The following is a 65,000-nucleotide window of genomic DNA, read 5'->3' as shown; positions in this document are numbered from 1 at the left end:
GAGGGGGGGTAAAGGCAGAGAAATAGTCAGTAATGAATGAGAGAATAGGGGGAGAAGAGTGAGTATGTGTGTGTGTGTGTGTGTGTGTGTGTGTGGCAGGGGGGCTGCTCTGAGAAGAGAGGGGAGATTTGGAACAGGCTTCAGCAGTGGCGAGCTGAGTGGTCAGCTCTCCCCACAGCTCCAGGCGTGGGAAAGGGGAACCCAGCGCTTAGTGAGAATCACAGGCAATTACTCTTCCCAACGGAAACAACCACTTGGCTTGTAAGCGTGTGTGTGTTTGTCTGCCTGTTTCTATATTCACAAGTACAAATGTATATGAGTGTATGCACGTGCAATGAGGTACTCACTCGTGTGAGTATCTCATCTACAAAATGCATATCGGAACGTCACATATTACCAACTGTCCCGTATTTCCAACCTCTTACGTGTATGTGTCACTTAATATTCATTTCTATACAAACCAAGACGGCGGATTCCTAAGGAAACAGGCACCCACACCATAAGTGTATCTAAATTAGCTATGTACCAAAAATTACATTTTACCGTAACTCGAAGAGCTGTAAACTGTGTTGTAAGGCTGCATGTACAAATCTGCTTGGAGCTCCAGTGGAATTTTGATTTGCGATGAGAATTCTCGGTCACTGTTGATGTGCCAAAGGTTGGGAATAGGCCCAGCACTGAACTCCGAGCATGGTAAACAAAATCGGATATTTCAGGCAGTAAAAGCTCCGGTAAGAACAAAACTAGATTTTGTTCAAATCTAGACACCTATGGCTACTGAAAAATGTAAGGTTCATTTATCAAATGTTATTCTGAAGTATTAAAAAACATTGTTGTTTTAGAATTTTTGAACTAAATGGTTGGTAATTAGCACGTTTACGATACATAAGTGTGTTTTTTTTTAATCATATACTTTATCTTACTGTGTGAGCATTTGTGTAGTGTGTAGTGTGTGTGTGTGTGTGTGTGTGTGTGTGTAGTACTACCTCTGACCCCTGGATGGTGACTCTTTGAAATCTGTGTGCCAGCCCAGAGCCTGTAGCTCTGAGGTGGTCTCTCTCTCTCACTCAGGCCCTGTGGTGCTGCCCTGTCTAGACAGGTGCTCTGTGGGGTTGGCTCAGGGGCCACACGGCATCTGCTACTGACAGGGAGACTCGCCAGAAATCCTCAACACCTGCACCCCCCCATACACAGGCACCACACACACACACACACACACACAAACACACACACACTCCCTCAGAAAGCACCGACTTTTACATTCCCTGGATGCCTTGTAGGTTCAGTTTAATAATAGACCAGGGAGCTCTCCGCTAACGTCTCCCCACTAGGGAGAAAACAGCTTACTCTGTGCTTGAACTGTGAACTTACATGTGTCCTCTCGCGTGGGTGATACGGACAAATGTGCGACCCCGAGGTGTCACCAGGGTGAAAGTGAGACGAGACCAAAGAGACTTTCCCATGGGAGAGCAGACGTGGAAGCCGCCATGCCTTTGAAGACCGCCCGCAGTATATATAACCTTGAAAGCCTTCATAAAAAAGCCCAACTACTTTCAATTCATTAAAGACTTCTTTAGGAAGGGTATAAATAACATGTCATGTATTAAATAGCCTGGGATGGACTTAATCAGGCAGCGCGTTGAAGTGACAGTAATGCACAGGGCTTATTAAAGAGAGATGAGGGTGTAACAAGCGTGCGCGACGCAGCCAGGCATTCGGCTGACGACGCAGAAGCCTGACGAGCGACGATGCCTTTCTCCTCGCTGTCAGCCGGAGAACAAACCGCACACCCTGGCTTCCTGGAGTCGTCCCAGAGGGACGCAATGAAGTGTCTGTGATGCTTTATTTGCATCATCATCCTCCTCTTCCTCCTCCCCAGCTGTAAGGAGGAAGGCGTCCATAATTAATTTGGGAGTTAATTAATTTGGGGGTTTCAGTGAACTGCAGGGTGGCAGGGATGGTTGGCAGGGATTTTGGGGCGGGGTGGGGAGGGGTGCGTGTGGTTCTGAGTGGCACTCTGGGGGTGGAGGAGTAGGTGGCACCGTGCCAGTGTGCCACGTGGAAGGCAGTGGGCACGAGGGGGATCTTAACGAGCGCTGACTGTCCCGGGGAGATAAGCCAGTTAGCGCGCCTTCCATTAGCTCTCAGAGAGACGGGCGATAGAGGGCCAGTCAAACACTGGCAGAGATGGCGGCATTGGCGGGGACAGGACCTGTCACAGGAAGTCAGTGAAGAATTTACAGTACAGGGTTCACCAGTGTGTACTCTCAGATGCACACACAGATAAACATAGAGATTTAAATCATAGAGACTTAATATCAGTGTACAGTGGCCTGCATCTAGTGAGGTACTCACTGGATGTCTATGAATACTAAACATTACTTCATAGTGTCATAGTCATACAGTATATTGTTATGGACATTTCCATTGCAGTCTCATATGGATACATTTACATGCAAGGGGAATAGACAGCTGCATCACTGCAGCCCACTTCAGGGCTTTACCTTGAGCAAGAAGAGAAACATAGATGGTACTTTTGGGCATGAGGTTACTGAAAGACATTAACAGTAATATGAACAAGTTACACTAAACAGTCAACACTAAATTGTATACTTTAATCAAATCTTCAAGCTCATTAATGTTTGGTCTGCTGTCTGAAGCTCCAGTTAGTTTCACAGCTCCTGTTTCTTATAGATATCTAACACCCCAGTGTTGCATGGCCAGTGACCTTACCGGGTCACTCTCTGGACCTCCTGTTTCCCACCTTTCACCAGGCTGTCTTGAGCAGGCTATCACATTGCCCTTCTCTCTCTCTCTCTCTCTCTCTCTCTCTCTCTCTCTCTCTCTCTCTCTCTCTCTCTCTCTCTCTCTCTCAGTCTGGGATTAACAAGTAATTATAGCGGCCAACAAAACGCCAGGCTCTGCTTTCTCCCCTCTAACACTAAAGCTCGCCATGCTCGTAGGGGCAACAGCTGCGGTGGCTCAGCAGACAAATAAAAAAAGACGCGACAGGCTCAGCTCTCTTTCTCTCGGCCGTCACATTAGCACTTGTGTGTGAAAACGATGCTGAAGCCCATGGCATGCCCACTTGCTATTCCACTGCCCCCCCCCTTCCACACACACACACACACACACACACACACACACACACACACACACACACACACACACACTCACTCACACAGCCCCCTCTCCTGTCCAGGCAGCATTTTACAGGCATCTGTGGGGGCAGGGGGAGTGGGGGTGTAACACAATGCCCCAGGAGCTTAGGCAGTGATATCATTCACCGAGCTCTGGACTGACAGCTCTCCATCCAGAGTCCACTCCACTCTGCTCAGCTAAGCACTAAAAGGAGGGGGAGGGTGGGGGTCTGATTCTGCTGCGTTTCACCAGAACACTGTAGGGGATGGGGTGTGTGTGTGCGTGTGTGTGTGTGTGTTTGTGTGTGTGCGTGTGTGTTGAAGGGGTGGAGGTGGGAGGGGGGCTTGCAGTGTGGTAATGCACAAGTCTGGAGTATTTATGACCCTTTTCCTATGCGCTTGACTGAGACATGTGGTGGAGTGCTTTAGCAAGGGGGGAGTGTTCATCGTGCAGCACAAGGGATCAACTTTGCCAAGGCAGCGGTGGGCAGATTTGCATAGAGGATGGAGGTGGTTTCAGAGATGCAATAGGAGTACTTGTTTCTAAGCACAGACGGCGTGACCATTAGCAGTGTTTATGATGGTGGCACTATTTATGACCGGCTCTTAGAGGGGGACGTGTGAAAAGTGCCTTTTTTACAAAAAAGTAATGGTGCGTCCATGAATAGCATATTGCGTCCGTTTCCCTCTATGTTTACCTCTGGGACTCCAGCATGGAAATGTTTATGCTCATATTCACATTAACATAACTCACTTAACACTTAACCATTCAGTTGTTGTCAGTTTTCCCAAAGCTGTAATACTCATAAACTGAAGCAATACAGTTATGCTTTTGGGCTGGCTTATTGGGTTGGGTTGTTGGGTTGGGCAGTTGGGTTATCACACTGTTGGGTTTTCACACTGTTGGGTTCTAGTGTTGGGTTTTCACACTGTTGGGTTCTAGTGTTGGGTTTTCACACTGTTTATTACACGGCTCTTCAGAGTGCTGCAGAAAGTTCCATTCACATGAATGGGCCTTCCCAACGTTCGGGCCTATGTTAAATCTACATAAATCACCGGCAAAGCATTTAATCACCGCTGTCAATGGCAATGGGTTTTGTGCTTCTGATTAATGTCTTTCAGATCACTACGCAAGGACTGGAACTTCATTCAAACGTGAAAGCAGACGGTTGATCAGCTGTGTTCTAAAGAATGTTTGATTCAAGTTCAGCAGCGTGTGTTGTTGCGAACTATTTGTTTCTCAGCAAATGCCACGATGAATGGTAACAAATAGGCTAGGTTATGTAGGCTAAAGTCATATTGTGGGGAGTTTATTATTTCGTTTTGGCAAGTAGCCGTATAATAAGCGGGATAATGTATAGAACGCCGGTCATTACTGTGAAAATAAGTCCCTTCAGGGCGGAACAAGACCCCTCCGCTGCGCGTCGGGGTCCGGTTCGCCCTGTCGGGACTTATTTTCCCAGTAATGACCGGCGTTCTATACATTATCCCTTACTTGCTGAACATACAGTTGGCCTCCACCAGCAACCATGTACTGTATTGTAGTCTGTGATTAGTTGACTTATATACAGTACTGCTCAAGTATTTTTTTTCATCTTACTGTGAAACAGCAGCCCCCAGCCAACCCAGCTGAACCCATGAGCACATAATAGCCACATGAGTACTCCACCACTACTACACAGGCAGTGCTAGCCATTGGCTGACATCCCAGTGAAGTGCTAAATGGAATAACAGTAACCAGTGCCCTCTCCATCGCTAGTCCCCAGCGGATTCAGCCTCCCACAGCCTCCTCTCTGTTTGGCCTGCTTCATCCAGGGGCCAGTGAGCGCATCTGCATTTGGCCTTAACCTCACCCCCCTCGTCACCCTGCCTGGCTGCCAGCGATAAGGCTCAGTGCCCACTATGGGGCAGGCATGAGGATGGGGCAGCCTGCCAGCTTTTCTCAGGCATCCCAAATATCCCACCACCCCCAACCCACCCTCCACCACCTTCGGTCTGACTCAACGCCCCCTCATTCAGTGGCTTTGATCACATTCAGCAATGACTGGGCTAACCTCGCTTAAACTCTGCTCAATGTTGACCCACAATCACCCCGAAAAGCTGAATAGACAGCCCCCCACACACAGACATATACATACACACACACATACAGACAGACACTCACACACATACAAAGAAATCTGTCATCAGCACCACTCAGCACATCCCTACTCAACATGTCACCCCCCCCCCCAAATTAAAGGTCATCACACACACACAAGTTGTAAAGGCCAGAGTGAATGCCGTCACTGGTGGATATATTCAGGCTAAACTCCTCACCCCAAGGGAAACACGGTCAGCTCTTCAAACCCCCAATCACTACAACCCTCTACTCACACAAACACACACTCACACTTTCAGACAAACACACCTTCTCAACACAATACACACATACCCCAGTGGCTCTCTCTCACTGCTTCTTTCTCTTTTAACCTCTCTTCCTCTCTGTTGTTCTGCCTGAACTTGAACCAGGGCTATCCAACAGCATGTATCCCCCCCCCCCCCAAATGGCGCGCGCGCACACACACACACACACACAGACAGACAGACTCATTATGATGCTATAGGGAACAGCCCTAAAGGACACAAGCAACAGCCAGAGCTCTCACTGATGAATATTGTTGATGATGTTTTCTGCAAGCAGAATGATGAATTACTGTCTGCAAAAATGCCATTGATATATCACTTTTACAATAAAGTACCTCGGGTCAGTGTTTTGCATTGCAGACCCACAATTACTGATAAGTGCAAAACAAACTTTGTAAGCCAACACTCCAAAACATCCACTTACACTGATATGCAATGTGTTGTTCCAGGTTTTTTTTTTCTTGATAAATGAATGGGGACAAGGTTTTCCCTCAGCGTGTGTTATTTTAAAACTGAACCATTCCCACAGTAGTGATTAATGCCTGCCACCCATACAATGAATGAGGTCATCTGTATTACTGTGACAGCAACTGAGTGGTTCTCTGTGTTTGTGGGGCCGCAGTCCAAACTCACTGCTGAGTTGGACACAGCTATGATGGTAAAAAGGAGAATCATAAATGATCAGACAAGTGCTCTCTTTGAGCAAGCACTTTCACTAAAGTCAAGTCAACTGTCAGACTCTGAAGACTTATTTGATCACTTTAATGCAAAAATTGCAAACATTATGGATGACATTGCTCCATTACAATTCAAGAAAGTTAAGGACAAACAGAAAGCACCATGGAGGCAAAATCCAGCAGTTAAACTTCTAAAAAGAGAGTGTAGGAAGACTGAAAGAAAATGGCGTAAATACAAACTTCAGATCTACTATGAAATCCATAAAGAGATGCTCCGCACATACTGTATAACTCTGAAATATGCAAAGCAAGACAGTCTTTCTTTTCTAACATTATCAACAGAAGTTCAAATAACACTCGTATTCTATTTTCAACTGTTGATAAGTTAACAAATCCCCCCTCAAAATTAGCGCCTGAACTTCTCTCAACTAATAAATGCAATGAGTTTTCATCTTTTTTTAAAGGTAAAATTGACAAAATCCGACTCAACATAACTGCTCAATTACAAATTCAACAACCTGAACTTCCAGCAACAAACAGAAGGAAACTAAACTTGATGTCTGAGTTCAGCTTGATAGACTACGAAACACTTGAAAAAACGGTACAGAATCTCAGCTCTTCCACATGTGTCTTAGACACTCTGCCTACCAATTTCTTCAAACTGTTTTTCACCTCATAGCGGCGGATGTCCTTCAAATTGTAAATGTACAGTATCACTGCTGTCTGGCACTTTTCCTAAGTCACTGAAAACAGCTGTTGTAAAGCCACTTCTCATGAAGAATAACCTGGATGCCTCCATGCTAAACAATTACAGGCCCATATCCAATCTACCTTTTATTGGCAAAATTATTAAAAAAGTAGTCTTTAATCAATTAACCATCTTCCGAACATCAAATAGGTATTTTGATTCATTTCAGTCTGGTTTTCGGGCAAATCATAGCACTGAGACAGCTCTCATTAAAGTTTCCAATGGCATACGCCTCAACACAGATTCAGGTAAAACATCAGTCCTAGTGCTACTGGACCTTAGTGCAGCATTTGACACTGTTGATCACAATATTTTACTACACAGACTAGAACACTGGGTTGGATTTACAGGCATAGTTATCAGCTGGCTAAAATCATATCTACAAGAAAGGAGCTTCTTTGTTGCCATCGGAAACTGTACCTCAACGCCAACGTCCTTGACCTGTGGTGTTCCCCAGGGGTCGATCTTGGGGCCACTATTATTCAACCTCTATATGCTCCCACTTGGACAAATCATTCAAAATAATTTGATTTCATATCATAGCTATGCAGATGACACACAAATTTACTTAGCTCTATCACCAAACGACTATGGTCCTCTTGAATCTATGTGTCAGTGTATAGAACAAATCAACACCTGGATGTCTCAAAATTTTCTTCAGCTGAACAAAGAAAAAACTGAAGTAATTATATTTGGTAAAAAGGAGGAAAGACTTAGGGTTGCCACTCTCCTTGACACAAAAGGGTTGAAGGCAAAGGATACTGTTAAAAATCTTGGTGTATTAATTGACAGTGATCTAAATTTCAACAGCCACATGAAAGTGATAACTAAATCAGCTTTTTACCACCTCAAAAATATTGCCAAACTCAGAGGGCTGATGTCAAAACATGACTTAGAAAAACTCATTCATGCATTTATCTCAAGCAGGGTTGATTACTGCAATGGACTGTTCACAGGCTTTCCCAAAAAGACTATTAAACAGCTTCAGGTGATACAAAATGCAGTAGCTAGGATTCTAACAACAACTAAAAGAACTGACCACATTACTCCAATTCTTAAGTCCTTGCACTGGCTTCCAGTAAGTCCCAGAATTGACTTTAAAGCACTATTGCTTGTTTATAAATCAGTAAATGGAGCAGGACCTAAATACTTGTCAGACATGCTTCAGCAGTACACACCTTTTCGTCCTCTCAGGTCCCAGGTGAAAAACCTGCTAGTAAAACCCACAGTTAGAACTAAACATGGTGAAGCAGCTTTTAGCTGCTATGCGGCTCAGCTGTGGAACCAACTTTCGGATGACATCAAAAAGGCCCCAACTGTAGCCAGTTTTAAATCTAGACTTAAGACCAAACTGTTCTCAGATGCTTTCTGCTAACTGTGCCGAGTTACAAATTCTGAATCTACCTTGATAATTATTCTACCTTGTCTTTTATTACTTTTTTTTACTACTTTTGCCTTTGTTTTTGCTTACTAATTATTCTTTATTTTTAAATGATTTTACCAGGAGCGTGCGGTCCATATGGGCAGGTGGGGCAGCGAACTACCTGAAGCATCCTCCACAAAAAATAGTTCCTCAGTAAATCATTGCTCCAAGTCTACTTTTAATAATGTGATTGTCACATTAATTATCTAGTTTAATCTGTCATGCAATGTTGGGGCAGGGCACCTCGACGATCGCATTCCTCAATAAATTATCGCATAACCCTGGCGGCTTCAATAAGGATTGCAATCCGCGCTAAAAGACGCCTGTATGGTCGTAAAGTAGTCTGCCCCATGGTCATATTCTAGAACTAGCCTACTCAAATTATTCTGCCAGTTATAAATTAGGCCTATCGTTTCATTTCAAGATGCAGAAATGGCGAGTAGTGTTGCACCTGTTAACCGTGTTGAGTTTCTGTTTAAAAAAAATATTTGAGAGGTTGAAATTAGAAGATACGTTAGCTAACCCTGGTGTCTTCCTTGGTTTAGTAGCTAGCTTCTAGTGGATTTAATAGCATCTTTTGACAGCGCAAAAACGAGAAGGCAACGGTGTTCAAAGGTATGGCATAGGCTGCTGCATTCAGAATGAGCTATCAATATAGCCTAGTTTCTACAGCGAGTGGTCAGACAATTATCCATAACACCCAACTGTCTTGAGTTGCAGTTATAAAACCCAACTACTTAAAAATATTAGATAGTAAGCAGGCCAGACAGAACACAAAAAAAAATAGTTTCGACATCATTCTTACGCACCAAAAAATAGTTCCCTTTTCAATAGACAGCGTCTTGGTTGCTAGGTAACCAACATTCCAGATCCCTCATTACGGGTCTTTGTGGTTTACGTGTCTTCTTGAAAGAAATGTTGAAAGTCGGGCTGAAATCACATTCATATCTAGGTTTGCTGCATGCCTGTTACAAGGATGGGCCATGTCATGTAAGGGACATGGTACTGCAAAAAAACGGAAACATAGTCTACATTGCAGAACCACTCAACTTTATTAATTTATGGTGAATAAATGTTAAACTACTGTGCACAGCCTGACGTGACGATGCTAGCAGGTTAGCAGCGGTTAGCTAACTATGCTAACGTTAGTTATCTACAAGTCTCCTCCAAGTGACAATCATATTATACACAATGCTGGCAATGCTGAGAACAATTAGCATACTCGTTTATCTTACTTACATTGAGTTGACTGTGTGGCTTAATCCACAGATCTGGTGAAGCACTGTTTCGTTATGGTTTGCTAAGGAGTAACCATAGACAGTAAAAGATAAGGACCCATTGTTTGAAATAGTGGAGAGCTGGGATGAGAACATTGTGTCAAATCTTCGCATTGTATCGCGGAGTGATTTATTATTAGCTGTGCAAAGTCTGAGTTGAAATGTCCAGGGATATTCCAACTCATGGAACGTCTCTCGGCCAATCAGAAACAAATAAATAGTTCCATAGAACCCAATTGTTGTATAATGATCTACAATTCTGACTGTGACATGATTTAAGCATACCGCAAAGTCCTGTAAAATATGTAATTTTAATGTAGCCCAAAATGATAGGCTATTAAAAAAAGTCAGACTTTCTGCCCTACCAAAATGTATGGTCACCGCACGCTACTGGATTTTACCTTGTGTTTTATGTTTTCTTTTTATTATGATCTTTACCTTTTAACTATTCTTTGACTATATTGCCCTTCTATGCTTTTATTTGTTATTATTGTTTGGTTTTGTTTATGTAAAGCACATTGAATGACCTCTGTGTATGAAATGCTCTATATAAATAAAGTTGACTTGACTTGGAGCCGTCCCATCACGGCTGATGAAGCCTACGTGTAGACAGGTTTGCATCAGCCAAGACGTGTGAGAAACACACACATACCGTATGTATAAGTAAGTGCAGACAGAAATAAGCTCACACGCTGTGTCATTCCCACACACACACACACACACAGTGTAGAAACCCAAGTACACCCACACACAAATATGGATACACATACACACATGCATGCACACACAGACTCTCTCTGGCCTACCGACTCACACACACAAACATTTATATTTCTTTCTCCTTTGCAGTTTCCAGTTTTTTGGGGAACAACATTTGTAACAGTTTCTTTTCCTTGTTCTCCCTCTCTCTCCATCCCTCCTTCATACACACACTCATTCGCAGTCACTCTTACACACACACTCACAATCTGTGTCTTACACACACACTCACAATCTGTGTCTTACACACAGAGACGTGAGTCTTTATGAGCGCCCTGACGTAGCCCAACTGGAACATGTGTTTTTCATCCACTCACGTGTGTGGCTCTAGCCCAGCTGACGCATGCACGCACACACACATACGTACGCACGCACACACAGGCACGTACACATTACAGTCTCCTCTGTGTCTAAAAAAAATGAGAACCACATGGACAACAGTTTCTCTCACACACAGAGAAACACCCACTAACCTACAAAGCATTCACACACACACAAATACACCCATCCTCTCTCTCTCTCACACACATACAGATAAAGATACGGAAACACTGCTTCCACCCATCTTTTTTATTAGTCAACTACAATAACAGTGAAAGTAAAACAAATGTCTGTTGGTGTTTTTTTAATTTCATTTACTTTTGCAGTGAATTTCATTGTGTGTGTGCTTTTGAATGCTGCTGTTTTTATGTGTGTATATGTGGGATATAATGTGAACTTGAGCTGTACTCCCCTCTACACAAGAAGAGTTATGTGTCTCTCCGTGTTTGCTTATCAATGTGTGTGTGTGTCCATGTCCAGTGCAGTGGAAGAGGCAGGGATGAGGAGAACTGGGAGCGACACAGTACCTCCACCAGGTTTCTGAGCTAATGGTGGCCACGCTCTTCTGCTGTCAGCTAAGATAACGTCACTGTTCGCCAACTCCACCAGGTCTCAGATGTCCCTCTCTCTCTGTGCGCAAGTACTCGTGACGGAGTGCTTATTTGTGTGCACTTGTGTGTTTGCACTTTGCAGGTCTCTTTCTGTGTGCATTATTGGTTGTGTTGTGTGTGTGTGTGTCTGTATGGATTTGTGTACGTGTCTATTTGTGTCTTATTTCCCACAACCCAATCTCCTTTCAGCAGATTACAAGAGGGGACATGTCATGAACAAATTAGTCCGTATTGTCCAGTGGTAGACACCCTACAGTGTTATGCCAGCGTGTCCAGAGGTCTCCAACAGGATGGGGGAGGGCTGGTGTCACTTGCTTTAAAGATGTGAAACCCTGAGGGGAATATCACCTCCATTATGGGGCAGACCGCAGACAAGCATCATAACATATATATACGAAAAGGTGCTGTTACAAATCTATGGCGCCACATTCCGAATCTCCTTCTGGATTATACATTAGACTTGAGTCTGCCTTGTCAAGATACAATTTTATTTATTTACTTTTCTTTAAAGCCCCAACCATAACCTAGTTTTCATGGTCACACAGGCACACACACATACATCTGCTCTAACTGCAGTGACACCCCCCATGCCTACTACCTAAATCTATCTTTAATTAACTCATCCATCTCTTCAATCCATCATCCTGACACTGACCACTTACTCGGTTTGGGCTGGATGGCTCTTCCAGATTCTTTATGTGTATTAGCAGAGGGAGGCTCTTGCTCTGACTGCCAAAATGCAGTTACGCTCCTGTAATTGAACACATTCTTCAAAACTTCTCGACTGGGAACAGTCCACTTACCAGACCTCTTACAAAAAACTTTATCAGTCTGCACATAATTGAAAAGTACACCAAGATATGAGTTGCATTTACCAACATAATTAAACCGTCATCTAGAATATTTCATGGAAAAGGTGATATACCAAGCACAAGCTTATGATGGAGAAAGACCAACCAGGAAGACTGTTCCTAGTGGTATTTTTCACAGTTACATTATGTCCTTGGCTGTTTTGTGCATTTATTTTAGCACCCTCCTCCTCCTGCATGTGCGGCTTCATGGGGCTGACTGTTGATTGGCTGAGTGAGCTCCCTGGAGCGAGAAGTGTCAGACGGTGGCGACAGGACGCCAGCCAGGCTGGGCAAGTTACGTGCCGTGCACACTCACCGTCATCAGGGCATCGATCCACGCTCCTGTGTTCCAGAGTGCTAATTCACTGACTGCTGACTGCACAGCTCTCGGTTTATAGAGACCGAGTCCATTCTGCCTTGATGCATCAGTCCGGGAAAGGACCTTTCCCCCACACTAACATGCACACACACTCATCGACAATGACAGAAGTGTGCACGCACACACACACTCTATCTGTCTTTGACACAATCACACGGTTTAACACACACCTTCTAACACACTCACACACACTCTCCTCTCTAAGCAGCTGTCTCATCAGTCTTATGAACTGCACTATCCCTTGGCACCAGTCACCCCCTTTTAGCGAGTGTCCGCTGTGCGACTCCACACTTCCCGTTAAGTCACATGTTGCTTACAAAGCGAGTGCCTGCAGCACTGTCGTCGGACACTCCCGTCGCCCGTAATAGAGAGGGCAGGGGTCATGACCCCTAGGGGGAGGTCCTTGTGGAAAGGAGAAGTGAGAGGGAGGACCTGAGCCTCACAGCTGTTTGAGGGTGAGAGGGCAGTGAGTGTGAGTGTGCATGTGTGTGTCTACGCACTGTGCAATTTCCCCTTGAGGATCAATAAAGTATTTATCTATCTATTTTGTGTTTAAGGGCATTTGTATGTAAGTGTGTGTGTGTATGTTGCTTTTTGTATGGACATATACACCGTTATGTCTAACTAGTGAGTTGGTTGAAATGTGTGTGTGTGTATGTTTGGCTACAGTGTATGTGAACATGTGAACAAATGCACGAGTATGTGTGTACCCATTAGAAACTTCATGTGAATATGTGTGTGTTCACACAAGTGAGTGAGTGAGTGTGTGTGTGTGTGTGTGGGACAACTTGCTGAGCGGCAATCCTGTGGCTGCATTCCAGGCATGACCTTAGGCAGGTTGGGCCACTCAGACACTCAAAGCCACATTCATCCCATGGAGACAGCTGGAACCCGGGAAAACTTTCCCCGTCCAGACTGAGACTGGACCGTTCCCCCTACACAGCACACACAGGCCATTACACACAACGTCACATAATGTCCTGCCTTAGTTGGCCTGCGGTGGGTCGATAAGGCTTAATGTAGTTCAGGACCAGTGGATGGTATTTTGGACATTAGTTGAGTATCAGTTCCAATTTAACTGTTCAACACAGGTTTACAAGTATACAAAACACACACACAGATCGGCAATACACATACAAACAACACACATGTGTGTATGCACCCATGTCTACAAACATACATACACTGTACACAACAGAGCTTTCTATCTCAAAGTTACAATTTTGTAATCAGTGCCAGCCTCTCTCATTCCCAGATTTCTAACTACACACACACACACACACAGGAGCCACAACCCTTCCTAAAAGAGCCATCCTAACTTATCTCAGGCTGTGCTCTCCTGATCTGCTGATAGCACACTCTGTCTTTTTCAACCCCTTCCGCATCACCCTAGCTGACCCCTCCGGCTGTTATCACGGGGTATTTTCACAGGCCGCTTCCATGGTAATCCCCCTTGTCTCTGCCCTCTGTCTCCCCAGAGATGAGGTCAGGAGTGGAGCGGAGGGGGACAGCATGTCTGTCTGTCTGTGGGCTCTGTCTTTGGGGGAAGAGATCCAATTCTCTGGGCTAAGTGGCGGTGGATCTACAGTACATGACACAGACGCGGAGGGTGTTGTGAGTGTCCTCAAATAACACACATACACACACAAACATATTCAATCCACATTCAAAACACACACACACACACATAAACATATTCAATCCACATTCACATACTCACACAAACATATTCAATCAACATTCACAAAACATACACACACTCAAACAAACATATACAATTCACTTTTACAACATATGCACACACTCAAAAACTTGAACACACTCACTCACAATGGTGTTATCAAACTATAAGACATTTACCGTCACAAACATGACCACAGACACATGCGAACACATAAACATGTACATGCAAATCTTGAATTTCCCCTTGGGGATCAATAAAGTATCTATCTATCTATCTATGCAAAAACTATATTTCACACACTTAAATGCTACCAATTTCATGTGTGTCTTTGTATGAGTCATGAGTGTGTGTGTGTGTGTACAAGGCTGAGGCAGGTCAGCAGATCAGTGCACAGAGGACTGATGCATTGTGACAGTGTTGTGGCAGGGGTCGCTCTTCCGTGCATCAAGCACTGCAGCCATTCACACGGGGATCTCACTGATTCCACTGGCCCAGACAGTGTGTGTGCCTATCTGTGTGTGTGGGTTGATTGCATGAATGTACATGTATGTGTGTGTTTTAAGTCTTGGTAGGCACACGTGTGTGTGTGTGTTTTAGTGTCTTTATGCATGTGTCTAAGCATGTCAGCATTTGTGTTTGCATATCCAGTGTAATGATGCAATGCAGCCTCATGCATACATGAGTGTATTTGAACAAATGTGTGTGTGTAAGAGTAAAAAAAAAAAAAGGTGTCAGGCTCCAGTGTGATGTTTGGATGGTGGATGGCTCTGTCCGGTTACAGCCATTCTGTTTTTCTGTCTCCTTTTAAATCCCCCAGAGCCATCTCTATCTTTCCTCTCTCCCTCCCTGCCTGCTCCCTTCCCCTGTATCAACATCTCCCCCTGTGCAGTCCCACCCATCGGCCCACTGCCCCTCTCTGTGGTATTTTCCGGGCCACTCCGAGCCCCGGGGGGACCTGTGTTTTGCTCCGCGGCCGTGTGCCGAGGCCCTCGGCGTGGGAACAGTCTCTGGCATTCCTGGGCCACTCTCTGACCTCACTGAAGAAGCCTCTGTGCCGGCCTGGGGGCTTGCTGTGCTGGCCGGAGACGCCAGGGAAGGGTGTGTGTGTGTGTGTGTGTGTGTGCACGTGGTGGTGGCTGGGGGGGGAGGAAGTCCGCTCACAGGGCTCAAACACATGAGCTGGGAGAGCTCCAGGGCTCACACAGACATGCACAGATACATATGCACACACACACAGGCAAAGAGACATCATGTGATATGTGCACATACAGCTATCCTACACAGTATATGGGTCAATGACCCCCCCCCCCCCCCCAAAAAAAAAAAAAACAACAACTTTTGGTTGTGTCATCTGACATTTTTTGGGTGGTGAAAATGCAAATACAGTCTAAAAATGTATTAAAACCCCAGTAAATGTTCCACAGCAATTAAGACTTATTTAAACATAGTCTTCCATTTTTAGGAGCCTTATTTGTCAATGACCCACATGCACATGCCCCTAAACATATAAATGGTGCACAAAAACATACAAGCACAAAAGTATGCAGAGAAACACACAAACCGCACACTTGGAATGCCCACACACCTGAATGAACAATCAACCTTGCCATATGTGTGCATGTGGATGCTTGCGTGTGAGCTATATGTTCCGCTATCCTGCTGTGACACCACTTCAGGCAGAGCTTTTAAATGTGACAGAGCCTTCTAGAAGGGGTCAAGAGAGGGCAGCTCTTCAGCAGAATCATGATTTGATTACTTTTTTTTATTGTTGTTTCGCTGAAGGCCACTTCTGCAGGATCTCAGATCTTAACGTGATTAAATGAAATTGGAAGTGTTGACATGAGGAAGCCCTGGGGCTACTGGGGGCAGTCTTTGTTCAAGTGCTAATTAGAATCATCAAGTGACATGCATCATTACATCAAGAGCTCGTAAGACTACACTCAAAAGAACCCCCCCCCCCTTGACTGACAGACTACAGACTAATGTTTAGGGGAGCTCGATGGTGTTTTAAGCCCGCAACGTCTTCTTCCAGACAGCGCCCACCGTCGACTTAAAGGCACCTTATCCTAAACCTAACCCTAACCTTAACCCATGCCTAACCCTAGTGCCTTCCAGGCAGTGCTACCTTGAAGACAACGTTGGGGGCATAAAACACCAAGAAACTTTAGGGGATAAAATGAGATTAGGCGGTGCTACATTTGAAACAGAAAATGCAACACAGGATGGATTTCTCCTTTTAAAATGCAAGGCTGGAACGGAAAAATCAACTCTGAAAGTGCGTTTGGATAGAAGCCCAGTCTCCAAATGGAACATGGATTTCTTTAGATCCAGCGAGTACGGCCACTGCTGCTGTTAGAATGTGAGTGGAGTTTAATCACGGTCCGCCCATCCGCATTCCTAGAACTGCCGGGCTTCACGCCAAAACTCGAACCATCCTCTCCTGCAGCAAAGGTCACCTGGCCTGCGCGTCCCTTCTGCAGACACTGAGGTCAAGTCTTATTTTCCCACAAAACCTCTGATCTGCTCGCTCCATAAATCTTACTGGGTTATGTGTTTGTTACTTGGCTCTGAGGCAGACCACACCTTGGCCGTGTGAACGAGGGGCACCTTCGAGAGTGGGCAAGCTGCTTCCTCTCGCAGCCCTCAAGGTGTTCCTGGGTCACGGGTGGAATGCCCCTGTCACAAGTTTTGGGTTAAACTGATTTGCTCTGGACCCATTATGCTGTCCCTGATGAATAGGAGCAGACGGACGAACCTATGCGCTCTGCAACTCTCTGGGCATTTTAGATAAACACTAACTGGATAAGTGATAAATGAGTCAAGGGGAGATCTCAACACGATTACATTTGGTCATTAGGCAAGCATGCTGATCAATAGCTACGTACAGTTCAGCGGACGTGAAGGGATGTTATGTTTGTCAGTGCATGTCCTCGCTCTGGGAAATGAACCTCTGACCTTGATGCTGCTGTACTTCCCTGATGAGTGATGCTGATGTGGTTTTGAAGAGGATGATGGGAATTTCTTATCCGGAATGACAGATCAGAGGTGTTGCCACAGAGGCCTGTGTTCTGTATTTAATAAAGTCTATGAAATCAGTTTCTTTCCTCCCATCACCAGTCTAGCAACTGAATCAAATGGCATTTCACATACTACTGACATTCTTTTCTTTACCTACTGCTACTACTACTACTACTGCTACTAATACTGCTGCTGCTACTACTACTACTACTACTGCTACTGCTACTACTACTGCTACTACTACTAATACTACTACTACTGCTACTACTACTACTACTACTAATACTACTACTACTACTCATTTAGTGGTGCACCAAACACAATATACACATTTTAAACATTTGTTATGCTCATGAGCTGATGTTTTCATATCATGTCATGCTGATCTGGCACGTTAAGCAGAGGTACATCCTATATCCTACAGTGAGATAAAAAAAAAAAACATGGCTGCAGCTTCCCACTACCCAGTCCATTCATTCCACTTACCCCCCCCCCCCCCCCAATAGCTGCTTAGCTCAGGTAGGGCCTGGTCTCCTAACTCAGCACCTCAAAGCTCATTTGTTTCCCGATGAGCTTCATGACCTCATCACATCCATTACCACCACTGTGTCTGTAAATGAAGTATTGACTGATGCCCTGTGCTCTGCACCACTGCTCCCACAGGAGTACTGTATTTGTTTCCCAAGTAGAGTTATGGCGCTCAGCAGTTATATGGTGGTCCATTTGATTCGCATGGCTTGCCAGGATGGTCTCTGTGTCTCACTGTCTAAGATTTATATCTGGACCAGATGTTTTTGCACAATAAAGGGTTTTCCCTCGTCTACTTTATATGCTAATGAAAGGTTAGTTGTTATAAAATAATGTGTACCACTAGTGGCCAGGTTTCAGAAGCGTCAAATTGGTAAGGCACAAGTACTGTATTCATTGCTACAGTACATAGAAAGAGCAGAAATGGCGGAAGTGAACAAAGCTATGATCATGAATGTGCAATTGAACAACACTGCATGCTTTTCTGTATATACGTTTATGTGAAGTTGCCTGTCAACTCAACCCTTAAAATGTCTGGATAGGGAGATAGAAAGACAGAGATGGAGAGGAAAGACAAAGACCTCCCCCCATCCAGTCACCACATTGAGCTTGCGTGTACACTTACAAAGTTAAAATTACTTTGATTTATTTGTAGGGACCCTCCCCACTGTTTCAGGACCACAGAAGTGTAATGATATTTTGAGCCTTGTACTGTAAGTGGCTTAGAGTAACAATTTACTTTGATGCAGTGAGGTTGCCCTCATCACTATCGCTATTTTGTTGTAAGTGCATATTCCGTCATAATCTTAATCAAAACTACTCCAGTTAACATTGTTTTTCATCCAAAAACAAACCCCTACGTTGGAGATGTCCTTTAAGTAGCAGCTGTGTAATAATTGCTGTCAGTAATGACAGATAGAGTCAGGTTCAGCAGGAGTAATGAGGAAAATGCAGACGCTACCATGCTTACGCAATCACAAGCACAGCCCCAGACCCATAGACACAAGGAGACAGGGAGAGTGGGAGAGAGAACAAGAAAATGAGAAAACGAGAGAGAGAGAGAGAGAGAGAGAGTTTAGAAGAGAAGGAAAGGGACTGGGGCAGTGACCGTAAACACATCATCTGTTTCTTCTTCATGAGAGAGTGCTCCTGCACCGAGAGAGCAGGCATGCATTGCCATGTAGGTCTGTAAAGAGGCCTCAGATGATGTAGTGATTCTGATGGGGTAACTTAACTGTAAAAAGCTACACTGTTGGTTAGGCCCAGAAATGCAAGTGTACTTAAGAACCATAATCCAGAGGGATGCATTTTAGAGAAGACTTTGACAGGAAAATCCCCTTTACACATGCATACAGGCATTCACTTTTGCACACACCCACCCACAAAACAACCCACACCCACATTCACAAAACACACACGCTCGATCAAAAACAAAATGACATACATATCCACATACACACACAACACAAAACACACACACGTGCGCAAAAACGTATACATCAAACATACACTCACAAAACATACATTTGTGTCTGACACACACACACACACAGGTCCTTGCCCCCTGCCCCTATGCTATTGACATTAGCTAAAAGGGAGGTAGTTTGGGTGCTTATCTTAGCCATGAAGGTCACCAGACAGAGGCACCTCAGGCCCTGCTGGTGGAGCCTGCAGAGAAGCTGCCTCCAGCTGAGGGCCAATAATCATGTTCATCATCCTTTATGCAGCACTCCACTGAAGGACACCACAGACATATAAAGGGCCTGTCTGGAGTGGAGAGCTAACAGAGCTTAATGAAGCACACCTGACTGAGGGCAATAGACACCTTCCATGACAATTCCAATTTTTGGCCAATTTAATATTTAAAAAATATGAAATTGTTGCAATTCATAAATGTACAAAAAAGTTGAATACTTCGGAATCATCCACAATTTAATTTGAGTATAAAGCTATTGTAAAATTCATTTCAATAATGGTTACTAATATATGACACCCGTACATAGTTATTTGTTCTGTTTCCTTTCATTTCTATTTTTTGGATGAAACAGGGGGTGCCATTGCCAGAACAAAAAACAAAACACCTAAAAACAAAGACACAAGAAGCCGAAGACATTGATAATAGGATTCTGTCTCAGAATACTGATGTTAATTTTGTTTGAACCTGGATTAAAGTGCAGCAGCCTCATCTGCTGGTAACTTCATTAACTGCAAACAATTAACAATATCGGTCACGCTCCCTCATTCGGGGAACCGTGATTAAAAACTCAATTTTTGTTACAATAGTATAACTCGCCTTTCACTCATATACACACACAAACACACACCTCTCACACTCACCCACACACATCTCTCTCTCTCACACACACACACAGAGGATGGGCTCCCCCACTGGCTCTCACAGCAGATGCTCTTTCTCTTTTCTCCTTGCAGGGGCCCCTGCTGCATTCAGGAGCAGGCAGCTGGGGTATGTTGAGGGCCCGCGGGGGAGGTGGGGGGAAGGGTGTGTTTCGGCCTGTGTATGTGTGTGTGTGTGAGAGGACTGGAACAGTGAGGGAGGGGTTGCACTGGGGTGCAATGATTAATAATCTGGCACACTTCTGCACTAGAGGGAGGGCAGACCCCCGAGGCTATCAGACTTTTGATCCACGCACAAAGGCTGGCAAAGGGGCTGCCAGTTGGGGGATGGTGTGGGGGCTGGGGAGGGGGAGAAAGCGCCGTGTGCCGGACCGTCTTCCCTTAGGGTACGGCAGGCAAGCGGTGGATAGACAGCGGGCCTTGGGGGTGTTTATTAGTATGCTTATGTACAGTTTGTTTGGGTGTGTGAGCGTCTATGAGTCTGTGTGTGAATGTGTTTGTATGTGTGTGTGCCTGCATATGTGTGTATGTGTTTGCACATATGAGGCGAAGGGGCCTGTGGGCCGCGTGCTCTTTGTTAGCCATGTGCCCTGCGTTACCCCTCTGACAAATGACCGTAGCTAATGCTGCATGTGTACAGCTTCTCAGTTCGAGCAGCTCATGTGATACAGGCGCTGCTAATCCTGGGAGCCCATTGTGATTGATGAGGGATGGCTCGCCCGCTCACTCAGACTGTGTGGGCTATGAGTAGTCTAGTTCTCATACGGGCTCATCTACGCAGGGAGGCTATTTATTTCTATTCAGTGTTAGTCATACTTGACTAGATCTTGCTTGCGTAGGGAAAGAACAGGACATCCAAAAGCTGAGAACTCTCTCTCTCTCTCTCACATACACAAACACACACACATACAAATAAAGCAATTACTTTCCTTTATTATTTCCTTTACTATTTCCTATAAATATTACTGCTATTTAGTATCGATAGTCAATACAAGAAAACCAACAAGTGTCAAATAGTTGTTTCCTGTCTACTTTTGTTGGGGCCTGGTACAATACCTACTGTAGAGCTCTTGAATGTGGCACAAATGAGTGGGATCACTGGACACCACACTATCTCCAGTCCATTTAAAACACTCTGCATAATCTGGCCCAAAGCCGCTCCAGCACCTCAGTGCCACCTATGTCTTCCCGCAGTGCCATTTAAGTACATTAGTAAGGCAAATCCAGCACCCCACACTTTAGAGGGGCCGTTTCAATGAGTGCCAAAGGGCCATTGTTCCCTCATTGTGCTCAATCTGTTCTGGGCTGAATCTTTGTGTGGAAATCAATAGAGCTTCCTAAGATCGCGCCTTATGGCAGCTGGCGGAGGTGAGATTGAACCTCTCCCTTAAGTATTATTAACACCCCCCCTTGGGGGTTGGTAGTGATAGGCTATGGTTGGTTGGACATGGGGGAAGGAGAGGGGTGATTTTAGAGCCATATTTTTCTGTTCCTCTTAGCTGTCCTGACAGAGGGGCTTGTTGACACCTGGAGAGGTAAAACTTAGTTACTTCTGATGACACACACAATATAAATGAACTTCTAGAATGTTAGTGTGTGTGTGTGTGTGTTTCTTTGTGAACTTAGGCAACATTCGTTTGACCTGAACACTGTTCAGGCTTTGTCTATTATTTTAAGAAAGAACAATGTCACCCCCCTGTGGTACAAAAGAGGCTGTACAATGTCACAGAGACAGAGGTCGCTCTTTGTTTCCCTTTTTGGATGGATTAGAGCAAAAACAAAAGCACCTGTGAATTGGCAAGATGTGAGTAGACATGGTCATTTAAAAAGCACTGAACATATTCTTCATAAGAGAAAATGTAGATACCTTAATGACACACAATATTTCAATGGTCAGCTGTCTGAGGTCTAGGCCTGTTTTTTTCCTGATTGCAACATTCAACAATGATCTTCTTGACCCTCCCTGTTTCACAACAGAACAAACTAGTTATGGAAGTCCTCACCATAGGAATGTGAGCCTTTACAGACAAGGAGTTTTGGACAGCCTCTTGTAAGGTGTTTATAAAGTGGGTTTTGATGGTTCAAAGGGCCAGAGATCGACCTCTCATCATCAGCAACATGCAGTAACTGGGGTGTCTGGCATGCTTGAATGGGAAATAATGTTTGGTGAGTCAGTATTTATACATGTCTTTATGTATGTCATCAAAACTGTACCAATAACCCTAATAGAGGTTTTGTTAGCTGTTGGTAGTGGTGAGGTGGTTTATACAAAAAGTCCCAAAAGAAGTTGAGACTGATTTGATATTAATATTTTATCCTCTGTATAATTAATTGTCAAGAAGACCTTTAATGATGTTGTGTGAGGAAAGGGGACTTTAGGGTTTAACAAAAGTATACCTTTAATATAGGGCCTACACAGCTTGGGATAAATGCAGAGTCCAGATTTCCCTTACAGGATCAAAAGAGTATATATACTTTCACTTACTTAGACCTGCTGGAGGAAGCAGCACATTTCTAGCCAAATAGTCTTCCCACACAAAGACTCTTTGTTTAACTTAACCAATTACCATACATTTGTCACCTGGCGTTACTTCCTCCCATTGTAACAAAGATAACCTCAGGTTGTGATTTCCAAAAATTATCTATAAATGTAATACATTCACGTTTGGTCTTGAATCGATCCCTGTAATGTGGGCATGTTGATTTGATTTTTATACTTTTTTCTCTGAATAATTTAGGGTCAAGAAGACTTTTACTGATGCAGTGTGGGGAAAGGGGACTTTCAAGAGTTTCAACTTTTTGCTGGATGAAGCAGGGCATGCGTAGAGAACATCTGTGAGACAGGAGGCAGGTGAAAAAGCACTTTTATCTTCATATTTAACTAGAGGATTCCTGTTTTGGGTCTACGCCCAGTTATCAAGGAAAGATACAGTACATCTCTCTTGTTATTTTGTGGATTAACATTGCAAGAGAAAAGTAGTTCTGATGAGATAAATCTCTTTTGGATATCTTTGGGTCTTCTTCATTCATCTTCAACATATGCCTATGGGGCTAACTTGATTTCAAAATAAAGGGTAACAATCTGCATACAAAACATTTTAGTTCTTAATTGTAATCCCCAATGTATGTACTTTAAAAAGTAAATAAGAGTACTAAGAGTCAGGCAAAGATCAAAGTAAAATGAATGGAATATACTTCAAAATGAAGGACCTCTTTACTTGTAAATAAGGACTTTTGTATATAATCAGACATTAGAAAGGAAAAGTTAATGTGACGTAATGTGCTAGCGAAAGCTATACAAAACGATGACCCACGAGCCACGTGGAGAAGACAGTACGGTAAAATGACACTTTATTTTAACCATACTGTAGATTAAAGCAGATGTATAGACAGTGATGATAAAGTAACATTAATATCACTTGTTTAACAATTTTATCTAAGGCACAGGGCAAATCTGCATATCTAACTCTCCACGCTAAGCCACGCGGCGTCGTTAAATTTAGCATGCTAGTAGTCAGCATAAAGTAGTTCCCAAATCCTGATCTCCCAATTGAAAAAGGGAAATGAAAATAAAGACCTGATGATCACAACTGATGAACAATGCTGAATAAGACAAAAAAGTACAACTAAAATATATGTTAGCGTCTCCGTTGCAGCAACAGAGGTGGGAGCTCGAACAGAAACTAGAAATGCAATTCCAATGAATTACCAGTGCATGAAAATGCTAAAGTTGTGATGTAAAATATCATGTATAGTTAAAACAGATAATACAGAGATGGTTACTACGGTGATGCTAGGATAGACATGGTGGTTGCATAGCTTAATAAAAGTTGATAGTTTAAAAGTAGACTGTTTAAAAGTTGAATGTAGATAGTTTAAAAGTTGTTGATAGACAGTAGATAGTTTAAAAGTTGTTGATAGACAGCTAGTTTAATAGATAGTTTAATGATAGTTTAAAAGTAGACCGTTTAAAAGTTGAAGGTAAATAGTTTAAAAGTTGTTGACAGACGTTGTTGGAAGTTGAATGAATGTTGATATTCAAATAGTTTAATGGCTGTGTATAGGTAGATATTTGACGATAACTGAAAGTTGGAATGGCTCTAATGTTTGCTAGCAGTTATGCTAAGATTTTTAACTATGCTAACCATGCTACTTAGCTAATGTTTTATAGCAGTGCTAGCAATGCTAACCTGCTAACCATGCTACTTAGCTAACGTTTTCTAGCAGTTTAATGAATGTTGATATTCAAATAGTTTAATGGCTGTGTATAGGTACCTTCTAAGCCTACGTCATTACGTTCACTGGAGGCAAAACAAACCATCACCTCAGCTGGGAAGCTAAACGAACAGTCATATTCGGGAGGCTAAAGGTTATCATGGTCTCATCTTGCTGTGCTGTCAGGTGCCAGAACCGAAAAAGTAATCGGTTAAATTTGAAATAAGTAGGCCTAGGCTACAGTTTCCAGTGAGAACGTAGTTGTTCGTTTGACTCACGATAACCCAAGCCTTGTATCGGAACCTCACATATTAGCCTACCAATCGTCCTGTATTTCCAACCTCTTTACATGTATGTCACTTATTCATTTCTATACAAACCAAGATTGCGGATTCCTAAAAAAACGCAAGCGCCCACACCATAAGTGTATCTAAATAAGCTATGTAGCCTACCAAAAATTTTATTTGACTGTGACTCGAAGAGCTAAACCAAATCCTTTATTACTAGCTACTAGGCTACTACTGTGTAAGGCCCAGCACTAACTCCGAGCGTGGTAAACAAAATTGGATATTTCAGGCAGTAAAAGCCCCGGTAAGAAACAAACTAGATTTTGTTCAAATCTAGACACCTATGGCTACTGAAAAATGTGAGGTTCATTTATCAAATTTTATTTTGAAGTATTAAAAAACGTTGTTGTTTTAGAATTTTCAAACGAAATGGTTGGTAATTAGCACGTTTGCAATACATCTTTGCCTTGTGACATGGGCGGGCGCTGGCTCGGTAAAATGACGGTTCGGCAACCACAAAACTCACCACGTCATTGTAGGCCTATTGTAAGTCTTGGACATGACCATTTAGGAGATAGTTATATGCATTCAATGATGTATACACCCTCAGCTTCTCCTTATTGAAAAACCGAGTGTCTACAGTAATGTCCGGCCATTCAACTGATGGCAAACCTGTCTTTCCAATCACTGACGGTATTGGGTCTGTCAGGATGGTCCCATCTGATAATGTAGCCTTAGTTTTTTCAAATAATCCTCCCGATCAGGTACACTGAGTGTATGTACGTATTGTGTTATATCGTTACACATTTTAGCAAAGATTTTAGATTACTGTCTGACTTTAGCCGCCTCACTAGTACTATTCAAATAGCCGCCTCACTATCCAAACGATTGTTTCTGCCTCCAGTGACGTCACGCCCACCCGAATGTTTATGTTTTCACCACCGTTGCGAAGGGGTCTATAGGTAGATATTTGACGATAACTGAAAGTTGGAATGGCTCTAATGTTTGCTAGCAGTTATGCTAAGATTTGTAATTCTGCTAACCATGCTACTTAGCTAATGTTTTATAGTAGTGCTAGCAATGCTAACATGCTAACCATGCTACTTAGCTAACTTAACTAACATTTTCTAGCAGTTTTGCTAAACATTTTCATGCACTGTAATAAGAAGTTGCCTAGGAAGAACAGTACAGTGCATTTTCATGCACTGTAATAAGAAGAAGTTGCCTAGGAAGAACAGTACAGTGCATTTTCATGCACTGTAATCAGAATAGACAACAATATTGCATCATAACAGATTTCATGTTAGTAGTGTGTATACAAATGTATTTAGTCATGTTGTTTAAAGAAGTCATTAAACACCCAGGTATTATTTCATGTTATCAGCAGGTTGCACAGCAATGTGTGGATGACCCATATGCTGTCAATGCAGTAGTGGTGATTGAAGACCAATCCTTCCCCCTCTGGAGGAATCATCTCACTGTATGTTTGATCAATTCATATATGTTGTATCATTGGTCAGATGGTGTGGCAATTATAGGTGTGAGGTTCACATACAGACTTCAGTGCCCAGATTACAAGGATCAATTCAAGACCAAACATGAATATGTCATATTCATATATACATTTATGTAATATATTTTGGAAGTAACAACGAGTTTTTCTGTGTGTAGGAGGAATTGAGGTAACAAACAAACACTGTATGTTAAAATTAGTTAAGCCTTGGCCAGACCCCCTGTGTGGAGGTCATACAATGACCTTTTGTGTGAGATCAGATGGGCCAATCGACCAAACTACCTGTGGATTTCAGCCAGTCTACATATCTACATGGTGAAAAAGGATAACAAATCACTACACACTGTCTCGCCATGATTGTGAAACAGCAAAGTCCCAAAAAAACTGCAGAAGTTGATTTTCAAGTCATATCGGATTATAAAACAATGTTGAAGTCTAAGAGGAATTGCTGTGTATGCTAACTGTGATTTGTTTCTAACACAGGCCCCTGTGGACAGTCAAAGGCCAGACGTGGTGTATTATGACAACTTCTTCTTTCAAAATGACCAAAATCTCAGTGTATGGCTTTTACATTCATCAATGGAAACCATGTTTTAACTTTGTCACTGGGCCAATAAGTACAATATGAATACTTATTCTGATGCTCTTCAGGTTGATACTGCTTGATTTAGGAGTTATTCAACCCCCAAACATTAAATGTCTACTGTCTGCAGGTCCCACAGCAATGTGTGGATGATCCGTATGGCTTCAACGCCACAATGGTGATTGGGGACAGATCCTTCCCCCTTAGGATTTCAACTCCCGGTCTTGTGAGTTGAGTTGTCTCTAAGCATGAACAAATGTTCCTTTCAGATAAATATGCCAAAACCGATGGGTTAACTATGTAGAATTCATGCATGAAGAGTAGATATTACCTATAATTTGTTATAATGTTACATACCTGTTCATACTCTCTGATTCTGTCAATGTGAACTGGCTGCTATAAAACACTGCCATCCATTAAAAGTGGCCAACTGAATGTTTCATTTCTGCCCTCTTTTACTGCATCACAGAGCCGCTAGGCCCTTGCCAGAACCTTGCAATGACGGTAAGTCTAACTGACAGACAACCAAAATCGCATCACAGTTGATCTCCAAAACTATTCACAAACAAGATGTATGATTCTGCAGTGACAGTGAGTGAGAGTGATGGAGTGGACAGCATGAGTGCTGTTCCTCAGCGCCCCAGCCCTACTGCTACTCCCTCTCGTATATTACATCACTAGAAGAGGAAACTGTTGTTGTAGTTTGTGCTCGTCGTTTGTGCTCATCAAAAATGCCTGAAGCTCCTTCTGAAAATGTGAGAGGACAGATATTTTGTGTCTTGTGCTGTTTGCAAGAGGATTAGTCTATAGTTGTGTATACTTTGCAAACCTTTCTTCCTTTAGTCATCTATAGAATCTTGGAGGTATTTGGAGTATGTTGCTGTCCACCAAGGAGGTAATGTTTTCACCCGTGCCCTATTTTCATGAAATTTGCTGAAAATATGTAGCATAGGCCAAGGATGTACCCATAAACAGATCCGACTTGGGACACTTGAGTTCTTAAACTTACAGTTACTATACTGTAATTCTAATTATAATACTAGTCTAAATGGGTCAAGACTTTTATTTTGAGATATGATGGATTAATTGACTCTCTTCACGTCCATTTACTGGAAAAAAGCCTTTCAGTGCTGGCAAACAGACCACATACAGGGCTCCAGACTGCGACCAAATGCTTGCATTTTGCGACTATTTTTTGAGACATGGCGAGTGATTTTTACAACTTGTTGTCACCTGAAAATTTGCATTTACATTATATTACATTTCATGCAAAATTTGCATTTACATTAGATTTTTTATTTTCATTTCATTTTGAAAAAGGAGGAGGGAGCCAGTCCCTGTCAGTGTATGCTAGGGTTTCTCAACGGGGGCGTTCGTACAACCTAGGGGGGCGCTGGGAACGTGAGAGTTTTTTTTTGTTTTTTTGTTTACATTTTAAACTTTCATGGTTTTCACATATTTTTGGTGCAAAAATAGGCTATCGGAAATAAATAGGCTATTTTTATTCATGGGTTTCTAACCCCTCTACCGTCCCAGCTACATTTTACTGTTTATCTATGCTCAGTGGTCATACAGTGCAGTTCGGGCCTGCACACGCCCGGAGTCACGTCCCCCAGCCCCGCTCGCTGTTGTTCTGCAGCTGCTCTGAGCGTAGTCTCCACGAAAAGACCATTGCTAATCAAATAAGAAATATGTATAGGCCTACACAGGCCTCACGCGCGGATACTGTTTTGTGATTGGTTGGATTGTTGTGATGTGCATATGTTGTTCACGTGATGTGCACTTGATTTTTGTCCATGATAATATGACACGTCTTGTTGCCTAGATTTAATGTTCCTATTGATTTAAAAAAAAAATCATTACAACCAATGCTGATGTGGTAGTGTTTTTTTTTTTACCCAACCAGTCTCCTATTGCTTCTAACAGTGGGCTAAATCTGCTTAATAATAAAATAGGCTCATAGGGACATTTTCTTATAATTCCAGAAGAAACCAAAACATGGGAAATGGGCTCGTTTTTTTATTTAAGCAATGTAGCATGAGAGTGAGTGGCCTATAGCCTACCCGGGGGTGTAGTTTTTATTTTTTATTTTTTATTGTGTGTGTGTGTGTGTGTGTGTGTGTGGGGGGGGGGGGGTTATAGTATTTATGATCTTGCAGTCACTCACAATACCGCAACACGTACATCTTATGTTGCATCTGCTGTTGAGTTGTATGAAACAATTGATGAAGATGATATTTTTCAGTTTTCTGTGCATCAACAAAAATCGAGAACTTTTCATAAAACATTATAAACAATTACTATCTGACTAAGAAAAAAAGTACTTTATGTAAATTCTCACCTCTTCTAGGCGTGGAACCACTGGGAGTATCCATGGAAACTTGCCTGGACTGGGAGAGAGTCCAGCCAAAGAGGTCGGAAGAGGAAGAAGAGGAGAACATAAGGGAACATAGTTATATCAAAGATCCTTGATTACTAGCTCCGTTTTAACCCTCTCTGGATATATATAGAATGGCTAGATGTCTCGTCTGTGTTGCTGGCTAATGGAGTCGAATGTCCGCATATGGCGGCCATCTTTCAACCGATTTGGTTTATTATAATCAACTCATAAGATTTTATATTTCCACATTTTTAATAAAAATATTTTTTACTAGAATCAATGTTTGGACAGTGTTACAGGGACATTTGATGACATTTTAAAACATGTTTATTAAAAATGTAGCCAAGTAACAAGGTATCCCGGTGGCCCACAGGAGGGGATGGGTTAATCAGTCAGCCTTTACCTGAAATGTACACGAGAGCATTGTCCAGAAGACAATTGAAGCTGACGGGAAGGTAACTGTGATCATGTACTAATGCAGGAATGTCAGCAAACGGAAAGGGAAGATCTTCTCTTGCTGCAGAGGACATATATACAGTTGACAGGCTTGTAGAGGTGTCGATGACCGCTAGTAGGGTCTCGGCCTCATCCTGTGCTGTAACATTGTCTCTGCATGGTCCACAACTCCACACCAGGCCATCAGCTTTCTAAATATATACTTAAACTGGCTGGCATTGGGGTTGTTATTCCAGCCACCTTACCACCTTAAAAAAAACACGATATACGAGTATTATCAAACAATTTAGACTGTATCAGTGGTGATACATTCTGCAAACAGATAGTCAAAAACACCTTTTTTCTAAATACTCAAAATAGCTTGTGACACTTTCAGGTAATGTGTACATCTTCATAAAACATATCTTACAAACAAAAAAAAAACTGATTGAGCAGCAGGCAGCCACAAACATGATGTTTATGAATGTAAGACATTCATGCAAGGAAATCACCAAAGCCAAGCTCTTTGGTCCAGACTTTCAGGTATGAAATTGCCCTTAGATTACTAACACCAACATAAACCTTTCTGGGTACCACCAAGATAAAGGATTTAATATTACAAGCCATATGATGCTCTGATTAGTTTGTGACATTCCACATGCAAATACTCACAACATCAGGTATCAAGTCCATTGGCAGGTTGTCTTCCACTATTCTTGAAGTGGTAGTGCTTCTTATTGCTACCGACTAAAATAAAGTAGTTTTGAGTGTCTAAAATGTGCTGTATTAAACAACAAATTATATAACTTGCAGAAACAACGTATTTTCCAGACTATAAGTCGCACTTTTTTTCATAGTTTGGCCAGTCCTGTGACTCAGGTGCAACATATGTATATTTATATATATGTTTTTTTCCTCTTTATGAAACATTTGTTGACTGGTGCGACTTATACTTCGGTGCGACTTATAGTCCGGAAAATACGGTAATCAAATATGTATATTGATATGTCATTCTTATACACCTTAAATTATTGTTGGTCAATGATACACATACACATACCCTTTGAAGATGTGCTGGAAAGCTGAAAATGGATGGCAAAACACCATCTTTAAACTGCACAGTCTGCCCGGTCTTGTCAAAGTCCTCGGTCTTGAAGTGCTCACAGCAGATCAGTGTCCTGTCAGTGGCAGCAAAACTGTCCGTTCTTAGGACAACTTCCCACTTCCTCCTCCTCTCTCCGATTTTGGGAAACCTTAAAAAAGTGAGAAATTGTCAACATTTCAAATCCATCTTTCCATTTTGGGGGTAATTGTATGTAAGTATGTATGTATGTACTTTAAGAATAAGATAACCACACTAAAAAAAATATTCAAACATTCAGTGATTATGTAAACAAACATATTCTAAGCCTTGTGTCAACAACAATCTAGCAATAGGGTCATTCCACGTCAATTCAACCAGGGCCCACACACATACTGTAGGTCTCAAAAAAATTCTGAAAAAATTACCAGGTGTACATATGTTACCCAAGAGACACACTGTAAAATTATTGGGCTCTGTAGCCGTTCTCTGAGTCTGGCGATACCAGTTTTAGCTCCAGCCTAGCATAGATCATCGAATCTGATTAGACCATTAGCTTCTCGCCTGCTAGCATCACATTTAAAAGTGACTAAGATTTCCAGTAATTTTCCTATTTAAAACTTGTCTCCTCTCAAGTTAGAAAGTGTAATAAGACCAACGGAAAATTAAACGTGGCGATTTTCTAGGCTGATTTGACATGGAACTATACTCTCATTCCAGCATAATAATCAAGGAACACCATGGGCACAGCAGCACAATGATATTATGCAGCACCTTAAAATAGCACAGCAACAAGGTTGAGCAATACGCGAAGTTAGTGGGGGTGCAGGGGGAGCACTCCCCCCCCCCCTGGTGTTAACGGGTAATTGCATTGTTTCAAAAATTAGTGAAATATGTCTGGCATGACCAGATATTTTAAAAATAATTTAAATAACATAAAACAACGATATAAGAAACGGGTTGCGGTTGATGATGGGAGCAGCCAGGTATTCTTCTCTTGCGATCCTTCACATTGAAAGCGACATTACGGCCAACCTGACGAGGCATGCAGGACGAAAACGAAAATTACTGTTGCACTAGTATGGACATCTTGCCGTGCCGACGTTGCAATAAAGGTTGCCTAAATGCCATGTATATGAGTCAGCTTACTAATTGATTTTGCGTTGTGTGCAGTTTTGGACTTTTTATTCCACTTTGGCAAAGTGGCGAAGTCTTGTTCACCCGTTTGGAACTGGCTGGTGAATGTGACACTCCTGGCTAGATATACCATGACCCTTTTTGTGCATCTAGGCCTACTGATCGCTGTGGATTACTTTTTTTCGTGTCATTAGATTACAGCAATATATGAATATTTTTTTCTTAACATGTCTTAACGTAATGGCATGATTGTGCGTTTGGAGAGGCATCAGACTGTAGGTGAACACTTCCTTTGATTCTTGGAGTTCTCGCTATGATTTAGGTCTGCCCTGCACTCAATAGCCTACAGTTTGGAGTTTACTTACTTTGCCTTTGTAGAATCAAATTTGAGTTTTTTCAATGACTCGTTCTCCTTAAGATAAGCATACATGAACAGATGCATCTTGTTATTTAAAACTCCACTCTGCTAGGTGGCTCGCATGCCAGCAGCACTCTTGAGGCATCGGAGGTTTAATGTTCCACAGCGGTGGATTAATTTATCAAAAGTGAGCAGCAACCAGACTCTATGGGCTAAGCCCCGAATGTTTTCAACTGCTAGGCGACACTGTCTATTGCGTTTCAAGACAACCGTGCTGCATTGGATTTCATAAGAATGAATTGTTAAATTGTTACAATGTAATATATATCTTTATTTAACATGTTTGTTTTCTCCATATGTGCTCATACTGCTTTTTTTTGTCTGCCCCCCTGGCTCGAATGTCAAACTCCACCTATGGGTTGAGCTGCAGCAGACGAATTGGTTAGTGACTGGATTATTACGCCTGAATGATTCCAATAATTCCATGTCAAAACAGCCTAGAAAATCGCTACATTTGATTTTCCGTTGGTCTTATTACACTTTCTAACTTGAGAGGAGACAAGTTTTATGAAAATGGCCTCGAGGGGCAGCACCAGTGATATTTTCAAATGTATGCTTGGTGCCGCCCCTCGAGGCCATTTTCATTACTCATAGCCAGACCTAGCCTGATGAGCCAGACCCACATTAAAATGTAGGGTCTGGGCACTCACCGTTCGCAGTGCTCAGTCCGTGGGGCGGGATAATCGGTTGTCTTTCAAATTTCCTCTGCACGCAATAGGACAGCGCTATGAGTTCCATGCGTTTCCCACCAGCGGAGCTAGTTGGCTAGTTCAAACTTTTGCCAACTTAATAAAAGCTTAACTCGTGTCACACTGTTCGCCAACAGCAACATCTATCTTATTTGTTTTCAAATAGCAGGGAATTCAAGCCAAACCGTTGCAACTCTGCCATCAATCATTATGTTAAGCCCACCTAACGACTCTATACACGATTTGATTGGCCTGATAGAAGTTTAATTTTTCGAGCTCACAAGCCAACGGAGAGTTGCTAGACTAGCCCGCTAGGGTGCGTCTAGATTTCTAGGCTAAGCCAGACCTGAAATCTTTCTAGATTTGGGTCTGAATCTCCGGGCTACAACACAGCATTCCAGTCAAAAGTGGTTTATCGAGGGATGACTAGGGCTGGGACGGTAACAGCATTACTGCAATACCGCGGTTACGTGACACCTACCGCGGGTCTGAGCTCGTCACCGTCATCACCACAAAAAAAAAAAAAATCTGTAAAACACTTGGAGGATTTGACCTCATGTACCCGCCTGCAGAGGTTTTAAGCTGACTGCATAACATGATTATTTCTGAGATTCTGATACGTTTTCAACTATGACATAGCCTATGCACAATTCCGGGTTGAAAACGTTGCAGAATCTCCGAAATAATCACGTTATGCAGTCAGCTTAAGGCCTGTTCAATGTGATGAACCATCTTATGACATTTCTCAGAAAACCACAGTTATGTTAAGTAGGCTAACCGTACGTTCTCAAAACAAAACTTCAAAAGTTACCATCAAAAGATCTTTCGACCTTTCGCGTTTGTGTTGGGGAACGCAATGTTCCAACATTCCATTGGTTTACTAGACTATGCGAGAGTAGGGGAGAACTAGCACAGTAGTAACACTTTTCTATTCTCTCCGTTCAAACTCGATTTAGCCTACATTAAGCTGTTAAAAGTGAAACCTGTGAAATTTAGCCAGAAAGGACTCATACATGTTTACTCCATGAAAGAATGAAAAAAATATGTTCTAGTTTGTTAAGAATAACTTAACAGCGACATCTAGGACCTACCCTTGTTACAACCTGACGCAGCCATTAAAACAGACATGGGCAACATACGGCCTGTGGCCTTTCCCTGACCGGCCCGCACAAGGTCGGTGAAAAACCAGTAGTCAAGTAGTAGTAAGTAGTCAAGAGCCTAGCATAGAGATAATGCATGCAATTCAATATCGTTGCTTTTATTTTGAAAGTGACTACTATTTTTACGCCCATACACTTGTGCGTGGATGCATACGACATAAACCCAGCCCCAGGGATGACCTCCTCAGTCTGGCCTCGTCCGTTTTGGGAACTCCAAAAGGTTTGTCCTCGGAGGAACCAGCCCCTGCTCCCTCTGAAAAGGCTCAATCAGCACGCTGCAAAAACTGCTTATCAAATAAAATCTAATCAGCTTATCTAACACTTGGTTAGATCTTATTCTTTTCCGTGTACAGCCCGATCTACCAGCAACACCCTATGCACCAGCTCCACCTGTGCTACGCAAGCAACCCAGTAGGAAGAGGACAGTAAACCCCCGCTTTAAAAATCAATAGGGCTTCCTAAGATCGCGCCTTATGGCAGCTGGCGGAGGTGAGATTGAACCTCTCCTTTAAGTATTCTTAACACCCCCCTTGGGGGTTGGTAGTGATAGGCTATGGTTGGTTGGACATGGGGGAAGGAGAGGGGTGATTTTAGAACCATATTTTTCTGTTCCTCTGTTGAACCTTAGTTGTTCTGATAGGGTACCAGGGGGCTTGTTGACTCCTGGAGATGCAGAGCTCTCTGTCTGAATCTGTTGAACACCTTTATCAGTCAGACAGAACCTATGTAGATATGATTAAGGCTCTTACCAAAGATCCTTGATTACTAGCTCCGCTTTAACCCTCTCTGCTCTTACTAAGGAAAATTCTACAGACAGTTACCTCTGAATCTATCTATCTAAAACTAATCGATAATAGAATCTAGAGCTTCTAGAATGAGAGTGATTGCTTCTTTATGAATTTAGGCAACATTCGTTTGGTCTGAACACTGTTCTTGCTTTGTTTCTTCTTTTAAGAAAGAGCAATGTCACCCCCCTGTGGTAAAAAAGAGGTAGTACAAAAGAGGTAGTACAATGTCACAGAGATTGATAGATTGGCAAACACTATTGATCCTAATAAAAAAATGAACAGTATCACCTCTCTGTCTCTCTTTCTGGATGAATTAGAGCAAAACCAAAAAACCTGCATGTTTTGTGCATATTTAATTCACAAGCACCTGTGACTTGGCAAGACATAACAGTTATGTCAGTGCACATAGCCACTCCAAAAAACTGAACATAAGAGAACATGTAGATACTGTAATGACACACTGTCAGCGTTACGGAAATATTTCACTGGTCAGCTGAGGTCTGTGGCCTGTGGCCTAGGCCTGTTTAAATGTTACAAACCTTTGATCCTGATGTTAAGATGAACTTTGCTTTAGATTGCAACATTCAACAATTATCTACTTCACCCCTTCCTGCTTCACAACAGAACATACACAACTATGCAGGTCCTTGCCATATGTGACCTTTACAGAATGAGGTTTTTTGAATGGCCTGTTGTAAAGTGTTTACAAAGTGGGGTTTTAAGGTTCAGAGGGCCAAAGATCAACCTCTAATCACCAGCAACAGGCAGTAATTTGGGTGTCTGGCATGCTTGAATGGGAAATAGTGCTTGGATTTGGATAGTCAGTATTTATACAATCAGTATGTATACATGCCTGTCATCAAGACTTCTAGATTCCAATACCCCTGTACTAAAAGGTTTGGTTAAGGTGTTGATGTAGTGAGGTGGTCCACACAAAAAGTCCCAAAAGAAGTTTGGTAAGTGGTAATAGTTACCCTCCAATGGTATTAGATTGATTTGATATTGATATTTTTATATAAAAAATGTTTTGTTAAGAAGACCTTTACTGATGCAGTATGAGGAAAAGGGATACCGTTTTTTCTTCAAACATGACTATAGTGGTCCTGTTTTTTTTTGTGAAAAGGTACACCTCCTGGTATTTGGATTAATGTTTAACTATTGCAAGTGTTGGATGTTCTGGTGAGATAAATCTCTTTTGGATTTGTTTGGGCCTTAGTAATCCATCTGGAATATGATGGAATGATGAACTAAAAAACTACAGAACTTATTGTATTGATCGTATCTGCTTGTGGCTATAAATTTGACTTGAATCAAATCACATATGTATGACTTTAAATCTAATTAAGAGTCAGACAAAATTGAATTCAATAATGGCTCTTGCATATAGTTTCAGGGTCATAACAAGGGAGATGTAAGTGTATTTTCAATGTTTCAAAGTGGTAGGGACTTAAGTGTTATGTAGAATCAATTCAATTTCAATTTAATTGTACTTATAGAATGCCAAACATTACACATGTCTCATGGCGCTTTACAGAGTGTTAGACAATCAGAGAAAATAAAAAGAAAAGAAAAGAAGGCCCATGGGTAACAGGGGCGAGGAAAAACTCCCTAGAATTGCAGATACATATAGGAAGAAACCTCGAGCAGATCCACGACTCAAGGGCCTGACCCATCTGCCTAGGGCCTGCCGAGTTGCTTGTAGTCCAGCGAAGCTTGTAGTTCAACAGCATAGCAACAATGGCGACGGAGGTGACGCTAGAAGCTATCCGCAAAGTTGTCTCAACTCTTGAGAGCATCACGCAATTAAAGCAAGAACAAGAGGCTTGTCTTGTCAATTTTATAAATGGCAAGGACGTCGTAGCTCTCCTTCCAACTGGCTTTGGGAAAAGTTTGATTTATCAGGTGGCCCCGTTAGTAACGGAGAGACTGGGGAGACCGAATGCTGTGTGTGTGTGTGTGGTAAGTGTAAGAGCCTGAACTCCGGCGCACAGAAACGTTGCTGATTGGTTAAGGGAACTCCAATGATTTTAATCCTCAAAATAAGCATCCGCCCATTACAGAGACAGATTCCTATTACATTGTGCCAGACTGTATGACAAAGAGAAACATAAGTCATAGGCGGTAAGGACCAGGCTAGTTAAAAGCCACCTAAGGTGAAAGTTACAAGCAGTGGGATGAATACATATCCGGTATGATAATGCATTAATCCTAATTTACTGTAGTGTCAGAAAGTTCAAATAGTCCAGAGTAGGAAATGGAATTGTCCAGGGGATTAGGAGTTGTCAAAGGGCATGTGGTGGGTCGGCAGTATTGGCCAGGAATCCGGGCAGAGTTGTCATAGGCAAAGCTCAGCTCCATTTTGCTTAAGGAGGTATAACGATGACGTGGCCATTTGTAATGGTAAAGTGAAAATTGACTACAATTTGGCAGATTTTATCAGATTTTATCAGACTGGCAGTAGTTATAAACTATTATCTATACCACCTCTTTAACAATCTCTCAAACTCTTTAATAGCTACTTCCTCTAATGCATTGTGTGCATATCTCTCTTTATGCTTAGCCACGCGGTGATGTTAAATTTAGCATGCTATACTTAAGTGTTCAGCCTTTAGGCGACTTTAGATCTCTCCACTTTCTGGAATTTCTAATAACTCCAAACAAAAGGGGAAGGCACTAATAGGTTTCGAAGTTACTGATGACTACTACTGATAAACAATGCTTAATAATCAAGGCAAACAAAGACAACAAATATGTCTATGCTATCTTAAACGTATTTCTGTTGTAACAACTGAAACAGGGATTCGGGTTGAACAAGTTGAGCAGAACCATACAAAAAGGAAATTTGAATTAATAATTTAAAAAATTATTTAGAACATAAGAGATTGCATGTTAAATGTGTGTATATTTATAATTGGGTGTTGAACCAGCCAAATGTAATGTTTGTCTTGCTTGCTAATGGATGTGACTTTCTAACAGGCGCCTCAAAGCCATGGCATAGTCTGGCATACTCTTGTTGGTGGAACTCTGATAGTTGCCATTTTCCTAAGCCTTCATCTAACCAATAACTATTTTAATCCCACCGGTAAGGGGAACTTTCAATATACTTATCAAAGCTTTTTATGCAACTGTCTTTCTTGCTTTAATCAATTTCATGATTAATAGTTTAGTAAGTGTATAGGACTATTTCTTTATTATATTGAAAAGGCTGGGGTAGGTGAGTGTATGTGGTCTTTAATGAGGATTAGTAAGATACAATTTTACTTACACTTGAGGTCTTAGGTAGTGTATGCAAACCCTGAAAAAATGTGAATAATGTAAGACATTTTATTTCTTTCAAGAGAAACTATGCAGTTTGGCAATTTCTTTGCTGTTTTCTCGCTTTTTGCTCGCAGGTTTCTCTGCAGAGCTCCCTCTACAGCTTCAGAGTATATATTTTACGACACTCACTCAGTCTGCCATTTCCTCTTTCCCTGTTCCTCCGACAATGGTTTACTTGCAATTTGTTACATTGTGAGACTCCGAGACTTTCTGTCTCTGAGGCCGTAGGCCCGCAGGCCCAAAGTTGCAAGGGTGGTTTTCCCGCTCACAGGCGCTAGGGAGAAGCAAGACGGCCACCATTTAACCCGAAAAAAGTCATATAACCATTTCAATGACTCCGAAGCTGTTCAGTTAAGGCAAATTAAGATAAAAAATGGCATAGTTCCCCTTTAATTTAAATATTCATTTGGGATTCATACATATCAAAACCATTGTATTATATACACCAGGGTAGGAATTTCACGGCGGCCATGGCCGTCGTAGCCCTTTGCGTTGGCCGTGATGCCCCTTTGAAAATCAGAGGTTTACAGGCCACTTTGGCCTTGGGGCCCCCTTCTTTCAATATTCTGGTTTGCGTCCGACTAATTGCGTATTTTATTAGCCTATGGCCTGTCAAAATAATCTTAGCATTCACAGGGCAAATTAATTTATTTTACGCAGTGGAGAAAATGACAGCACACGGCAAGAAAGAAGTGCGTCCAAATTCACCCATTCTTCTCAGTTGAACTACTCGCAAAGTAGCCTACTCATCATACAGACATCACAAGTAGCCTATCACTTCACATGAAAGAGCTTTCTCAGCTTTTAAATGATGTTAGTCGCTAATTTCTGTGGTGAACGGTTCGCGAGACAATAAATAATATGATTCAATTAAATTATACATTCTAGGTTCTGCGCCTATCTCCCTACCCATTCATCTCAGTGGAATACTTCACGAACCCTTCGTTCAACACATGACAAACCATATATCAAAATAAACAGCAGACCTTACCAAACACAAAGGTGTAAAGCAGTCCCCTGTACAGTTAGCCGTTCCAGAGTAATCCGGTTTTGAATTTGCAGCAAATTTCGACATACATGTCTCCAAATTTGGGCTTTAAGTTTCACAATGTGTTTAAATGTTTCTACATGATTTCATAACTGACCAAATACAAAATAAATGTTACAAATATCGCCTAGATATCAGTAAATATTAAAATCAGAGGATATACAGCTGACTAAGAGTTTGTGAAAGTAGCTTAATGAGCACAAAATGCTAAGCATGGCTATTTGAGTTTCTTAAAGCTGAGCTGTGAATTGTAAATTGTTCAATACATGATTTCATAACAGGCCAAATATAAAATAAATGTTAAATATAGCCTAGATATCTGTAAATATTAGATGATCAGATGATTTACAGTTCTATGTAATATGTCATGTGTCATGTTTTGTCATGCTTTTCATTGTATTGTTTCATACAGTGATGCAGGTCTACTGCTGTAAATAGGCTAAATACAACTTTGATTATTTTTATAGCCTACTACTGTATAGTTAACTTTGGCCTTGGTGCCCTGACATGTGGCCTTTGTGCCCCCCACCAAAGATGCCCAACTGAAGGCCAAGTGGCCTTGCCCATAAAATGGTGAAATTCCAAGCCTGATATACACTAATATGTCCTTATTGTATACCAGATGGTGTTTTTTTTTTTATGGAAAGTAATTATCGGAACCTCACATATTACCAACCGTCCCATATGTCCAAACTCTTACGTGTATGTGGCACCTAATATATTTATTTCTATACAAACCAAGACAGCGGAATCCTAAAGAAATGCAAGCATCCACACCATAAGTATATCACTCTAAAAAACGATTCATTAAGTTAGTAGATAAAACTTAAAATGAAGCACATTTTCGACATAAAATTTTTTATTTGCTACTTGTACATGTATAGGTGAGTTGACAACTTATTTGAAGGAGTTTGTCATACTGAAAAAGAAGGAAAGCTGTCTCAACTTATTAATATACTGTATGGATTTTCAACACAGTCTTGCTTTCACTTAGCAATAGATAAGTATTAAGTTACTGAAACTTGTAAATCTCGTGACCAAACTTATGAAGCTGATAACACGACTGAACGTTCAGAACCTTCCAGACCACGCCTGAGAAGTAACAGAAATTATGGCACAGGATCCTGTAGCCTACATTGAACATCAAAGGTACGTGCAAAGTAGTCTAGCCTTCTATTTTTGTGTTTGTTTTAAAAGCAACAGCTATCAAACAACGGCACACAGTCAGTGTTGCCACCTTGAAAAAGTAATCTGATTACTGATTACTCCTTTAAAAAGTAACTTAGTTACTTTACTGATTAGTTGATTTTAAAAGTAACTAAATTAGATTATAAGTTACTTTATTAGTTACTTTCAGCAGCTGCCGACAACACCCCCACTGCCTCAACATAAAAATGATAACCGTTTTTTCCAACACTCACTATACTGGAAGTGCATTTAAACAGTAATGTCAACAATGTATAGCAGACATCCCAACCTAACCTAATTAGATACTGAAATTCAGATGTTTGTTCAATAATGTCTAGTCAGTACACCAAATAAGGAAGGCCTATTGATAGAAATTGTGATAGTAAAATATATAGATTTTGGTAGTTGGTAGTTTTGGTAGTCCATGTAGGATACAAGGATACAAGGAAGTTTATTGTCACATGCATATAGATAGATAGATAGATAGATAGATACTTTATTGATCCCCAGGGGAAATTCAATATAGTTACTGGAAGTAATAAATGCAGTGAAATTATGTCTGGTGTCAGCCTATTTCTGCATTTATGGCGGGGGGGGGGGGGGGGGGGGGGGGGGGGTTTAGTAGATTAAGTGGCAAGGGCTGCATAAGAAAGGTGGGGGAGGATTGGGATTGGGCGGGGGGCACCAACAAGGAGCACCCAAGAGCAACAGGGGCAAGGAAAAACTCCCTTACCAAGGAAGAAATCCACGGCTCAAGGGGCTAACCCAACTGCCAGGGGTCTTGGTGTGTGTGTTGGGGGGATGACAGGGGAGATGGGATAGTGTGCTGTGTATGTGGGGAGAGGGCAGTGTGCAATATGTGTGTTGGAGAAGCTTCCTCATGAGACAATGTGCTGTGTATGTAGGGGAGAGGGGGGGGGGGGGGTGTACTGCAAGTATGGTGAAGGGACTTACTATTGCAAGCAGAGTACTGTATGTATGATGTATGTGAGTGATGACAGTGAAGATGTGTGTGTGGGCGGGAGGGGAGTGGAGCAGTGACTGTGTGTGTGTAGTGTGTGTGTGGGTAGGTGGGGGTAGTGTGCTGTAAGTATGTAGAGGATGTGTGTTGGAGAAGATCCTGAAGACAATGTGCTGTGTATGTAGGGGGGGGGGGCAGTGTGCAGCAAGTATGTAGAGGAGGCTTACTGTAGCAAGCAGTGTGGTGTATGTATGTGAGGTGATGACAGTGATGATGTAAGTGTGTGTGTTTTTTTGTGTGTGTGTTGGGGATAGGGGTGGGGTGGGGGGTGGGGGCAGAAAGGCTAGGCAATCAAGGACATGGGTAGATAGATGGAGGAGAAATTAAAAATAATAAATAAAAAGTTCTATGGAGATGTGCAAAAGTTGGAGAAAGTCAGATATGTGTGTGTGTGTATGTGTGTGTGTGTGTGTGTGTGTGTGTGTGTGTGTGTGTGTGTGTGTGTTTTGACGTGTGATGAAATAAGAAAATAAATAAAAGGTCTGTAGCATTGGCAACTAGCCATCTACAGTAGTATAGGCCTGAGTAATATGCAAATGAAATGACACTTCTTAAACTCACCTCAACAAGTCTTTTGCAATCATTTAACCCGCCAGTGTGCAAGACTATCATTGTGTTTTACTCTGAGACAATTGGGTACACTTTTGTGTAGTCTGATGTGAAATGGGTCTTAAAGGAGAATTCCGGTGTGATATTGACCTAAAGTGTATTGAAACATGATACCGAGTCATCTAGATTCCAAAAATAATTCAGTGGAAATGCATGGATTCCAGTTGCTGCTACTGGAAGAAACTGGAATCCATGCATTTCCACTGAATTATTTTTGGAATCTGATCCCTTATCATACCTGTTCATTCTTACTCGTTGCTCAACTTATCGTGACTAAATTCAAGATGGCTGCAAACGCTAAACTTCGTGAAGATACTGTCTGTATAAATCGTCTTGTAAGTAAACTACCAGTGCTTTTTCAAAGTTCTCAATGTCTCGTTTTAAATGTCAGGGCCCTCGGAAGTCTACCAATGAAGTGTGGAGATACATTGAGCCTCGTAAATGGGTGTAAACAGTGATTTATTTACATGGCTAGCCCGATGCCGAAGCACCACTATTGAAAAAGCTGTTGGTAGCATCGGCTAACTAGCGCCAGATTTTGGAGTGCAGGGGACAAGCCGAGATGGGCTATGAGACATACGTTCACACTCGGTATCATGTTTCAATACACTTTAGGTCAATATCACACCGGAATTCTCCTTTAAGGTTAGTTTAGTTTGAAGTTATTATATGTATTTTATCCATGGGCGGATTATGAACTTTCGGGCCCCTGGGCCCAGATGTATTAAGGGCCCCCAACTAATTGTCGCTCATGTGAGAGGGGGGGTTTGGGGGTCTTCCCCCAGAAAATGTTTAATTTGTTTGATGTGATTTCCTTTATTCTGGTGCATTTTGGGGATGGCCAATTTTTCGCTAAGTTTTACAAAATAGAAGGGCATAAACCTTGAACTGTGTATACATGAATACTGCCGTCAATGAGTCAGCTGCCCCATGTTTGCATTGCTGCTTTTTTTAGCGAGCAGCCCAGGGATTTTGGCTCAATTGTCAACACGCTCAACATCTGCTCCGAGGTGCAAGTATTCGCGGGTTCGAATCCTGCAGTGTGCCGAGTCCGGTCTTCGTGCATTGTGTTGAATATGTCCCACAAGCCTTTGCATTGTGTTGAATATGTCCCACAAGCCTTAGGTTAACGTAGGGAGAAGCAGAGAACCAAACTTTAAGCATTAATTATGGATACTTATGGCAACACCTAAGAAATATTGAGATATTTGACATTTGAAATATTGAGTAGCCTACCACTAACAGGGCATTGACTTTGAGTCAGTTTCTTGAGGGCCCTCCCCCCATTGGCGCCCATGTCCATGCTATCTTGGATTCGTTTGTATCCGACACATTTTTTGTCACGATTCACCCTCCCGTCTACATTAGACCATCTTATCCGAGACCCCAGAACGGAGCAATTTGAATCCGCTGGCGACCCCGCTGCTTTTATGTACTATTAGGCTACTCTTTGCTTATGTAAAGCACATTGAATTACCCCTGTGTATGAAACGTGCTACATAAATAAACTTGCCTTGCCCAAACTCGTTTTGCACCCGAGCTGTTTAGGACGAATGTGGACAGTTTGTTGCGGAACCATCTGAAAAGAGATGGTGTAGCCTACAAGTTATGTTCCCTTCCCTGATTTGTTGTGCTCATTTCACGTAACGATGGCCATGGGCTGCTTTTCAAGAAGTAAATATTTACATTTATTCATTTGACGAGTAGCTTACAGTGAATGGCAACTGATTAATAGCCATTGCACTTTAATAAAGATGCTGTATAGTTATTACTTTCTTTCTCACAAATCCCTCTTGATTATAGCACTGTGTAATGTTCTATAATGTCCATCACATGAGGAAGGCTATTTTGTTCATTTGTTTGCTTAGCTTAGCAGACAAAGCTACCTGGAATTCCTATAAGTAAGTAGCATGCAAGCTATCTATTGCACCCAGGCAGTGAACTTGGCATTTCCCCCCAGTTTGCAGATTTTCTCTGATTGTTATTTCTTCCCGTCTACCCATACTTCTTGACTGTTTGTCATGATTTTCAAGAATCAGAATTATAAGTTTTAATGCAGATTTTAACACTAAGATTTGCGAGAGATTTGCGAATCAGGGGTAATAATGTGGACGCACATTGTATCTACCGGTACTTCCAAACTAATCCAGTGTTTGTGGACGTGGAACAAATTTGTTTATAAAATACATGTTAAAACTGATCTGGCCTAATGTGGATGTAGTCTCTGTTCCACTTTTAGATTGCATAATGGCTTAAAAAAACAAAACATTTCGTGCATCATTCACAACTGGGGCGCTGCTAGAAAATGTGGGTCCTATGACAGACAATAATTCTGGGCCCCCAAGATGATATATAGTATTATCAAAGAGTATAGAAGTAACTATACTCTTTGGTATTATAATAATAATTATTGAGGGGGTTGGCTCCCTGTCAGCTCTGGGCCCTTAGAATCGTCCTAACAGTGAGCAATATGAAACCTACTAGCCTACTGATTAGACACATCATAGAACCCACTGAAAGTTATTTTTGAGTCCATAGCCTACATCAAGCAGTGCGTGACTCTGTATGTAATGGAGCATCAACAGACACATTTGCTACTGACTCTCTCAGCCATCAAAACAATGCTGCTGTAATAGTGTTCATTCCTGCCTATTCCACATAGGAGATGCTCTTGATGGAATGATGTGGCAGCCAAGGACAAAGCAATCGTGGCTAGCAAGTAAAGACTAAGCAAAAACAGACTTCTCCACGGTCAAAATACTCTTGAAATCGTCTCAATTGGACAGGGAAATTTCGTTTGGCTTCATTCGAAGATGTCTGTACCAGTTTGTTCAAGAAGCTTTCCGTTAGCTGTCCATTGGATTAGCCAAAATTCCATGTTGTAGCCACTGACTGCAGGGTTGTTAACCAGTGAATTGGAGTAGTCATCGGATGTTAAATCAGACAAAATATTTGTAATATTCTTAATTAATTTCGAGGATGAGTTAAAACAAGTTATATATATTAAAAATATAATGAGCAGGGAAAGCTAATATCATTGGCCAGCTTATTTCAATATAGCTGCCACATAGGCTAGCCTACTGATAGGAGAATGGCGATAGCGATGGTAAGAGGGAAGCTGAAGACAGGACCATTTATTTGTTAAACAAATAGTTTTTGTTAAACAAATAGTAAAACAATAGTTTGTTAAACAATATGACAGCAATGCTGGTTATGTCATGCATGTCTGTGATCTCTCACGATCTTGGAAGGCCATTTGTAAGACAGTCACAGCATGGCTTGCCACGAATGCTACACTGACTGGTAAATCCTCCCGCCTAATCAAGTAACTTCAAGTGCAGACCTCAATGATCGCTTTATGAGCAATAACAGCTTGGTTTAGGCCTACCTAGTTAAATATGGCGAGGGCTTAGGTTGGCTCCACATGTCTCCTGTTCTCGAGTTTCGATTCCATCTTGAAATTGCACGCTAATGTAAATGTTTTGCTTCCTGCCTCTCCAGCGTACAGGCTGCAGCACTGCCTGCCTCCCCCAATCAATAGGCTTGTACACTAGATGGCAGTGTTTATACCAACATCGCAGAGCCGAATGCAACATCGAACCATCCTGCAGCTCAAGCGCATTGACTGAATGAGCTGTAGGCCTATCTATGGCGTTTACGACTCTATTTCTCATATAGGCTACAGACTTTTTTCTTGCAAGTACGAGTTTATTTCACACAATTCAGATTAATTTTTTCTCGTAATTTTGACTTTTCTCCTAACAATTGTGTGTTTATTTCTCGGAATTCAAGTTCAATAGTGTTGTGTGGTGTCTAACCACACCCGACAGCCCCACAGTGCAGCCATAGTCAAAGGAAGTTCACGTCTGCTTGCCCTGCGTCCAGTGCTTACTCACATCCAACAGCTTCAACAAACATACATTTACACACATAGTGGCACTGGTGCCCACTAATCCTGCCTGCACAGTGGGAATCAATGGATTAAGAAAGAATCCGTCAAGCCAAACTGTGTCCTGCGATGCTGTATGAAGATAGGTGTATGTCACAAACAATTATTCAACAAAGAGATTGTTGTAGATTGTAACATATCGATAAGCCTTTAGAATGAAATTGCAAATTAAGTCTTTGTAAAAAAAAAAAAAGAAAGAACAAGAGGATTCTAAATGTCTCAATTAATACTTGAGAGTCATTCTGATTTAATGATATCAAGTCTGTGCCACAACGAGATGATTTCTGACCGTTCATTTCGACACCGAAGAGAGTTGTCATTAGCCCTAATGGCTATCTCTTGGCTGTCTTTATTTAGCCACGGGGTCAAAGCTCCTTAAACGAGAAAGTGTGTGAGGTTTTTTTCATGCGCTGTGTCCACGAATAAGCACACAAAGACACTTACTTAAGAGTAAATCCTGCTGTAGCCTACTGCCTGTAATTCCAATTGACTGATTACATGAGTGGCAGCGAGAGAGAGAAAGAGGGAGGGAGGGAGGGGGAGAGATTGTCACACAGGTGTCACACTCTCAGTCACTCTCAGATGCAACATGGGTTCGGAGGGGATAGCACCCAGGTAGAACATACACACACACACATGCACACACACATAGATCCACAACTTAGACTGGAGGTGGTTGTGTAGAGAGGCCCTTGCCTCTCCCCTTCCCTTCGGTGTGAAGTTTCACCCCCACCTGCCCAGCCACAGCCATGTGTGACATGGGGGGCCTGGAAAACCTGGTGGCCAACACGGCCTACCTGAAAGCCCAGGCCGGCGACCACAAGGAGATGCGGCGCCGGAGGCGTAGCCTGGCACTCCCCAAGCCCGAGCAGTGCTCCGCCTTGCGCTTCTCCGTTGGCAACGACTTTGAGGCGCTGTGCCAGCAGCAGCCCATCGGCAAGAGGCTTTTCCGCCAGTTCCTGCGAGACGCCGCCGTGCCCGAGTACTTGGCCGCTGTCGAGTTCCTGGACGAGCTCGCCGGCTGGGAACTAGCCGAGGCCGGAACCAAAGACAAGGCCCGGCAGAACATCATCAACCGGTTCTGCAAGGCCGACTCCAATAGCTTCCTGACCTTCCTGACAGGTGGCGTGGCAGAGAGATGCAAGGTTGTCACAGAGAAGGACTTCGAGGAGGTAGTGAAGGGGCAGGTGAGGGACGCCACTAGGGACTTCCTTAGGGGAAACCCCTTCACCGAGTACCAGAACAGCCCGTACTTTGACAAGTTCCTACAGTGGAAGCAGTATGAGAAGCTGCCAATCAATGAGAAATACTTCTACGAGTTCAGGACCCTAGGCAAAGGAGGCTTTGGAGAGGTAACCGTTTAATTGTGTTTATTATTAAGTTAAAGAGCAGATGGTTGACTGCATTTTTATTATGTGTTGCTCAAACATGACTGAATTTAAATAGCGAAAATGAAGATTTTAGTTGTTTCTGATAGCCTATAATGGGGTGCAGTAAACAAATTCAACTGCAAAAGGGGAAATGTACTGAGAACACTAGTCCTACGGAGGTTGATGTCAGAAGTATCACTGAATATACATTATTAACATGCTTATAACATGGGCACATTGGTCTTACAGTAAAAATATATCTGCCATGCATTTTCTTATGAAATCTGTCAGGTCTATTAATGTTTCCTGTATTTTTGTTGGATCATTGTCATTAGACCAGCAAATCTTCAAAGACATTTAAACACCTATCCATCAATGTTTAATTAATGATTAACACTGATTCATTGTTTGATTAATTGATGAAACCATCCAACACTGCAAAAAGCAGGTTCCTCCTTTACTGCATTCTGTCTCTCTTTCCTATCTCGTCTGTCTTTCTGTATATTTCCGATATCTTTCCTCAAGTCTGTTGTCTTCATCTCAGTGTCCACCTTTGGTACATGTATTATGGTTATGGTATTTGGCTAACACTGTTGTCCAAAGCAACTTTGGGGGCAGCCGTGGCCTACTAGTTAGCACTTCGGACCTGTAACCGGAGGGTTGCCGGTTCAAACCCCGACCAGTAGGCACGGCTGAAGTGCCCTTGAGCAAGGCACCTAACCCCTCACTGCTCCCCGAGCGCCACTGTTGATGCAGGCAGCTCACTGCGCCGGGATTAATGTGTGCTTCACCTCACTGTGTGTACACTGTGTGCTGTGTCTGTTTCACTAATTCACGGATTGGGATAAATGCAGAAACCAAATTTTCCTCACGTGATCAAAAGAGTATATATACTATACTATACATATACTTACAAAACAGGCAAAATAGAATATTAGCAACAACAACAAATAAAACACATTGTATAAATGTGAATGATTTAATATCAGCCCTTCTATGTCCCTCCTGTCTTTACCCTGCCTCTCTCTGTCTCTCTCTCTGTCTCTCTCTCTGTCTCTCTCCATCTCGGTCTCCCTCTCTCCCTCTCTGTCTTTATCTCTCTCTGTAGGTGTGCGCCGTGCAGGTGAAGAATACGGGCCAGATGTACGCCTGTAAGAAGCTGGACAAGAAGCGGCTGAAGCAGGAAGCCGGGGAGAAGATGGCCCTGGTGGAGAAGCAGATCCTGGAGAAGATCAACAGCCCATTCCTGGTCAACCTGGCTTACGCCTACGACACACCCGACCACCTGTGCCTGGTCATGACCCTCATGACTGGCGGCGACCTCAAGTACCACATCTACGACGTGGGCGAGCGTGGCATCGAGATGGATCGCGTGGTGTATTACACGGCACAGATCGCCACTGGCCTCCTGCACCTGCACGCCATGAACATCGTCTACCGTGACATGAAGCCGGAGAACGTGCTGCTGGACAGCCAAGGCCAGTGCCGGCTCTCAGACCTGGGACTGGCGGTGGAACTGCCCAATGGGAAGATTATCTGCCAAAAGGTGTGTATGTTTGTGTGTGTTTGGGTGGGTGGGAGTGGGGGGGGGTGTGTAGTCTGTGTTGTGATTTAATGGAGTTTTCTATCAAGCTGGAGTACAATATCAATATAACTGGAATTTTAAGCCCTGATTCATCTGGCTATTGTGGGAAAAAATCCTTAGGAATCCTAAGATAGGAACAGTTTAATTGGCTTAGTCCTTGAAATGCTTCCACTGTCCAACAGGCCAACAGGCCTTTAGCTGTTCAGTAGTTTAGTGTGTGTTCTGTGTGCACATTCATTGACATTCCTGGCTCTGTATATGGGAACCAAAGTGGGTCGAACAAAGAGGCCTACACTATGGCCACCTGGCTGAAGGAGCACTTTACTGATGGATGAACTTGATTGACTTCTTGTACTCAAATGTCAACAACCTTTTGCCAGAATTATGAACTGTAAAATCTAAATCTTGTCACAAGATCTGGATTTTTAGTATAAGTATAAGTATATATACTTTTTTGATCCCGTGAGGGAAATTTGGTCTCTGCATTTGGTCTCTGCATTCTCGGTGAATTAGTGAAACACACTCAGCACACAGTTAACACACAGTGAGGTGAAGCACACACTAATCCCGGCGCAGTGAGCTGCCTGCTTCAACGGCGGAGCTCGGGAAGCAGTGCGGGGTTAGGTGCCTTGCTCAAGGGCACTTCAGCTGCGGCCCACGAACCGGCAACCCTCCGGTTACAAGTCTAAGTGCTAACCAGTGGGCCACGGCTGCCCAAATTTTTCCATTCATCAGTACTTATTAATAGGCAGAAAGGGCAGCACTGTAAATTCTTACTTGGGAAAAACTTCAAATGTAGGCTCCTACATATTGTGTGAATGTTGTGGGGTCTGTGCATAGCTTTCACTATGGGGTTAGGCTTAGTTTAAGGTTGAAGATATATATGAATTTAAGCATGATGTTAAAGATGACAAAAATACCAAAGGACCAGCCATTGCCCTATCCAAGTGCATAACTTCTAAATGAACACTGAACACCTACCCCATGCTCAACCAAATAGCTATGAAGACCTAACATAGAGAAAGAGAACAGCTAATCATCATTAAATATTTTTTTTTGTTTACTGTTTACTGTTGTTTACTGTTTTTGACAGTAATATGTGGCAAAAGCCCAGAGAATGATATTAACTGGAAAGGTAGTTTTTGAGATGGTTACTTGATGATGATGCTGACTGTGTAACTGCATGAACAACAAAGTAACAAACAGAGTTGCAAATCAGCTTCACTTTGTCCGATCGCTCCTGTGACCAAAAATATTTACTCAGTCTTCAGTTACACCATTCTCTTATTTATTAGAAGCTTAACATAGGCTTACAGCTAATCTCAGTTAAATCCTTGTACTAACAACAGCAGAGATCATTTTCTCCCCATTTTCTCTCTGACGTTTTGTGAGTTGTGTTCATCTCTGATTAGTGTTCCCCTCACGTGTACGCTGTATGTTGGATACCTGCTTATCTTTACTTGGATAATACTTGTGTAATACGTATCCAAGTGCAGGAGGCAGGAGGTCACAGGGAGGACTCACAGCATGGTGTCTGGCCTAACTTGAGCTGATTCAGTCTTTTGAGAAGTGGAGTGCTAAAGGACAGGGCATCTGCACAGTACATCAGAGACAGTCTTTCATCAAACAGATATTGGATGAATGGCAGAAAGTGAAAAAAAAAAAAACATTGACAAAAACAACAACAACAACAACAACAACAACAACAACAACAACAAAACATCTTGGCTCATCATGACTGTAAGATCAAGACATGGTTTCATGTAATGAGTGCCTGAGGGCTGGAGGTTGACTTGGGAGTGTTGTATTCCCTCTGTCAGTTGGCCTGGGGGCTGGAGGTTGACTGGGGTCATCTGGAAGAAGTGTGATTTTGTTATTGGTGCAGTGGGATTCTGACTCAGCGATGACTCCTCCAGACCCTCATCCTGTAATCTCATTAAGATGTCTGTCTGTGGGCCTGCTGATGCTCTAATACTCAATGCATGCATACATGCCTGTGTGTGTGTGTGTGTGTGTGTGTGTGTGTGTGTGTGTGTGTGTGTGTGTGTGTGTGTGTGTTGTGTGTGTGTGTGCGTGTGTGTTTATATGTGTTCGATAAAGCTAATCTGAGCATTACTCAAATCTGCTCCTCATCCGTGTGCAGACCCACAGCAGGACCCCAATCTACCGAGAGTGCTGTCACCCAGGGGGGTCTCACCTCTCACCTGCAAACCTGTGTGTGTCTGCCTGTGTGTGTGTGTGTGTTTGTGTGTACGCGTGCGTGTGTGTGAGAGAGTGTGTGTGTGTGTGTGTGTGTATATATGTTTCTGTGTCTGCTGTGGATATTAGGCTCTTTGACCTTTTGGGTAGTCATAGGTCAACTCTACCAAGAGTGATTTTAAGTGTGAATGTCAATCTTTGTGTGTGTGTGAATGTTAATCCCCCTCTCTCCTTCTCACTCTCTCTCCCTCTGTCTCTCTCTCTCCCCTCTCTCTCCCTCTGTTTCTCTCTCCCCCTCTCTCTCCCTCTCTCTCTCTCTCTCCTTCTGTCTCTCTCTCTCCCTCCCTCTCTCCCCTCTCTCTCCTTCTGTTTTCTCTCTCCCTCTCTCTCTCCCTCTTTCTCTCTCTCTCTCTCTCTCTCTCTCTCTCTCTCTCTCTCTCTCTCCCTCTTTCTCTCTCTCTCCTTCTCACTCTCTCTCCCTCTGTCTCTCTCTCTCCCTCCCTCTCTCCCCTCTCTCTCCCTCTGTTTCTCTCTCTCCCTCTCTCTCTCCCCTCTCTCTCTCTCTCCTCTCTCTCTCTCTCTCTCTCTCTCTCTCTCTCTCTCTCTCTCTCTCTCCCCAGGCTGGCACAAGTGGCTACATGGCCCCAGAGATCCTGAAGATGGAGCCGTACCGCATGTCAGTGGACTGGTGGGCCCTGGGCTGCAGCATCTACGAGATGGTGGCCGGCCGCCTGCCCTTCAAAGACTACAAGGAGAAGGTCCAGAGAGACGAGGTGGCCAGGCGTACCTTCGAAGACGAGTGCAAGTACACACACAAGAACTTTGATGCTCTCACCAAGAAGATCATCAACCTGTTCCTGAAGAAGAGAATCATTGATCGGCTCGGATGCAAGTAAGACTGCCGCATGAAATTTTTCTTTTTGGCAGGCATACAGTAGATGTCAATGTAAGCCACAGTCCTGTTACTGTTTAAAAAAATACAAAAATGACATAAGAGAAAGATCAGACAAAGTGGTGAATCCATTTTTGTTCATTCTAGGACAGAATGGCAAATGATGTCAAAGCATTAAGAAAGATACAGTAGCCCCCTTCCACTTGTTATAGCACCTGCCAAGAGCCTAGTTTAATCATGAGAACTGTTTGCATTTTTTGGTGGATTGCTTTCATATACAATTGGAATTCATTTAGAGCATGTAAAACACAGTATAATGATACATGACACCAGTGGCGAATGACCTTACCTTACCCAATGCTTACTGGCCTACAGTAGGTAAGCTGAGGTAGCTGGAGGAGTCTGGATGTAATGTCAGCTCATGTTTTATGTAACCATTTTCCCACAATGACAAGAATTCAGAAGGCCTAAATCCGAGGAAACAGTGATGTTTACTGTAAAACAAAAAAGGATGGTATTTTCTAACACAGCACCTTCCATGCCCCTCTTACTCTCTGCCATGTCACCCAGTCACACTCTCTCAGGTAACACTCTCTAGTGGGATAGAGGGTCCTGGGATGACCTGATCTGGCTCAGCTGTGCATGCAAGTAGGCTTTCCACAAACAGTTCCACTAGCGGATTTACTGGAGAGCTGTATTTAGCCTGACTTGACAGAGAGCCAATAAAGAGGGGAAAGGTGTGTGTGTGTGTGTGTGTGTGTGTGTGTGTGTGTGTGTGTGTTGACAGAGAGCTAATAAAGAGGGGAAAGGTGTGTGTGTGTGTGTGTGTGTGTGTGTGTGTGTGTGTGTGTGTGTGTGCGTGTGTGTATGTGTGTATGTGTGTGTGTGCGTGTGTGCGTGTGTGTGTGTGTGTGTGTGTGTGTGTGTGTGTGTGTGTGTGTGTGTTGACAGAGAGCTAATAAAGAGGGGAAAGGTGTGTGTGTGTGTGCATGTGCGTGTGTGTATGTGTGTGTGTGTGTGTGTGTGTGTGTGTGTGTGTTGACAGAGAGCTAATAAAGAGGGGAAAGGTGTGTGTGTGTGTGTGTGTGTGTGCGCGTGCAGGGATGGATTACTGCACGGGCCTACCGGGCCCAGGCCCAGGGGCCCAAGGGGTCAGGGGGCCCTGAAGCCCAAGCTTTTGCATGGAATCATTGCCTCAATATCAACAAATCAGGATGTAGGCTATGAATCTGATTGAATTAAAGTATTGGCCATCCCTAAAATGCACCAGAATACAGGAAATCACATCAAACAAATTAAAAAAATTCTGGGGGAAGACACCCAAACCCCCCCTCTCAATGAGCGACAATTAGTGGGGGGCCCTTAATACATCTGGGCCCAGGGGCCCGAAAGTTCATAATCCGCCCATGTGTGCATGTGTGCGTGTATGTATGTATGTGTGAGTCAGAGTTACTCTGGCAACACATGGCACACTCTTGTTCCTAGTCCTATTTGGAAACCGTATTAGGTGTAATCATTCTCATGAGGTCATCTGTGGGAAGGATGGGACAGGAGTGCTCCTCATTAAGAAATGTGGGAATGGCACACCCAGGGAATGAGAAGAAATGTGCTTTTTTGGCTTGATGAAAATGGTCAATGTGTTTGTGTGTGTGTGTGTGTGTTTGCGTTTGTGTTTACCTCTAGTGGCGACGACCCCCGGAAACACGAGTGGTTCAAGTCCATCAACTTCGCCCGTCTGGAGGCGGGCCTCATCGAGCCCCCCTGGACACCCAAGCCCAACGTGGTCTACGCCAAAGACACAGGCGACATCCGCGACTTCTCCGAGGTCAGGGGCAACATTAACTTTGATGCCGTCGACCAGAAGTTCTTCAAGGTGTTTAGCACAGGGGCGGTGTCCATCCCTTGGCAACAAGAGATGATTGACAGCGGGCTCTTTGAAGAGCTGAATGACCCCAGCAGGGTGGAGTCGTCCTCAGCACTGGTCACTGCGGAAGAGAAGAAGTCCAAATCCTGCACACTGCTCTAAGCGTGGCCAGATATCAACACAGCACTCATCTCCTTCTTTTCAAACATCAAGGGTAATGTGCACTTTGACCTTCAAGTCAATATTACAGTACACAATTAAATCTTAATATACTATTAGAATACCTGTAGTTAAGTATTACAATGTCTATCAATCATACATAGTTACTTCTAGTTAAACATGGTTTTTCATCCCGGAAAATCTGAATTGATCTTGTATTTAGAAAAATATGCAGATGGGGGTGAAAGAACAAAACAGATTTTCACAGATTTTTAGATAGCTCTTTAGTCTGTATATTAATGCCTTATCATCGGTATTTCTCAATACAGAATTCTATTCTATTTCATTTTATTACAGTCCAATTACCCTGTGTCAAAACATGTTCAAATAGAAGAGTGGCCCTCTTCGCAGCCTTACTTTCTCTGTCTTAATGAGGCTTCTCTATCAGCCTCGACTACAATGTTGCAGGTGATAGTGGCTGTAGTATCTACTCACCACCACAAGGTGTCAGTAGGTACCCATTAGAGTTTCAACTCTCCCCTGTCATCAGCTCCTCACCAACTGCCTTTCCACAGACTTGAACCTGCAGGATAAAACCTTTCCCTAGCTTTGCTTTGTGGCATATCATACATGGAAAGTTAACCTCTATGTTAATTGGTATTCCTGAAGTGCAATATGTGTATGAGTGTAAGGATGCCTAAGAGAACCCAATAGTACTTATACCATTACCACTGTCCACCCTCATCATCATCAAACCTTCACTCTGTCTTCTGCCTAACTGTTGAGCTGACTAGTGTAGGGCATTTCAGCTCATTACTTTATAGTTGTGGATAGAGACTTTAATGGTCCTGTAATCAATCTGGGCAACTATTTCTGATGCCTTTTGTTCTGTTCAAATGATAAACTAAAAATGACAGTGATGTGTGAAGCATTTGATTTTTATTTATCTACAATGGCAAAGAACTTTTTCAGGAAAGGAAACGTTTGTGATTGATGGTTATAATATGATCATTTTTGTCACATCTTAAATGTTGTGTGCCCTGTACTGTATGTGTGTCACTTATTTACCAGATGTGGTCACCCAAAAACCTTACTGTTGTTTTGTGCCTGTAAGTTTTATAGTGTCGCTTTTACAAATCATTTGAAGTGGAGCTGTACACGTGCTGTACGCACACATGAATGCACTGTGCCTCGCTACATACAGATAATGGGTGAAAAGCATTTTTCAAAGGCAGTCTGGACAAAAAGGCTATACAAGTGTACAAGTATAGAAGCTTTACAGGAATGTCCAAGTGTTCCGTTTGTTTCTTTTATTTTGTTTTGTTTGTGTTTTGTATGGCAGCTTGAAAAATACCAACCAGTGGTGGCTTTGTACTGGTGGCAACAGAGCATTAGAAAACCATTACATCTGTAAGAAATGAAATTATGTGTAGCTACTCAATACTGACAGCTGACAATTTGACGATTGTGAATTGTATATTGCTACCAGGGACATAGCTATGCTGCTGAGTGCTGACCCTGTATCTCACCGCTGCTGCTTATCTCTATCTATGTACTGTACTTTCTGTTTTTATCTATTGGTGAGAACGAAGACAATTTTCGTGCAAGTCTATTCTATTCTATTAAAACACTTGTATTTTGTTGCCACTGTAAGTGTTAACTGCTGTAGCTTAAATCTAAGATTTGAGTCTAATCTAGCAATCATTCATTATTTCATTAATTCACATTAAATGACTGTATGTATAATGTAGCATTCTTTCAAGTATGTGAAATAAGGAAATTCATATTCCAAATGTGAACCTGTCTGTCATTTCTCTTTGTTTGTTTGTTTGTTTGTACTTGCCTTATTTTTACTCTAATTAGAGAGGTATAGTCCTCAGCACATCTCTGCATTTCTTTACACTGTGACTATGTAATTACTTTTGTTCTTTTATGTGTGTGTGTGTGTGTGTTAGGGTGCTGTAATGATAATAAAAAAATAAAAAAATAAAAAAATATTGATGTCTTTGCCGACTGAATTCACTGCTGTTGTACATATGTCACTTTCCATTATTTCCAACAGTCATTTTTGATGAAGCAATGAAGTCTGAGTGGCTTATCTCTCTGCCCCAGTACTGGTGTATGATGGCAATCTGACCATGCTTTTACGTGTCCCCCTTTAACCTGTCATACTCAGGATTACCAGCAGAGGGAGAGGAACACTGTCAATAAATGCATTGGCGTGCAAGGAAACTGCTTTTAGCAGTAGACAGATGTCTGAATGGATATCTGATGTATTAACTGGTGGAGGGAGGGGAACCATTATAATATGTTTCTTACTCTGAGATTTCTACTTGAGATTTTTGTGTCATTTATTTGTTGCCATTCCAGTCATCACAACCCCTACTATTACACACACACACACACACAACACACACACACACACACACACACACACACACACAGTTAGCAGTGGAGGCCCCAGGAAACTACTTCAACCTAACACCAGATATTGATCGCTTACATATTGGTGGTTAAATTGCCAATGTGTGGAAGGAAGTAGGCCTACATCAGAGATCATAAGCAGAGAAATAGATCGAATATGCAATTATGTCAGAGGTCATCTAAGCCTACCTTCAAGAAACCTAACCTAACCTAACACTGAAACGATACCAAAACATTTTCCTTGCATGGCTATAAAACCATTCAAGTTTGGCCTACTAGATTCCTTAGAGTTGCTGCTGCTGGAGGCTAGACCCATAGCTTAGTCAGCTGCTATGGCCAAGTTATGTAGCGTAGAGTTGGTGTCTGGACAACGGTCGTGCTTGAGTTCCCGTGAAGCTGTGTGTGAAGCAACAAGTGCCTTTATGACCGCCGGTGCCAAGCGCAAGGTTTTGGCCGACTTCTGTGGAATTTCGGCCGGGGACGCAGAGTCAGACTCATCTGTATGGGGCGGTTTGTTATTGTGTCGCTCCACATGAGATCGCAGAGGAAAGAGAAAGAGAAAACCTTAACGACAGGCTTCTTTGATTTGAAAAGACTCGGAACAAAAAGATGTCAGAATAACAGTCAGAGACGTGTTTTTTTGTTCTCTATAAACTGGTTGAAGTCAACTACTGATGTTTTATTTTTTTATTTAATGAAGTAATGACACACATTATATTGAGCTGAACATAGCCTACCTATTGAGTTGACAAGAAAATAATAGAGTGATTCTTGTACAAAGAGATGCTGTCCTTCCAGGGAAAACTCCCTCCTTGTCTTGCCAGGTGAATCTATTCCATGTTTTCTGACATTGTTTGGTTGCAGGACTGCAACTTTTTTTCACAGATAGAAACTTCCTGCAGGATTGAAAAATAGCAGCCCCTGTCAAGCTCATGGAAGTACTCATGTGTATGATGCGGCCCCATGGTATGGGGTTGCTTATGTAGCCTACAATGAATTCCTACCATCTGATTGGCATTCGGGGCCTCTGTAGACCCTGGCAGTCTCCCAGAGTAATCTTCCACTGTAATCACTGGCTGTGACTCTGTGTGAATGGGCAGAGGGTGACTGATGTTCGTACTAAAGTCCACCGATCACTGGCACATCCTGTGCCTCCCAGAGACTTCATTCATGTGTCAACACCTTGGCAGACTGGCACGTCTGTTTCGGACGGTCAGCTTTAAAAATACAAGTCTGCATCTCTGCGTGTTCTGGCGTCGGCAAAACGGGGCTCCAGACGACTGAACCGGCTCTGACGGAAACAAGAGGACCGCAAAGTCGGGGGCAGCAGGCCGTTCGACCTCAAATTACGATGATTTTGGCCGCGAGCCTCCGAGGGGGCGATACTTAAGCGCTTAGCGGTCGCGTACCGTTTTTTGCCCGCGTGCCACCAAAAGCCACAGTGTGTCGGTTCGCCACTTTTACCGTAAGACTCTCATAACAATTCCCCAGGCCTAGTCCTGACCACCAGAGTCACCAGAGCATGACCCTCCCTGCTCTCAACGGTACTGGGAACACTCCTCCAGGGTGGCATCTAAGGTCAACATCAGACACAAGATTCCACTTTTTTTGCTTCCACAGATGACATGAAACATTAAGGCTACTGCATGGAGTTGCTGTTTAATCGTCACCAGTTGGGGGAAGTGTAGTGCAGTGTAAGCCAATGGGGACCTATACTCAAGCCTGACCTGAGGTAATGTCCCGAACCCACTCCCTATCACTCTCTTCTGTCCTCTCTCCTTCACTGAAAATAGGCTGAAGAAGACCAAAACATTGTCTCCAAGGTTCCTGAATTGATTCCATCAAGAGGATACAGGGGTCACTTTGACCTAACGGCCGCCTCACTTAACCTTCTTCCACATCAACTACGCCTTAGAAGTCTAAGCACCCGACATCACCACCACCTTGCTAAACACCCGTCAGCCCGCACACCCAGGTCTCATTTTCGGTGTCTCACACACTCGCATCCAGACAGGTTTCCGTTTCGTTCCCCCCTCTTCGTTAACGACACAGGAGGTGACACAGGAGATTTAAAGGGACGTTGTGGTTCTCATCAGGGGGAGGGTGGGGTGTTGTGGGGGCATGGGGGGGGGGGGGGGGGGGGGGCAATCCGATGGCAATCCAAGGTGCAAGCTGATAGTCTTGGAGCCGCACGCGGAAGAGGGGATAGGCCAGGGGAGCCATCTGTGGTCGACGCGATGACAGGCGAAACTCTCTCGCAAGATCTCTCCGAACATGACTGTGGAGTTGCTACTTAGGCACAGGCGTGAAAATGGCAGCCCATAGTGACCCACACTGTGTGTGTGTGTGTGTGTGTGAGTGGGTGGGTGTTGGAGTGTGTGAGAGCAAGAGAAACTGAGGAATTGCTGATGGTTGATTCCAAAGCCTACACACACACACACACACACACACACACACACACACACACACACACACACACACACACACACACACACACAAACACACTGAGAGTATTTATCAGGTGGTGATCAAGATTTATTTCAGTAACTCACAACACACATGCATACCCATTCCAAATGCCTGTCTATGTACCTCATACCAGTTTGATCATTTATTATTTCTAATGCACACACACACACACAGACACACACACACACACACACACACACACACACACACATACACACACACACACACACACACACATAGTACTACCTCAAAGTGCAGGCAGTTGTTGCGTAAGATCAAAGCTGCAGAGGGGGTAATTTGGAGGCGGTGTGTGTGACATGCTCTGGCTTGACATCAAAGAGTCTGCAAACACTCCGCTGAGCTTTGGCATCCTCCGGATGTTATCGCCCTGCGCATGTGTGTGTGTGTGTGTGTGTGTGTGTACGTGTGTGTGTATGAACGCTTATTTTGTGCTGGATAGCTGTTTTGGAAATGGCCTGTGAAGGTGTGTTGAGTAGCTCACTGTACCCATACAGAGCTATTAGCGCTAATATGTTTACGTTTTGTGGGAATTGCAGTCATTAACGAAGAAGCAGACTTCACAATATGAAGTCTATTCAGTCGTACCAGAGATTCTGGAAAGGAGACTCAGGGTTTGGGTACTGACAGACTGCTTGTTGTGTTGTTCAACATTGAGAACATGCACTGTAGCCACTGAAGGATCAGTGTGTGGGGGGGAAAGCAATCAGACGCCCACCAGAGAGTTCGATTTCTGGTCTGTGTTTGGAGGATGGAAAATGGTGTGGGTCAGTGGTGTAGCCTATGTGATACGCAGGACTATACAGTATACCCACTTAAGGCCTACGCACACGGCCGGTGATGCGACGGCGATTTATGGCAGGCGACCGGCAAAATGGAAATGGAAAATTAAGGGAATGGTGCAACGCACACAGCAAGTGTGACGACAGGGCGACCGTCTCTCGAACCTTTTCTATTTTTCAGGGCGATTTTGATACATCATAATAGAAAACAGCTGTCTGACTGAATCAATGGCTGATCGCGTCGCCAGCAGTGTGTGTCGTAAAGCGAGTACAAAATTTCACCTTCGTGTTTGACTGTCGTATCGCCCGCCGTGTGTGGTGGGCTTTAAAAAGCATCACCATCTCAGTATACCCACATAAAATAGGCAAGGATACGTATTAATATTTGGGGTTGATCACAGTATACCCATTACAGCTAACAAGACTACATCACAGTATACCCACTACAGCTAACTAGACTACACCACTGGGGAGGGTGTGGGGGGCGCATCCTTGTGACAGTGTGAAATTGTGTGTGTCCACAGAACAGAGGTGGGTTACTCTGGTTTCAGAAACTAAAAGTCCTACCAGGTATTGGTTCTACCTGTCAGGGTTGTGCACAATTCGAATTACAATTCTGCTTCCTGCTTGCTACCTCAATTGAAATGAAAGTGAAATTCAAGAATTGAATTGGAATTTAAGAGCCAGTTTCAATTCAATTCTGGAAAGCCTGCTACCTGTGAAAGTAACACAGGTGATTTCCACTGACTAGCTTGTCTATACTTGGCTAAAGAGTCTAGAATCGGTTGGTCCAGTGAACGGTTGGACCAAATGTGGTTGGACTTTTACTCTTTGAAACTGGGTTATCCACCTCCGTCCTCAAGTAAGTGAGGGTGCAAGTGACATACGTGTCATCACCCATGGATCTGTGTGGAAGTCTGTATACCTTCCAGTTTGTTTGTTTGTTTGCACGCTACAAGGGCACCCACGGAGCATGGACGACTCCAAGCAGGCTCGAAAGGATAATGAGAACAAATATGCGCTCGTGGTGTCCGCAGCTGACCGCAGCTGTCCATGTGTACATCCGCAAGCGAGCCGGGCAGGCAGAGTCACAGGACATGATGTCCATTGCTTCTCTATGAATATTTGAATGTCACCACCACCACAAACTCTGAGACCAGAGGGGTTTCTCTTCCAAAGCAGCAGATGAAAACCCCTTTAAGGAGAGAGAGAGAGAGAGAGAGAGAGAGAGAGCGTGCCTGAAGGCCCTATGTGAAACAACAGGGAGGGAAACCACAACTACCAAGTTCTGGAGCTCAGATGGACTGTTAGATGGACTGGCTACAGTGTGTGTGTGTGTGTGTGTGTGTGTGTGTGTGTGTGTGTGTGTGTGTGTGTGTGTGTGTGTGTGTGTGTGTGTGAGAGAGAGAGAGAGAGGAAGAAGGGGTAAGACTAGACATTAATAACAGTAAGTCTTTGTGTGGCCAATGGTTAACCAAAGCATGACGAAGAGAGAAGGAGGACGAGAAAGAAGAGGAGAAAGAATGAGAGAGGAGAGAGAGAGGATGAACAATGGAGAGAAAAAGAACGAGGAAGAGAGAGAGCGAGAGAAAGAGAATGAGAAAGAGAGTGCCATCCTCTCTGCTCGTCAGATAGTGGTGATGAGTATTCCGGGCTTGCTAATGTAGGCCAGTGAGTGTGTGTATGGGTGGGAATGGGGGATGGTGTGTGTGTATGGGGGTGGTGTGTGTGTGTGTGTATAGGTGGGAATGTGGGGTGGTGTGTGTGTGTGTGTATGGGTGGGAATGGGGGGTGGTGTGTGTGTGTGTGTGTATGGGTGGGGTGGTTTGTGGGGTGGTGTGTGTGTGTGTGTGTGTGTGTGTGTATGGGTGGGAATGGGTGGTGGTGTGTGTGTGTGCTTCACCACCGAGGAGCGGGGGTTTATTTTTTTGTTTTACGCTCAATTTTCTGAGCCCCATTGCTTGAATTCTTGACATTTTCACAAATAAGTGAACCCCGCGCCGCCGTCCAACAGCAACACAGAGACGCAGAGGCTAAGGCTCCGGCCTTGACGTGCTTCCCGTCTGAACCAGAGCGCAATGAAACCATAGAAACACACACACACACGCTGCATACACACAGCATGGACACACACACACACACACACACATTCACACTGACACACAGCACAAATGCACGCACACGCACACACACTCTCACCACATACACATACACACACCACATGCACAAACACACAGTCAGTCACACCAAACTCCAGCTAGCATGCACATCCGTTGACTAAATCATAATAAACAACAAAAGCTCTTATAGGCCCCCTAACACACACTATTCGTGCACTAACACATGCATACCGTGCACACATCTCATAATACATCACACGTGCCAACACATGCACACACATATAATTTATATGCTTCATATGCTTGAATTGTAACACTTGCACACAATGGGCATATTGCATAAAGTGTCACACTCACACACACGCATGTTGCACATGCACACGCACAAGCACACGCACACACACACGCACACGCATACACACTGGCCAGTGTACTAAGACAGAATGTGTGCTAAGACAGAGTGTTGTCCCATCACAAACCCCTTGCGCTGCTCCTCTCTGGTGTTGGAGAACAGGCTCACACAGACCTCATATGGCCCTGGCCACTCCAGATGACCACCAGCCAGAAGGGAGGGGTCCAGGAGAGCGAGATAAGAGCGGACTTCACAAACCCACTGGGCTTCACCTCTTCGCCTTTCATCACTAGCTAGATGAGAGACGAGAATGGCAGTGGTGTGGTGTGTGAGTGTGTGTGTGTGTGTGTGAGTGTGTGTGTGTGTGTGTGTGAGTGAGTGTGTGTGTGTGTGTGTGTGTGTGTGTGTGTGTGTGTGTGTGTGTGTGTGTGAGTGAGTGAGTGTGTGTGTGTGTGTGTGTGTGTGTGTGTGTGTGTGTGTGTGTGTGTGTGTGTGTGTGTGTGTGTGTGTGAGTGTGTGTGTGTGTGTGTGTGTGTGTGTGTGAGTGTGAGTGTGTGTGTGTGTGTGTGTGTGTGTGTGTGTGTGAGTGTGTGTGTGTGTGTGTGTGTGTGTGTGTGGGTGTGTGTGTGTGAGTGTGTGTGTGTGTGTGTGTGTGTGTGTGTGTGTGTGTGTGTGTGTGTGTGTGTGTTGCAGTCAGCCCACAGAGAGTTTGAAACTTAGCAGAAAAATGCTGCTAGCAGTTGACTCCTGGGCTTCACTTGATAGATGGTGATTCATGGGTCTTATTTGAGAACATAGAACCTTGCAAAAAAAATGATCTCCTGTGGAGACAGACAACTTCTCCAAACTGAGAAACCCATTTTTTTTTGCTCTGTTTGACATGGCACTGTTATTTATTACATAAAAATCAACCAAAAATAATAAAATATTCACTTCAATTCCAAAGGCCTATAATACACATCTCTCAAGTACTTGAATCAGAAATGGGTTCTTAAATTTAACTCCTTTAAGCAGTTCACTTGGAGTTCATTTGTTCTTGAAATACTGGTTGCCAGTAAGCTCAGCTGCGAGGCCCAGCATCTTGCCTTTGGCTGTAGAGAGAGATAGAGACAGAGAGAGAGAGAGAGAGAGGGAGAGGGAGAGGAGGCTTGGCACCACTGGCTGGAGACGAGCTGGGCTTCTGTAGAGGCCAGTTAACTCTGCGGCTTTATCTGCAAAGTGGACAAAAGACTCCACTTTACCTCAGTACAAATACACGGAGCCCCACACACATGCATATGGAGACACACTGGGGGAGATAACGCTCACCGACCCCGGCTCCACTTACACGGATCTCATTGTGAGAGGGAGAGAAAGAGTCTTAGCAAGGGAGGCCGAGACAGATATAGAGAGATGGGTTGAGCAAGGGAAAAAGAGAAAGGGAGAAAGACACAGAGTGAGAGAGAGATAGAGAGAGAGAGAGATTGAATAGAAGGCACTCAGACAGCGAATTGAAAACCGGTTAAAAAGAAACAGAGAAAAAGAACGAGTGACAGAGAGAAAGTGGGTGAGAAAGCAGCTCGGATGCAGCAGGTGAGTTAAAAAATGAGACTGGAAAAGGAGGAGTAACAAAAGAGTGAAGGGAAGAAAGGAGGGAAGACAGGAAGACCGAAAGTAGAGAAAGCTGAAACCACTTGTCTGAGCGTCAGGTCCTGTGTAATAGATCTGGTCAAATGTGTGTGTGTGTGTGTGTGTGTGTGTGTGTGTGTGTGTGTGTGTGTGTGTGTGTGTGTGTGTGTTTTGGAGTTTAATTTAATCTAATTAGCCAGTGCTTATTGCATTCCTTGTGGGTGCTGTCATGTGACTGACAGTTGGCACAGTGGGCTGCCCTGGAGACCATCCAAGGCCATCACTCTCCCTGTGTGTGTCTGTGTATGTGTGTGTGTGAGTGTGTAACTAAGGGCTTAGCCAAGTCTCTTGACTTCAGCGCTGATATCGGTCTGCCTGTGTGTGTTTTTGTGTGTGTCTGTGTGTGTGTGTGAGAAAAAGAGGGGAAATGACAGAGACTGAGAGAGAGACAGAGGGCAAGAGAGAGAGAGAGACAGAGAGAGAGAGAAAGAAAGGGGAGAGAGAGACCCCTAGTGCAGGTCTCAGAGGCCAGCTGTCATGAGTGTGTGTGGAGGCGATCTGGTGACCTTGTGAGTGTGTGTGTGTGTGTGTGTGTGTGTGTGTGTGTGTGTGAGACTGAGAGTCCTCAACCCTGCACTGGTGTTTACTGGGGGAGTCTGAGAGGGATTAGATTGAGAGACTGGGACCCTGGAGTCACCACGGCTGCATAGGAACTCATGCATGAGCCACACTTTGATGTAGAAACAACAACAACAACAACACACATTTTAGCATACATGCTACAAATGCCTCTGTGTCAACACATAAAAGGACTCATCTAGTCCCCTAAAGATAGAATAGTCACTGCTTAGCTCTTTCATTTTTGTAGAGTCCCATCCAGTGATACGAATCCTACACTATTAAGTCCTGGGACCGTTACAGAAGTATATTTCACTCAGAACACATTATAAATGATAATGTGTTAGTTATTGTGTAATTACCAATATATTAGGACCTCCTAACGTACTATTACATAGTCATAATAAAATTTGATACATAATACACGCTTGCTCCTGGAAGTCTAACATCTCATCTGAAATAGACATGCCTCGTCATGCATAGTCTCACACCTTGACATTCTAACCCATCAACTTTGCCATTAAGCAAAGCCACAAGATTAGTC

The 65,000-nt window shown here is 43.2% G+C and overlaps 1 protein-coding gene and 2 long non-coding RNA genes across 6 annotated transcripts; 2 read left to right on the top strand and 1 right to left on the bottom strand.

Annotated features, from left to right (window-relative positions):
• Nucleotides 1–22,063: 22,063 nt before the first annotated feature.
• On the top strand, nucleotides 22,064–29,378 carry LOC121684055. 3 transcript variants are annotated; one of them, XR_006023010.1, is made up of 6 exons: nucleotides 22,064–22,343; nucleotides 22,916–23,028; nucleotides 26,067–26,159; nucleotides 26,906–27,001; nucleotides 27,245–27,279; nucleotides 29,126–29,378. It is a non-coding gene; the product is annotated as an uncharacterized LOC121684055 (long non-coding RNA). The 3 variants fall into 3 exon arrangements; XR_006023009.1 differs by having other exon boundaries at nucleotides 26,064–26,159; XR_006023008.1 differs by lacking the exon at nucleotides 22,916–23,028 and having other exon boundaries at nucleotides 26,064–26,159; nucleotides 29,126–29,377.
• An 86-nt stretch (nucleotides 29,379–29,464) lies between these two features.
• LOC121684057 lies at nucleotides 29,465–45,563 on the bottom strand. 2 transcript variants are annotated; one of them, XR_006023012.1, is made up of 4 exons: nucleotides 45,436–45,563; nucleotides 30,651–30,843; nucleotides 30,263–30,337; nucleotides 29,465–29,859 (listed from the first exon to the last, which is right to left on the bottom strand). It is a non-coding gene; the product is annotated as an uncharacterized LOC121684057 (long non-coding RNA). The 2 variants fall into 2 exon arrangements; XR_006023011.1 differs by having other exon boundaries at nucleotides 29,465–30,337.
• Nucleotides 45,564–46,745: 1,182 nt separating this feature from the next.
• Nucleotides 46,746–56,011, top strand: grk7b (G protein-coupled receptor kinase 7b). The gene is made up of 4 exons (XM_042063984.1): nucleotides 46,746–47,348; nucleotides 48,475–48,912; nucleotides 51,771–52,042; nucleotides 53,726–56,011. Exons 1-4 carry the CDS (start codon nucleotides 46,746–46,748, stop codon nucleotides 54,066–54,068), a joined length of 1,656 nt encoding a protein of 551 aa, XP_041919918.1. The 3' UTR covers nucleotides 54,069–56,011.
• Nucleotides 56,012–65,000: the final 8,989 nt, after the last annotated feature.

The sequence above is a fragment of the Alosa sapidissima genome, chromosome 15, assembly GCF_018492685.1.
Source record: "Alosa sapidissima isolate fAloSap1 chromosome 15, fAloSap1.pri, whole genome shotgun sequence".
Lineage (NCBI taxonomy): Eukaryota > Metazoa > Chordata > Actinopteri > Clupeiformes > Clupeidae > Alosa > Alosa sapidissima.
The sequence above is the reverse complement of the archived record's forward strand: the minus strand, read 5'-3'. Positions and strand labels throughout refer to the sequence as shown.

What these genes read in the sequence shown, in the direction of transcription:
- grk7b (XM_042063984.1), top strand. Translation starts at nt 46,746, where the DNA reads ATGTGTGACATGGGGGGCCTGGAAAACCTGGTGGCCAACACGGCCTAC. An exon ending in GCAAAGGAGGCTTTGGAGAG is followed by an intron (nt 47,349 to 48,474) that starts GTAACCGTTTAA and finishes CTCTCTCTGTAG; the next exon opens with GTGTGCGCCGTGCAGGTGAA. An exon ending in ATTGATCGGCTCGGATGCAA is followed by an intron (nt 52,043 to 53,725) that starts GTAAGACTGCCG and finishes GTTTACCTCTAG; the next exon opens with TGGCGACGACCCCCGGAAAC.